Raw genomic sequence first — 72,089 nt, forward strand, 5'->3', positions numbered from 1 at the left:
GAGGAGTCTTTCGAGAGAGAGAACTCATATGCCAAGAGGAAAGTGGGAGGCAAATTGACCTTGAAGAGCTTCAAGAGTTTAGTGATGAAGGAATCTCAAACACTAGCGCTCAACCCGAGGAGGAAACTCCTGTTGAACCAATTGACCTGTCCATACCTCTGAGACGTTCCAGTAGAGTTAGTGTTCCACCTGTGTTATATGGTTTTCATATAACAGTTTAAGGTGATACATTTATCAGTGATAGTACATTGATAAATCTGGATGAACCTAACAACTACAAGGAAGCCATGGAAGGCCCCCAATCTGCTAAATGGAAAGAGGCAATGGACAATAAGATTCAGTCCATGTATGACAATCAAGTTTGGAACTTGGTTAACAATGTATTGGATCGTAACACAGTCGGGTGCAAATTGATCTTCAAGAAGAAGACCGAAATGGATGGGAAAGTACACACATATAAGGCGCGATTGTTTGCGAAGGGCTTTACTCAAACTCAGGTAGTTGACTATGATGAGACCTTCTCACCAGTGGCGAAGATTAAATCTGTAAGGGTTATGCTTGCCATAGCTGCATTTCATGACTATGAATTATGGAAAATGGATGTCAAAATTGCTTTCCCTAATAGAGTGTGTAAGCTTGAGAAATCTATTTATGGATTGAAACAAGCATCTCGCAGATGGAATCTTTGTTTCGATGAGAAAGTCAAAGAGTTTGGATTTTCGAGAAGCGAGGATGAGTCATGCGTATATGTCAAAGACAGTAGGAGTATAGTTAGCTTTCTTGTGTTGTATGTGGATGATATACTTCTCATAGGAAACGACATTCCAACCTTGCAGGAAATTATGTCCTGGATTGGGAAGTGTTTCGCTATGATGGACCTTAGAGAAGCTACCTATAATTTAGGGATAAGGATATTGAGAATTAGGAGTAAAAGACTAATAGGACTTAGTTAAAGTACCTACTTGGATAAGATGTTGAAACATTTCAGCATGGAGAACTTCAAGAAAGGTGACTTACCTATCCAAAGCAATACCAAACTGAGTAAGACTCTGAGTCCGAGTATAGAGGCTAAGATTGTGGAGATGAGTCTGGTACCATATGCTTCCACAGTTGGCTCAATCATGTATGCTATGACTTGTACTCGCCCTGATGTGGCCTTTGCTTTGAGCATGGTCAGCAGATATCAAGGGAATCCTGGTAGAGCTCACTGGATTGTAGTAAAGAACATTCTTAAGTATCTACAGAGGACTAAGGACAAGGTTCCTACCCTCGGTGGGTGTGATGACTTAAGAGTGATAGGGTATTGTGACGCCGACTTTGAGACCGACCGAGATAATTTGCGCTCTCAGTCAGATTGGGTGTTTACCCTAAATGGAGGAGCAGTAACATGGAAAAGTTCCAAGCAAGAGACTGTAGCTGATTCAACGTGTGAATCAGAGTACACTGCAGCGAGCGAAGCATCAAAAGAGGCAATATGGTTGAAGAACTTCATCGAAGACCTTGGAGTTGAGGCAGCCATAAAGGAGCATGTGGAGATTTTTTGCGATAATGAAGGGGCGGTTGCCTTAACCAAGGAACCAAGGGATCATGGTAGATCTAGGCATATCGACAGAAAGTACCACTTCATAAGACATCAAGTAGAAAAGGACACCTCATTGTGAATAAGATATCGTCAGAGGACAACCCAACAGATCCTTTCACGAAGGGACTGAGTAGGGTTAGGCACTTGCAGCACGCAAGGGGCATTGGGCTTACAGATGATATAAGTTTTAGTGATTAGTAAAATATTTTAAACTTGTAATAGCTAAATTGTAATTGACATTTGATGATTGAATAAAAGGAGTTTTATTTATAAGTAAAGTTACCGTCTTGTGTCAATTATTTACTATTGTTTCACTTTTGCATGTTTTGACTTCAAGAATAATAAGATTATTCAAACTATCCATAGTTGATCATACTTTGGAAGTAGGTTATGGGCTAGACTGTCATGAGTTGGCTTGTAGATTGTCTAAGGTGTTAGACATAGCAAACGTTTGCTACACGATTCATGTGTGCTCCTGAAATAAGATTTGAGTATTGGATTAAACCCACGCTCACCTGAATCACTTCATAGAATTTATTACGAATGATTGTGAGATGATAATATTATATAATCTTCAAACCAAGATATATGAGTTGTTAACTACAAGTTAGTTGTGCATTGATGATACGAAAACGCATTAGTAACTTGATGTTATAAAATGTATCGATGTGCATGATTTAACGAGTAGTTAGTACAAGCATATAATGTCGAATTTTATTTGTTCCTTTTATCCTAAGAGAATTAAAAATGATATCTTGGGCCCCTCGATGATTTTTTTTTGACTTATGTGTTGGGCTCGATCAGAACTAAATTGATGTGTTCAGTTATGTTTTATGTCAGACAAATCGAAAATCGGGTAACAAACTACAAGACAACAAGTATGACTATGTTCCATGTATTTTTCCACATGATATCTTAAAGAATAGAGGAATATATGATCCCTTATCTAAAGGACGCATCACTGACTAGGTCAGAGTTCGACAATGGCTTTTGAAAGCTACGATTGCTAATCGAATCTTGAAGTTGCATTGGCAGCTATAGTTATTAGACTTATCCAAGTGGGAGACTGTTGGATTAGGTGTCTAAGCCCATAACTATAACTGGGATGTACTTGACCCGATAGTAGCATGGTCCTTTTAGGTTGCCTTCACCAGTGCAATTTGATAGGATGGACTTTTGAGATAAAGGTTATTTATGATTTATTAGTATATTATAAGTGTAATATATTAATTGAGAAATCATATTATTTAATTGGTATTGATCAAGAATTAATTTGGAATTAATTTAGTGATTAATAGAGACTAATTAAATATATAGGGACTGATTAAGTAAATCGATGATTCTTATAGTATGGGCCAAAGATCCATAGTTAATTAGGATGGGCTAAACCAACATCGATAGTCCATGGAGGTTTAACCCATGAAGCCTAAGTAATATTAAGGGCCACGGCGCATTAGGGTTTACATGGATGAAACCCTAACCTTTGTAACACTATAAAAGCAATCCCTTAGAGATAAAATCAGTTGCCCAATCATTCTAAGAGAGTGATAATCGATTTTGAGCTAAATAGCCTATTCTCTCAAGCCTCCTCTTGCATTTGGTGTTTGTGACACATTAGAGGCATCAAACTTGAGGTGCTAAAGCTTTCAAAGGCAAAGAACTTCAAACTACATAAAAGGTATTCATCAAACTATGAGTTTTATATTATATATCATCTATTGTATGCTAGTTAGGATGTATGCTTTGGAAAATTGAAAATGCATGTATAATTAGAGTAAACATAGATCCAAAGAATCTAGGGTTGCATGTGCACCATAAAAGTTTTATAGTGCTTAAAACCCAACATAGGAGACTAGTGCAGTCGCATCCAGCGACGAAGCGGGCAAAGCTCGCTGATTTGAGAGCTAGAGGCCAGAAGGGCCGCACTTGTGGCAAGTGCGGAAAGAGTCATGAGGAGTCTTGCTGAATGGGGATTTCCTATAAATGTGGCATGGAGGGGCATATGGAGAGGGACTGCCCCAAGGGATTTTCGTTTTGCTTTCACTACAACCAGACGGGCCACCGGAAGGTTGAGTGTCCCCAGCTCACTCAGGGATCAGACCAGGCTACTGCTCCTGTTGCTTTACGTGTTACTGATGGTCGGCCGGGGACGGCCAGGCCTCCAAGGGCTTATAGGAGAGTATTTCAGTTGAGTGCGGAGGAGGTTCACACTGCGCTCGATGTTGTTGCTGGTACATATCTCCTTACTTATGTTATTTTGAGATTTTTTTATGCTTATACTGTGTTTTATACAGGTACTTTTCTTGTGAATTTTATGCCTGCCTTGGTGTTATTTGACTCGGGTGCGAGTCGATCTTTCATGTCTTTATCCTTTAGTCGTCACATTAGTGTCAGACGCGAGGTGTTGAGTCAACCACTGAGGGTTTCTATAGCCGATGAGGATGCGGTTTTTGCCATTGATGTATTCCGAGGATGTGTATTAGAGATTTACGGTGCCGAGTTCCCGATAGATCTGGTGTTGATAGCGATAGGTGATGTATGTGTCATAGTGGGTATGGACTGGTTGAGCCGGTTTGGAGCTGTGATTGACTGTGAGCATCAGATGGTGACCATACGAGACCCTAGGGGGAGTACTTACGATGTATGGAGAGGGGACCAGATATGGATCAACATTCTACTCTTCCACCAGGGCGAGGCAGAGTTTACAGCAGGGATGCATGGGCTTTTTAGCATATGTGATGGAGATGAGGATTGCCACTAAGAGGCCGAGTTCTAAATCCAATGTTCTGGTGGTGTGTAAGTTCCAGGATGTTTTCCCCGAGGAATTGTTGGGTGTGCCTCCCAAGAGGCAGGTGGAGTTCCGTATCAATTTGATTCCGGGTGCGGCGCCTATTGCCAAGGCACCTTATCGCCTTGTGTCGTCCCAGATGCATAAGTTATCCTCGCAGATCCAGGAGCTGATGGGGAAGGGTTTTATTAGACCGATTGGCTCACCGTGGGGAGCACCAATCCTTTTTGTCAAGAAGAAGGATGGTTCACACCGGATGTATATCGACTACCAGTAATTGAAGAAACTGGCAGTCAAGAACCGTTATCCACTATCGAGGATCGAAGATTTATTCGATTAGTTGCATGGGGCGTCTTGTTTTTCCGAGACTGATTTGACATCTGGGTATCATCAGATGGGAGTCTGCGAGGAGGATATTCAGAAGACAGCTTTCCGAACTCGTTATGGGCATTTGGAGTTTGTGGTGATGCCTTTTGTACCCACAAATGCACCTGCAGCGTTCATGGACCTCATGAACCAAGTGTGTCGGCCCATCTTGGACAGGCCGGTGATCATGTTCATTGACAACATTTTGGTGTACTTGAGGTCTTGGGAGTAGCATGAGGAGCACCCATGGGAGATTCTTGGAGTATTGAGGATGGAGAGGCTTTATGCCAAATTCTCCAAGTGTGATTTTTGGTTTCGAGAGGTCCAGTTCTTGGGACACATCGTTAATCAGAATGGGATTTTGGTCGAGCCCGCCAAGATTGTGGCATTTTGATTGTTTTTTCTAATGGAACGGAATGGACCATTCCTAAAGTATTATGATTCCTTACGTTTCTTTTGTTTTCACCTGCTATCTCTTATGATTCTCTAGTCTAACGGCCACCGCCTGGGCCTCTCGGATGTTATCTAAGGTTGGAGTCATCACCGTCATCCTCATGCACACATCTCGGATCAGAACACTCACTACTTTATGACTTAGGGCATCGGCTACCACATTAGCCTTGCCAGGGTGATACAAAATCTCACAGTCACAGTCCTTCACTACATCCAGCCACCTCCTCTGTCTCATATTTAGGTTGGGCGATCCATAAGGTACTTCAGGCTCTTATGGTCCGTGTATATGGTACGCCGGACACCATAAAGATAATGGCGCCAAATCTTGAGGGAGAACACCACCGCCCTAACTCTAAATCATGGGTGGGACACCTCGTCTTATGAGGCTTCAACTGCTTCAATGCATATGCTATCACATGTCCCCTCTGTATCAACACGAAACCTATCCCTGATATAGATACATCACAGTAGAGTACGAAGTCCTCTACTCCCTCAGGAAGGGCTAACACTAGAGCTTCACACAATCTCTAGCGAAGAGTCTCAAATGAACCCTGCTGCTCAGGCCCCCAAACAAAAGTAACACCCTTCCTAAACTAATTAAAAAATATATAAATAGGATTTTATACAAGTTTTAAAGCATGAAGTACAAGTTACCAAGCATAAAGAGTAGAGTGAGTCTATATATATATATATATATATATATATATATATATATATAGAGAGAGAGAGAGAGAGACTAACAAGAGATGAAGAACTATCATATTGCCTTTGAAGCGGTACCATCTTCGACTCAGAATCAGGATCTCGGTGGTACCACCAGTACCACTACCGGACATAGCCAACCTGCAGATGACACCCTCCGCACTTAGGGAGGACGTAATCACAAGTGGTTTGGGAATTGGGACCTAGATGTACCGACGGTAAAGAGTGGATGTGATACCTTGCACCTGCTGCTCCAGCTGGTTAGATTGTTTATTGCATGTTAGTCGTTTGGTGAACCCGCCCATCCTTTTGTGAATAACGCATGCAAAATATATCACATCGTTATTTTATTTTCATTTCAAACATGTGATGTGAATTGTGAATAATTAAAGTTGCCACCTTTTGTTTTAAGTCCCTTTCTTTATTATTATTTTTCCTTTTTTTCTATTATAAAACAATAAAGAACATGTATAATTGTGTTTGTATTACTTAATGGTACCTCAAGAAAAAAACTTGTACCAAATTTTGTTTATATTTTTTTATTAGTTTATGAATTCGTTTTGTATGTTTTTGTTAATTAATTTTTAATGATTTTAATTAGTGTGTATTTATTTTAAAATTAAAAATTGAATAGGTTGAGTGGGTTGAGAAAGATAGAGTTTCTATATGGTGTGGGTTGGGATGGTTGGAAGAGAAAAGAGAAAGAAAAGTTGATGTGGCACTGATGTGTCAGAGGGTTGAGTGGGTTGGAAATAAAGGAATCCTTCTTCCCTTAGGATTTAGTTGTCAGAAAGTATTAAGGTGGTTGGAAGGTAGTAGTTGCAAGTTACTAAAGAGGGGTGGGTAGTAGTGGGTCATGACTAGTTTCAAGGGTGGGCGGTGAAGGTTTTGCAGAACTCCTTTAGCTTGCAAAATTTCATGTAGTTAATCAAGTTACTCTTTCAAGAGGTTGATCGCTATGAGGACTTAACTGATGATGACATATAAACTACCATAAAGAATGCAAGTAGCCATATATCTTGATTACATGTGTTGTCGTGCTTTAAGTAAGGATTAGTCCCTACTTCATTCTACCTTTTATGGCTTGCAAATATTCTGCAACTTAATATTTTATTTTGCAGGTTCTATAAGAAATTCGTATTAGCCTACAAATCTCTGGTATGCTAGATCCATGCATGAAATGTGCAAGATTTATGTATTTTGAAAAGCCATTGGGGAGGATCAAACTCAGAGAGAGAATTAAGAAAATCTTGGGTATAAATGAGTGGTGAAAAACTAACTAAAGGAGACTGAGTCATGTTCCTTCCTTATGGAATTACTGCATGATCATCTATTATAGTGGTGGGATTGTGAACCCCTAAGAATGCTATAATAAGTACATTCCACAAATTACCAAAATAAATGCAGGTGATCCTATGATTTTGGTTTCCTAGATTAAGGTTAAGTTATAGGTGCTTAAGTATATAGTTACAAAAGTTCCACCAAATTTTTTTCATCTTAATCGTTGATTGAGATGTGATTAGATTCAACAGCCATTCATTGAACATAATAGATGTTACATGATGCAGTAGGGGGGAAACTCATATATGTGATGATTTACCATCAAAAGGAGATGATATGCTGATTGGTAAGCTTTTCATATTCAAGTTTGTTGCATTATAGGTGTTTGTTATTAATTAAGGTTTATATTATACATATATCTATGATATTAGTAATAAAAGCTTATAGGTAGTAGTTTGCTTTTGATAATATTTTTAATGCAATGGATGAATTGATCATTTCCTTCCTCGCTTCTGCTTCCTAAATTTAAAAATGCTCCACATCCTCTAATATAATCTTCACTCTGAATCACTTTTCTCATATCTATTGATCTTCCTTGAAAATTCATAGAAATCCCGGTTTAAATAAAACAAAAACAACACAAAACATTATTATTTCAACTATACTTAATGAAATCGAAAAAAATCACCAAATTGAATAATGTTCTTTAATTGAATAGTTAATGTGATCAATATTTCATACCTTCCCTTGCCTTTTCAGGAAAAAATACTATAGTTGGAAGAAGCTGATGCAAAAAGTGTTGGATATACTTGATTGTGTTCATTTTGACACTGAATCTTGGCACCCTGAAATCTACCGATACAAGGATGGAGATATTTAGGGTTTTTCACTAGGGAGAAGTTTAGTCAAAGTAAAAGAGATGACGATGAGGTCTTAGGAGTAAATTCTCATTTATGAAGAAGAAGCCGAGGATTTAGTGGTTTCATCAGATGCGAAGTAGAGATAACTCGTAACGTTTAGGAATATAAATGGTTGATGAAGCCATAGATTTATGAGGGGTCGGTTCGATTTCATTCACAAAATTTTCCACTGGGAGGGAAACCTAGGTCGGAGGGAGATTAGAATTTTTTGAAGGTGAGAGAAACTTAGGTTTGGGGGTAGATTAGAATTTTTCGACCGCCATAGGGGGGAAATCCGCTGAAATGGGTGTTATTTATTTAGGACTCGATTGTAACAAAGGGAACTGGGTTATTTATTCGAGCATAAAGCCCGATTTCTTATTTTAAATCGGGCCATTTAACATTTCAGTCATAGAACCCGATTTTTTTATAATATAACCCAGTGTTTTCAACAAATGGGTCCTTTATAGTGTGTCCTATGTCCTTTTTGTAGTAGTGTGATGGGCTAAGATATAATTTTTTTTAAAACAATTAACATATACAATAGGCTCTTTTGTCAAATATGCATATAAACATAGATATATTAGACATGTGAACTATTAGAATGCCTTTTGCTATTGATAATTAAATTAGCAGATCTTTGAGTTTCTGGAATAACTTGATAGAAGCTTAGACCTATGAACTATTAGAACCCCACAACACCAAGAAAATTCCAAAATGCTAAGTAATTTATGCTTTTATGTTCTCTTAACATTCCAAAAACTTACTTTAATAATGATATTATGTGATATTCATCTAGATTTTTCAAAAAGACTTTTCATTAGGCCCTATATTTGAAAAATCCTAAAGAAATTGGTAAATAGAGAGAACATACTTTTTTCTCTGTGATCTATTAAAACCAATGATACGTTTTTTTAAATACAAAAGAGGCTAGCAAAACAACCCTTAAACAAAGGAAACCGAAACAAGATAAAGGAAACAAAAAAATAAAGATAATAATAATCAAAGAGATCATTGGCTAAAAATATGATCCAATATTCCCCCTCAAGTTGGAGTGTGTAAGTCTTGCATGCCCAACTTAACAAGTAAGCTTCGAAGATGTCGAGCTCCTAACGACTTGGTAAGAAGAGTTGCTATCTGATTCATTCTACCAATGTATGTGGGTTGTACTTCATCTGACTCAACTCATTCTTGGACAAAAGTAGCAATCCATTTCAACATGCTTTGTTCTTTCCTATAAAACCGGGTTATTCGCAACGTGTTTGGCAGCCAAGTTGTCACAAAACAGAGTAGTACCTTCCGTAAGTGCTTCACAAAGTTTTGTAAGTAACGATCGTACCTATAACACTTCACTAACCATGCTGGCCATGGCCCTATACTCCGCTTAAGTCGAGGAGCGGGAAGCAACCGATTGTTTCTTAGAATTCCATGATATGGGAGCACCACCAAGTAGGAGTAAGTACCTGGTACGAGACCGCCTCGAGAAGGGACAACCAAGCAAATCAGCATCACAGTAAAGAGACTAGTTTCAGGCCTCCTTGTTGAGGTATCAAAGTGCGTTGACCCGGAGTTGTCTTTAAGTATCTTAAAACACGAGTGACACCATTCATATGATTCTATCGAGGGTCAGAGACAAACTGACTTAACACGTTTACGGAGTATGTAATATTCGGATGTGTAGCTTGCAAATACAACAATCCACCGACCAAGCGTCTACATTGCCAGCGTCAACCTTTTACTCTTCTTCACTCTTGTCAAGTTTGAGGTTTTGTTCCATGGGGAAACCACTTGGACGACATCCTTGTAAACCAATTTCTTCCAAGATGTCAAGAGTAAAGTTTCATCGACTAAGTACTAAACCCTCCTTCATGTGAGCCACTTCTATACCAAAAAAATACTTCAAAGTGCCAAGGTCTTTTATGCTAAATCTCTTATGAAGTTGAGACTTGGTGTACTGAATCATGTTCATGTTATTTCCAACAACAATCACATCATCAACGTAGATCAAGGCTGCCACAAAAACTTCATTTTGGTTGTACACGAACAATAAGTAATCTGCCTTGGACTGGGTAAAACCAAGCTCCAACAAACCACATGTGAACTTATGATACCAATTGTGTGATGCTTGCTTAAGACCATATATGGAATTTTTGAGATGGCAAACACGAGTATCGTTGTCTTTTGAAAACCGTTGCGGAAGCTTCATGTATACCTCCTCGTTGAGATCACCATGTAAGAATGCATTATTGACGTCCAGTTGGTGTATAATCTACTCCTTCTTTACGGCCAAGGTGAGGAGAATTCGCATTGTTACTAATTTTGCAACGGGGGAAAGGGTGTGTGACAACCCAAGTTGTCCCGTTACATTTTCCCCGTTACCGTTAACGGAATATTCTAGTTTATAAAAGTTCCGTTAATTAGAGGTCGTCAATTCGATAAACATTCCATTTGTTTACACCTATTATACCGTTAAGTCGTGGTAAAAGAAAATAAAAGCACTTAACACACATATCCATTTATTTGGAAAATGTTGAGTTTTATTATTACGACCACTAAATCGGGTGTGACAAAAAGCCCCGTTTAACGGCAGTATCGGGTAAAATTCCACTGAGCCCCGACTCAGAACCCTATATAAGGGTGAGTGGAGTCCATTGGAGACTTTTTACACTCTCTCTCCATACTCTCTCTCTAGACTCGTTTTCGCCCCGAATCCGCAACCAAACGCTTCCAAATTGTAAGTCCGCTTACCCTAGCTTAATCTAAACATATTGATTTGTGTTTATAGCTAAAAATCCGGACTTAGAAACTGTTAGAATGGAGTTTACGGCCTAAGCCCCTCCTTAAGCCGTAAACCCCTTAAACAAGGCCAAAATGACCCAAACTTGTCTCTAATGGCTTGGAAATAAATAGAGGAATTAGCCTAGGAGTGTTTGCACATTTAAAACATTCATTTTGGGGCATAAAAGAGAGTTTACGGCCCAAGCACTTGCTTAGGCCGTAAACACCTCTAAACCTTGTCTAAATGTCCCAAATACACTCCAAAATCACCCTAGGGCTTAACACATAAATTAGGGGCTTATCCTTTTGGGTTTAGAACACTTAAACATAAAGAATGAGGGTGTGAAATGGAGTTTACGGCCCAGGCTCTTGCCAAGGCCGTAAACACCTCACAAACATGCAAAAGTGCCCCTAACTCACTCCTAAAACACCCTTAGGCTTCATACATAATTTAGGGACTTAGTATTTGGGGTTTGGACCAATTAAACACAACAAAATGAAGGGTCAAAAGGAGTTTACGGCCCAGGGCCGTAAACACCCTTAAACATCCCCAAAACAATAATTTTGTCCCCCAAATGGCCTTAGACTATTACCAAAATGCTTAGGAAATTACCCTCTACCACTTAAGCCTTTAAAAACACCAAAAGAAGGTATGTATAGGAGCTTACGGCCGTAAGCTCCCTTGCTTATGGCCGTAAACTCCTCAAAGGGGCCATTTCATGCCTTAAACCCATTTACACAATTGATATTTAAGCCTAGCATAAATCTACCCTGGATATGAGACACTTTAGCACACTTGATACCCTCACCATGAGTTTACGGCCGTAAACTCATGGTGAGTAGTCCCTGGGCCGTAAACATGGTGTTAGGGGTTTACTCTTGGAGAGTAAACTCCATTCCTAAGCCATACGCACCCTTAAACGCTACCCAGGACACCCAAACACTTAACCAAAGTGTTTCCGCTCCTGTGAGCGCGTATATTTGTTTAATTAGTATTAAATATACTAATTTTATGTGAACATATGTTATCATATGTTAAATAGGTCATTGTGTGTGTTCAAGTCCTTGCGTGACACCGAACGCCCAAATGGCACCTTCGTCGGACCTACTTGCACCAGGTGAGTTCATACCCCTGAATGAACCTTTTAAATGTTTTAACATGTTTTATAGGGGGGATACAAGTTAAACATGCCAGTTATCATATCAATCACATGTAATTGATAACCCGCATGCACAAGATTTTACCACTGTACACTGTTTTACCGAGTAGGACACTATAATGGTTTTCAATTGTATCAAAACTCTTACTTATACTGTTTTATCTAAATTCATTCTAAACTGGTTTATGAAAGATTTTCTAAGGTTTTCAAACATATTTTACAAAAGAATACATATTGTGATTTTCTCCGGATATAAAGGTTTTTCATCAAAGTTTCCCCTTTTTTGATGTATACTTTCACTTGTTAAATACTGCTGCTTCACTTATACTTATTTTATACTCCTACTCTGTAACGCTTTCACTTATACTTGAAGTCACTTATACCTGATGGACGCTTATACTTATTCACACTCTTACTTAGTGATACGATTCTACTTCGCTTATACTTGATATCGACTCTACTTCACTTATACTCGATACGCTCTTACTTCACTTATTGTCGTCTCTACTTCATGATACGCTTATACTTGTTCGAAACTCATACTTCACTTGCGACCGCTTCTACTTCACTTGTTCGACACTCCTACTTCACTTGCAACCGCTCCTACTTCACTTATTAGACACTCCTACTTCACAAGAATCACTTCTACTTGGTACACACTCAGTCGTAGTTAGATGTATGTATGTGCTTGTATAGATGCATATAAATAATGATTGAAGGACTTAGGAAGGCTTGTCCGCCCTATTTCCTTTCTTCATTGAGATGTGGTCTGGTGGGATCGGATGTCCATCCGAAGGTCGTTTGATTCATTACTTATATATTATGTACACAAGCATAGACATACGGGTTTACTTCATTTCATTCAGTTAAGAGTCTCTACCTCTAGTTCAGCATTTACATTAAAAACCCACTAGTTGGAAGTCTCTACCCACTATTTGGGATGTATCTTCAGGACACGGCCTTCTCCGTCGTCTAATTGGTAACCAGAGTCTCCTGTAGGGAGAGCGGACATTGTGTGTATAGATCTATACGGGATTGACAACCCCGCACCCAGAATGATAGCTACAGTCCTGGCCTACCAAGCCAACGGGTGACAAATGTCACATTTTAGACGCTTGTAGGGCGTCTGGTACTCTAGTCAGTATGGTTACAAGTATCCCGGGTTACCTTATAATTCATTGGCTTTAAGGTAACGGTATTTCGCCAGCAATTTACACTGTATGCTGGTAATTCATTTTCAGAGTCACACTGTTTTGACCTTACAAGACGTATATTTCATTTGATACTGTCTGGGGTCTGTCTCCTCTGTTTTGACCTTACAAGACGTATCTTTCATTTGATACTGTCTGGGGTCTATCTCCTCTGTTTTGACCTTACAAGACGTATCTTTCATTTGATATTGTCTGGGGTCTGTCTCCTCTGTTTTGACCTTACAAGACATATCTTTCATTTGATACTGTCTGGGGTCTGTCTCCTCTGTTTTGACCTTACAAGACGTATCTCTCATTTGATGTTGTCTGGGGTCTGTATCCACTGTATTCACTGTTTTAGACCTTGCTAGACCTATCTTTCATTTGATATTGTCTGCGGTCTGTATTCACTGTTTTGGACCTTACCAGCTGTACCTCTCATTTGGTACCTTCTGGGGTTTGTGTCTCTATTTGTTAGACTGAACCAGGCGTGTCGTTCGTTCGATACTCTCCTGGAGTCTATGATTCCTTTGCCTTAGTCAGCAGTCCTCACTGCTGAGGCATATGTTATTTCCCTTTTGTCTCTCGCTTTCCTTAATAATCAAATTCAGTATTTTGATAATGATAGCAATTAAGGGAAAACCACTTTTTACCACGTAACACTGACCAGTCTTGGTAGAAGGCTGCTTTGATTAAAGAAAATATAGGATTTTCTGGAAAGAAAACACTTAAACTATTACTTTATAAATTTATTTGAATGAAATGTCACTAAATATTTATGAACTCACCAGCATTTGTAAAAATGCTGATACTCGCTTTTCAAATAACTTGTATTCTCATGTTAGCATTAGGCAGGTACATCTCGGAGCTGTTGATGAAGATAGCTTAGTATCATGTTGTATCTATTCTATTACTTGTATTACTTTGAATCGATGTATTAATGTAACCATGTAAAACTATTACTATTAATGCAATGTTTTGTTGTCCTTTGATTACTATAATGCATGTGTTGTGATACTTGACATGACGTCATCCACCCCAGAACGTTTCCGCCGTTCCGGTTTTGGGGTGTGACAGGGTGTCATGGTAATCCACACCTTCCATCTGTGTAAAACCCTTTGCCACAAGCCTAGCTTTGTAACGCTCGATTTCACCATTCGGTTTATATTTGATTTTGTACACCCATTTAGAATCTATCGCCTTCTTCTCATCAGGTAAAGGTTCTAGAGACCACATTTTATTTTCTTCAAGTGCCTTGATTTCTCGTGTCATGGCTTATCACCATTTTTCATCTTGCGATGCTTGAAATAAGGTTTTGGGCTCATCATGTGACATGATGTCCGCAAGAAAACTTTTATGTCTGTTAAAAAACTTATCATAAGAAATATAACAAGCTAGAGGATGTATCGTGGATGAGACTTGATAGGAGCTTTGTTGTCATGACCAACATGCTGCGAAGTTTGAAAGGCCACTGCATCTGGAGTGGGTGTGAATTTTTTTCCAGCGACAATATTTCGTTGTTGCTCGTCCTCGACCACCAGGTGGTATGATGTTCCAAGGTTTGGTGTTGGCTTCGTAGCATGTATTTGAGTCCTTACAACTAAAAACACATCATCACGGTGTCAGTAAGATGGAGTCTATCTCATCCCATATACTACTCAGTTTGGTGTAATAGGCTGAAATAGAGGTTCCTTCTTGGCGTGTCTGCGTGATAGATTGTTTTAGTTCATATCCTCTTGGAGCACTCTCCTTCCCAAATCTTTCATGTAAATCGTTCCAGATCTCGAGAGCCATGTTAGCGTATTTCACGATGCTTCGTATTTCCTTATCCATGGCAGTGTGAGCCATCCTTTGATCATAGCATCACATCGCATCCATGACATATACTTCTCGTCAGTTTTGTTTGGTTTAAGATGAGAGCCATCGACAAAGCCAATTTTATTCTTTGCGAACAAGAAATTGGTCATCTCTTGGCTTCAATCATTGAAGTTGTTGTCGGTAAGATTTGTGTTTACGTAGAGGTGCTTCGGATAGTCGGAAGGATGCAGGCAATATGGAGAATTGGTGTGGATCGGTTCTCCATCGGTTTTGGATTTGTTTGAGTCATCGCCAGCCATGGCGTTTTTGCTGTTTATGATTTTATTCTTGTCGAAACCTTCTTTGATACCATAAAGAAATTGGTAAACAGAGAGAACAAACTTTTTTCTCTACAATCTGTTAAAAACAATGATATGTTTTTTTAAATACAAAAGAGGCTAACAAAACAACCCTTAAACAAAGGAATCAGAAACAAGATAAAGGAAACAAAAAAAAATTCTCTCTAATAAACAAATGTTATTTTGTGGTTATTTTGAATTAATTTTTTTCCACGTGCTATTTTATGAGTTTTCCTATTTTATTAAATTAAATTCTACATAATATTTTAATATAATAATTACAATAAATATAGTAATAAATAAATATCGATTTAATTAATGAACTTACCTTTTAATTTCAAAATTATTAAAATTAAAGATTATTAGTTTCTTTTATTTATTTGAATTATTTGTTTAAATTTAAAAGATAAAAAACATTTCTATTATAATAATTTATTATTTTTTTATTTTCTTATAAATTCAAAGTTCTCAATAATTTGATATTTATATTTAACTTTTTTTTTAAATTAATCTATGTAATATATAGGTCTTACAACTAACAAAGATAATAATAATAAACAAAAAGATCATGAGCTAAAAATGTGATCCAATAAATCCACCCCTACGAGAATTGGCGGTAGAAAAGGATTGATAAATAATAACTATTATTAACTTTGAGTGGTTAATATTAATTAGCATCTTTGTAGTAATTTGTACACTTTTACTAAGTCCATGAACTCTAATATTTTTTCAAATATATATGTAACTTTTTTCCCGTATGTTGAGGATCATAGAGTAATGGGGATGTAGAAAATGACACCAGTAAAACCAAAGCTAAATGTGGACATGGTCAACAATCATTTATGAAATCCCTACATTATGTCTAAGTTTACACCAGTGTCGCACCAAATGGCTTTTTTATGATGTATTTATTACTCTATTGATGGTCTTGTGTGCGTTTGAAGTGGAAGATAATGTAGAACCATAGTTTTGTAGAAATCAATATCTAAGTATAATCCAAGACCTTAAGACTGTCATTATTGGTATTCTTTGTAGCAAAACGACCGTTTATGTTGCACATTTTATTCCCACATGCATTCGATAGGTTAGTCAACTTTTTTGAGCTTTTGATAAAATTAGTCAACTCCCTAATTATATTTTCCAAAAATGTTAACTGTGTACTAATGCAAATGTGTTAAAAATGGCTTTCTTTTTTATAATTCATTCCTTGTGGCTCTATATATATTTAGCTTTATGGCATTCATCGTTATATTTTTTTCTTTATGCTCAAAATATATTATTCAAATATCAAAATTCAATTTAGCCATTTAGACATTAGAGTTTACGTGTCAATAAATGCTTAGGTTTTTTACATGTTTATTTAAGTAAACACTAAACCAAAATTTATTTATCGGTCAACCTATCCTATAGCCGAGTATTACCCGTCTAATTGTCTATTTACTGTTATAGCACTGGTTCCCATTCCTTCCGGTCGATGGCACTATGTGTGTATGTGTTTGTATTATTTTATATGGTCTAAGAGGTTGTGTATGTGTGGCACTATGTGTGTGAGAGGGGTTGTTTATGTGATTGTTATTGTGAGCATATGACTGATTCTATGTAGATGTATTGGAAGAGAGGAATTTAAAAATTATAGAAATAAAAAGTCAACCAAGGCACCAGAAGCGGCACCATTCACATACAACCTAAAATGGTACCAAGGGCCAAAAGGTTAAATATTTGAAAGTCAGTTGTTATTTCATAGTTTACCCTAAATATAAACAACTTTATATCTGAATGATATAACAATAATTGGAACAAATGAACGACGATGGCCACTAATACTATAAGAATCAATTTGGGATGTAATTAAACAATAACATTCCCCTTTTTTTAAACTTGATTTCACTCAATTACATGTTAATTGATTGCTACTCTTTTTATTTTATTGTCTTCTAATGGTTTTTTTATTCATATGTTGTTTAATTAGATAGATTTGTCATTGTACAATGATAATATGAGAACAAATTACATGATGATGATATAGAAGAAAGTAAAATCAATCCCTTTTTATTACATTGACAACTGTCCACTGGTATAACACTAGTTAATTATTGGTGAACATTTCCTTAAGAAACGGTTCATTCTATTCCATTAAAAAATTTATTCTTAATTTTAGTGGAATTAACCATTCCATTCTTTCTTCTTACAAGATATATAAAATTACACAAAATCGGAACTTTTGGGTGATGGTGGAAAACTGCTATGGTGAATTCACAAAAACCATCGAACCTCCTATGTTGGCATGTCATTTTTTTTTCCTTTCAAAACCAATAAATTATTGGTGATAACATGTAAACATGGCGTGGATTATATAGCCACATATTTCAATTTATTAACGTAATTCCTGAATAAAACCGGCAAAAAGCCAATAAAAAGTGAAAACATTTTTACCTAAATCAGCAATGCGATAAATCGCGGACCTAACATATAGAAAAAACTATTAGTTTCTATTTTTTTTATATATTTTTCTTACATATGCATAATAATTTATTTTAATGAATCATACACCAATCATGAAAAGTTGTACATTATTCTGAATTTGTGAAGTCTACTTGTAGTTATAACTATTGCATCGCTAAAATAACTTAATGGTTAATTCTATAACTATTTCATATAAAGATGTAAGCAAATATATAGTATAATTCCAAATATAGGTCTTAAACTAAGCATTGATTGTTAGGAAAATCCATATAAACAATAAAACTGTCTCTAAATACAAAAAGAAAGCTCTGTGATGCTCGCTTATGAAGCTCAATCTTAGGACTAAGAAGCTTCTATATTCATACAGGTTGTGTGATCATTAGTTATATATCATTTGTTTATACCTTATAATTAATTTGCCTCTAACATTGTTGAGTGAAAAAGTTGCATTAAAGGACTCAAAAGGCTATGTTTCTTAATTCAGTTGGGCCTCTTTTTTTTGTAACTTTATTAATTTTGCATCTTAAATACAGTGTCCTAGGCCCAAGAGGAGAAGAGTTGACAATAAATCCACGTAGTCATTGAAATAACAACCATATTTCCTCATAATAAGCCACGAAAGAGGTTAAAAAATTATATTTATTACAGTAAAACTACAATATGTCATATACGCCAAATAAAAAGATTTAAAAAAAATTTAAAAAAAAATAATAATAATAATTATCGGCCCCTTGAAATGGCGTCCTTCAACTCATCAGGTGAAGACATGAAAAGTTCTATGTAACGGCTGCCAAGTGTCATTCGATCTTTGGCTAATGCAGCTTTTGAGTCATCGACATTTGAAAATTCCACAAGTGCTTCTCCTGTTGGCCTTCCTTCAGAATTATATGTCATATGAATTAAGTCTTCGGATAATCTGAATTCTTTAAAAAAGTCAATTATATCGTCTTTTCCAGCTGAAAATGGCAACCCCCTCATTCGCAATACCCGTGTGTCTTCTTCACAGGGTTTTGGCACGTTTGCTCTGAATGAATGATATCCGGAAATACATGAGGGTAAAATCGTCATTTTTCACATTCAGATAAATAAAAAAAAAACATCATTGTTATCCATTCAGCACTTGATGGAAGAAAAAAAAACCAAAGCTTTTTAAGGCTATTTTCGATAATGAGGTTGAGGAGGGTATTCATGTCTTTTACCATACCCACTTGTGGGTGTGACAAAAAATTGTAACTTTTTTTACAGGCCTACCAAGGAATGGAATAAGAATCGTGATGGAATGAGTCATTACATTCCATGATCAAGTTTAGTTGGCCTATAGGAATGGAATGAATATTTGATATTTTTATGTAAATACATCATATAGTTTTTTTTTTTAAACTTTATTCCATGTATAATATAATCTGATTGCAATTATGGAATTAACTATTTACAAAACTAAAATATTAAACATAACAAAAGATTGATCAACCCCAAATAAGACTATTTTTGGTGCCTAAGTACAGCTGATTTTAGCAATTTAGTACCAAAAATAGTCATTTTACTTGGAACACAAACTAAAAATGTTACAAAAAGCTAAAAAAGGACCAAATTTGTAAGATATATCCTTTTGGGACCAAAATTGTAAGAAAAAACCTTTTGGAATCAAAATTGAAAAAACAACCCTACTCAGAGTACAAAAATACTTACGTCCTAAAAAATTATAGACAAAATCTCACAAATGGTCCCTGTGCTTTCATAAGTATACCACAAATTGTCCTTACGGGGAATTTCTTTGCATAGACGGTCCTTAAGTTTGAAAATCCTTATGGCTCACAGGGACCATTTGTGACATATTTTTCAAAGCACATGGACCATTTATGAAATTCCTTATTTTTTAAAGCCCAAGGACCTAAATAAAAAAATGTTTATTTTACAATTTTTTGAAAAAAAAAATATTAACAAAGTGGAAGGGATCTGAATTTTGACAGAAACGGTGGATTCCATTCCGTTCCATTCCATTCCATCAGGCATAACAAACAACTTTTTCCATTCCATTCCATTCCTTCTCTGATTCCATCATACCAATCACTACCTAACAAAATAAATAAATACATAAATAAAATACCTTCCTCTTTCGGCGGCATCTTCCCAGTCTTCAACCGTGGAAGGAAACAACTCAATATACCGACTCCCAAGACACTCCCCATCCATAACCATCGCCCCTTTCGCCTCCTCACAACTTCCAAATTTCACAAACGCTTCCCCCGTTGCCCTTCCCTCCAAATTCACCGTGAAATAAACCGAATCCTCAACCAATTCAAAATCCTTAAAAAACTCCAAAACATCTTCCCTATTCGCCGAAAACGGCAACCCCCTCAACCTAACAACCCCCGTATGTTCCACATTACTATCCCTATCCCTATCCCTATTATCCCCCCGTCCCACACGGGCCCCACCTCCATTGCCACCTCGCCGTGGGGACCGCGACCTACCACCACCACCGCCACGTGTACCATGACTACCATCCACCTCGTTGCTAATGGCCTTGTAGTAATCTTCCTTTTTGGATCTAAACACTTCAACGTATCTTCTTCCGATATTTTGGTGGTTTCTTTGAAGCGCGTATTCGACTTGAAAAGGGTAGCCTAAGAGACAATATGCTTCGCCGGCGAATTTGTTGTGTTTGTGGATGAATAAGATGTCGACGATGTCGAGGCCGTGGAGGAAGTCGGAAATGTCGGATTCGGAGCAGTCGAAGGGTAGGCCGCGTAATTTTACAAGGGGGAAGGTGTGGGGGTGGGGGGTGGGGGCGTAGGGGTAGGTGGGGGGTGGGGGGTAGAGGTAGGTTGATGGGGGTGGGGTTGTGTAGTATGATGAGGGTTGCTCGATTACACGTTGGCGTTTTAGGCCCGGTTCTCTCCCGTCTCCGACATCCACGTATTTACTTCATTTTTTTAAAATAAAAATAGAGATAAAAAATTGTGTTAGAATGCAAATTAATATAAAGATGATTATTGATGTTTTATTTATATAGAGTTGAACAAAATTGGACAAGGGGAGAATAGAACACATGATTATGAGAAGTAATTGAGATTCAAAAGGTGAAATTACTAGGTCTTAAACATTTGAGATATAACTTTTGGGTGTGAATTGTGTTACTAATTTTGTGAAAAAGATGTGAGATTTAGCTTCTAACTTCAAAGAAATCAGTAAAAAGTGTTGGATATAAGGAGATGTTATTGTAATGTATCAAACTAAGGTTTCCCAAGTCTATGTATTACACATTTAGTCCATGAAATTCGAGGAGAAAACTCCAATTGGGCTGATTTTAGATTATATTTTTGGCTCCGATATTTTTATGGTATTTAGGGTTCCAAAACAGAAGGCAATCATGAACAATTCTTACATGTATTCATCCTCTGAAATAATACCTATCAATTCTTTCAAAGCCTCACTCAGGTATAAGTATAACCATACATTGATCATAGCTCTCTTACATCTACTATTTTCTCTCAACTAATTTCAATGAGGATTCACCCTCTTTCTACTTATATCTTAATATCATTGCCCTAAACGCCAATCACACCATTAAAGAAGTAACAGCACATCTCTTTTCATCTAATTTAACGTGAAAAGATTAAAAAAAATACTCTTTTTTTCGGAAAGGAATCGTAATCAATTGATAGATTTCCATGAAATAACAAGTTCTTGGAAACATCACTATGTAAGATAATCAGTAAAACACAAAACCCACAAACAAATTGAAGAGCGAAACCTAGATTATCCAGTCAATTCAGAAACCATCATAACTTTTACGTACATAAATGCATACGCTGATATGGAAAAATAAACAAAAATTAAAAAGATGCGAGAGCTAATAAACTGGAAAGGGGTCTTACCCTCGATAGAACATTTTGTTTCTGGCAGAAGAAATCTCCTTTTGAATTTAGGGTTTATAGGCTTCGAGTTTGAGAAAAGGCTACAGAGGATCGCAATATTTGATAGTTTGTTATCGATGAAGGTTGAAAAGAAAGTGATTTTCCAAATGGACCGAGTAACAATGATGTCGTTCAAATTAACCGGAAATGGTCCCTCAACATTTACACTTGACACATTTTGATAAGGAAATTTTGATTTTGTAAGTTCGGTCCTTCAATAAAAAATGTTGATCATTAAGGATCCACAAATTAACAAAAAAAAAAAAAAAAGTTGGGTGACTAACACCCTTTCTTGAGTTACTTAAAGGAACCAAAAGGAGGATTAAGATGGAAAAGCTAGATCTCCTTTTTTTTAAGGGAGAGAAACAAAATGAAATGACACACAAAACCATCAGTTCAATTTTGGACAAAATGGTAGGGAAAACAATAAAATGACCGATTTTACTCTTGTTATTTTCTGATTTCTCCGTCTACAACTTCACACCATGGAATTGTTCTTCATCTTCATTCTCGCAACATCCTCATCTTCACAGTATCTTTATCTTCATTCTCACATAATATTTTCATATATTCTTCATCTCGCTCTTTTTTCATAACATCTTTCATTTCCCCATTCAGTTGAACCATCCTTCTACATGACCTTACCGTAATCGTCTTCTCCCATTCCTCTTCTTCTCCCTCCCTCTGGTAAAGCTGATAAACCCTAACAGGGGGTAAAAACATCATTTACACATTGCGATTTCTTTCCCTCCCCCTTAAACTCGAGAACACATCTATCCCCTCATATTTTTTTTCTTGTATATGCTTCCGTTTTCCCCTCCCTCCCATTCCCCCTTCGTTAATTTTTACACTCGAAAAACAAGATGCAAATGAGATCAAATGATGAATTTGACCATATATAAAAAGATGGATGTTTAGATGGCCATTTTTTAATAATTAGCTGAATGTTCAAGTAAGATAATTATAAACATTTTATTATAATTATATTTATCTGACTAACGTTACTTCAATTCTTTTTTTTTTTTTTTTTTAAAGTAGGTTTATTCAAGTCGTTTATTATCTGGTTTTTTAAGACCTGCTTGCTACTTTCGACTATATAAAATTAGAATTAAACTCATGCTTGTTTCACATTCAAATACATTCGATTATAAAACCATATCACAAGTTAGCCTTGTAGACTTTATGCAACCAAAAAACTCTACTTTTTGATCCTAGATCTCCATAACTGTTTATTAAAAAAATTTCTAATCTCATTAAGCATTGTCATGAAATAGCAAAAATTGGCCCAATCACACAAAAATAGTCAGTCATCAATTTCACATATAGCATTTCCACTCGCGAAATGATGACACCATTTGCAAAATGAGCATTTCGTAAATGTCATTTACGAATGATAGGGGCCATCTGCAAAAATGGTCAATAAAGTTGGATTTTTAGTAAAATTACAATTAACTACCATCTTATTTGAATACTTTGTAAAGGGTTTAATCCTAACATTATCTTGTTGGTCATAAAATGATTTCATTTGAAGTTGGTGTTTACTATTTTGAAGAATTAGATTGTTATATTGCTATGATATAAACCTATTTTCTGTTTGTCAGAATGAACCTCTACAAATATTTGTATTTATAAAACTACTTCTCATTCTAGACCCATGTTGGATGACTAAAAATACATTAATTCCTTTGTTCATTTCCTCCAAACACCTCAGTGTAACATATAGTTTCTTATACATCTTAAATCTGTTTTGAGGACGTGATATATTTACCAAAACAAAAATATCAAGGAGGAGAACACTTACATATAACCGTTTGTCAATTTTAATAATATTTAGGGTTCATAAATTATGCTAAAAAACAGAGGTAAAAAACTTTGAAATCGATTAAAACCAATTTTCTACTGTTATCTCAAAGAGAAAAATGCTAATAATAAAAAACAGACATTTGTTTATTGTTTATCAAATTATACAATATTTTTTGTTCCATTTAATTTATTTAACTTATATCATTACCATTCCATCATTCTATGTAATAATATATACATAAAATGATAAATAATAAAAACCCTCTCATAAAATAATAAGTTGCGTGACATTAGATGCTTAAAAATACAAATTAGTTAGAAATTAGTTTATTAGTTAAAAATACAAGTTAGTTAGAAATTAGTTTATTAGTTAAAAATACAAGTTAGTTAGAAATTAGTTTATTAGTTAATCAGATAATCGAACAGGAAGCCACTAAAAAAAACGAACAGGAAAAAATCGGTCTTCAAGACTTCATCCGCCAAATGCCAACTATCTTTCAAAGATGGAAGTCCCTTTATCTCTAAGCCTCCAAAAACATCCTTTTGTCCAATCACAAACCCATGAATTAAAACACTGGAACTCAATAATCAAGCACCACACTAAGCTCAAAGATGACGTTGCCATACTCACAACATATAACCAGATGGAATCTTTGGGTATTTTGCCGGATAATGCCACTTTGCCTCTGGTACTCAAGGCCTGTGGCCGACTACAAGCCATAGAAAAAGGTAAGAAATTACACAATTCCATTTTGAGTACAAATTTGGCTTCTGATATCCGTGTTCAGACAGCTCTTGTAAACTTCTATTCAAAATGTGGGATGTTACAGAATGCACTCAACGTGTTCGATGAAATGACTGAGAGAGATGTCGTTTCATGGAATGCTATGATTTCTGGGTGTGTTTGTTGTTATGAGTACCAAAAAGCTCTGCGTTTGTTTTCTCTAATGCAAAAGGAAAATCTAAAGGCGAATTCAGTGACCATTGTTGAGCTGCTTCAGGTGTGTGGGGAGCTTTTGGAATTGAGATCTGGGAAGGAGATACATGGGTATTCCTTAAGACATGGTTTGTTTAACACAAATCCTCATGTGGATTCTTCTTTAATGGGGTTTTATTTAAAATTTGATCCATGGATTGCAAGTCTTGTTTTTGAGACATTAGCTTCAAGAAACACGGTAAGTTGGAACACTATGATAAGTGGCTATATTAACCATGGGGATTTCTTGAAAGCTCTGAAACTTTTCATTCTCATGCTGAATGAAGGATTCAAATGTGATTCTATCACAATGTTAGTTGTCATCCAAGCATGTGCTGAATTTGGAGATCATGGATTAGGAATGCAAGTTCATCAACTGGTTATCAAATTTGGTTACAACAATATGCATATAGTCAACTCATTGGTCAACATGTACAACAAATATGCAGATTTAAAATCATCCTATGAGCTATTTACCTCGATTCCAACAAAAGATGTTGCATTATGGAATTCTATGTTATCTTGTTATGTTGAAAACGGATTAATCAATGAATCAATACATTTGTTAAATAAAATGCAGTTGGAGGGCATTAAGGTAAATGAACGAACTATAGTCATTATACTTCCTCTATGTGCAAATCTTTCTAATGGTTTAATAAATGGTAAAAGCTTACATGCTTATGCTTTTAAGATTGGAAATGAAAGAAACAAACATATTGGAAACAGCTTAGTGAATATGTACACATTGTTAAACTGTGTTGAAGATGCCACAAAGGTTTTTAATAAGATGAAGGACATAGATGTAATTTCATGCAATGTTTTCATCTCTGCATTGGCAAATAACAAACTCAAGGTTCAATCTTGTGAAATTTTCACCAAGATGCTAGAATTGGAAATCAAACCGAATTCTCAAACAATAACCTCAATACTTTCTGTTTTTGATGGAATAGATTTATTGAAATTTGGGAAATCGATCCATGGTTATGTGATGAAATGTGGGATTGAGATAGATGCATCTTTAAACACTGCACTTACAGAAATGTATATAAATTGTGAAGATGAATCAACGGGTATGAGGGTATTTGAGGAATTTCCTGATAAAGATTTGATTTCTTGGAACTCGTTGCTTTCAACTTACATCAAGAACAATCAACCCTACAAAACTTTACTCCTTTTTCATCATATGATCACAAGGATAAAAGTAAAACCGAATTTTGTCACAATCATAAACATTCTCTCATTATACACTCATCTTTCTAATCTCCCACAAGGGAAATTCCTACATGCTTACACATTAAGAAGATTTTCATCGTTAAATTACGATTTACCCCTTGTGAATGCCTTCATAACTATGTATTCAAGATGTGGTAGTTTGGAATATGCTGAAAATCTCTTTAATGTATTACCAAAACCAAATATTATTTCATGGAATGCAATGATTGCTGGATATGGAATGCATGGACATGGGGATGAAGCTATGTTGACTTTTTCAAAAATGGTCAAACAAGGATTTACACCTAATCGAGTGACATTTATTTCTGCTTTATCTGCTTGTAGTCATTCTGGAATGATACAAAAAGGTTTACAACTTTTTTATTCCATGGTTCAAGATTTTGGAATAACTCCTGAAGTTGTACATTACAGTTGTTTAGTTAATCTTTTAGCTCGTGGGGGGTTCTTGAATGAAGCTAAAAATGTGATTGACACTATGCCCATGGCACCAGATGCTGCCACCTGGCGAGCTCTGATTGGTGGGTGTCGAGTCTACTCAGATACCCACTTGGCTAAAACTGCTTTTGAGAATCTTATCGAATTAGAACCAAAGAATCCTGGGAATTACGTGTTGTTATCCAATATTTATGCAGCTTCTGGACTTTGGGATGAAGTAAAGAGTTTAAGATTGATTCTTGAAAACAAGGGTCTGAAGAAGCCAGCTGGCAGAAGTTGGATTGTTATCAAAAGTCAACTTCATTTCTTTGCAGCAGGAGATAAATCACATCCACAATCCGAAACAATCTACAGAAAGTTGACTTCTTTGTTGACTTTTGTTAAGGAAATGGGGTATGTTCCTGATCTTAGATGGGTTCTTCATGATGAAGATGATGAAAGAAAAATGGTGAGGATTTCGAGTCATAGTGAGAAACTAGCAATTGCATTTGGATTGATTAATGTGAGTGGTGGTTCACGGATCTTGATTACTAAGAACCTAAGGATTTGTGGTGATTGTCATGAATTTAGTAAGTATGTTTCAAAGCTTTTGAGGAGGACGATAATTATAAGGGATGCTACTCGTTTCCACCATTTTGTAGATGGATTATGCTCTTGTAAGGACTATTGGTAAGACTTAATGTTGTTAAAAAAATGTTTAGTAATTTAATACACATATAAGTTTATAATTAAGAATACATATTTTGATATGTATATATATGTAGTCAGGGCCGGTCCATTGTTTTACCATGCCCTGGGCAAAGATGTTTGCTTATGCCCCTTTTTTTACCAATTCTATATAAATTTAAAGTTTGTAAGAAACATTATTTGAGAATGTTTTGAGTCATAGTAATCTATAGATATGACTAATGGAAATTACATTTGGTATATTTTAAGATTGCGTTTATAGTTCTAAGCCTAAAACCATTCCCAACACTTCCCTGGATCTCCATATGATGATTCTAATTCTTAATTTTCATAACAAATTACATGTATGAAGGATGAAAATCCTAACACGCCTATGTAATCAAAGTTTCACTCACAAAGGTAAGGAAATATAAAAGAATCATGATCTATCACTGTAACATACTTTTGGAGGGGCCGCTCCAGTCAAAATTTTATTGACTTTAAACCAAATGGCCAAACCAATTGTCTTGCAATTCTGTCATATTCACATACTCAAGTTTAGTAACTAAAGTACACAGGAAAAAAGATTGAATATGTTATATTTGTTGAATATGCCATTGAAATAAAATCAATGAAAAAAAAAAGTTGATTTTTAATTTTGACATTGAACACTAAGACGACAATGGTAAGACATTTTGTAAAATCTATGATTTGGCAAAGGTAGATAAGACCATTTTGTGTTTCCATCAACATAATTGTTACTTAACAGTAAATCTCTATTCATTCGCTCAGTGGCATGAAACAAACATTTATAAGAAATATGAATTACTTGAAACTAAGGAGTGAAATGTTGGATACATAGTATCAAGCGAGGATATTTAAAATTTAATTTATACCGAAAGGCTAAAAGCAAAACCCAACGAAAATAATTTTGGTTGCTTTGCATCCAATGAAATCTTCAATCGAGGCCAATCGGCATGAAGAATCATAGAAAGATCTAGAACCAAAACATGAAGAATAAGAGAAAGAGTAAGCTAAAAGAATATATTTTTTGCTAACAGGTCGTCGTCTATGAGAGATCGACCGGGTGTGATGGTGGTCGGATCTGGAAAAGAATTAGAGAAATATCGAGGACAAAGGTGTGAGTTTTTATGCACTTCTTCCTATACAACTAGATCTTATACCCCATTTCCATGTCTCACCGTCTCCTCGACTTCTGCCCCGTCTCTTCATTTTTTGTTGTTAAGAGTATAGGCGTTGTTAAGAGTATAGGCGTGAGATTTTTATTTGGTTAAAATGTTCAATTGCCGCCTGCACTTCACATTAGTTCTGCTGCTTTAGGTCGACGCTTCCCTTAATCCCTTAATCCCCTATATTGGACTTTTATATTTTATTTAAAGTTTGACCCAAATGAAATGAGATACACCCATAATAGTTTTATAAATTTTGCTGCCCTCATTTAGTTGATGCCCTGGGTTGTGGCCCATCTCGCCCAGCCCTTGGGCCGGCCCTATATGTAGTTCTAACTTATTTGGAAATGTTGCAAATGTGTTATTATTAGTGTATATGTATTTATTATATTCTCTACATTTAGTCTATAGCCGATTTGTATGTATATTGTGTTGGAATTCCTAAGTCGTGTAGGACTCTAGGATCCAATTACTTGGAGGCTAAGCAAGTAGGCTTTAAAACTCCTAATCTAATTCTATAAGTCGGTATATGCATAGAAACCGAGTTAGGGTAATGCTGTAACACAATCAAAATTGAGTTTTGAGCTATTTTCTCAATAATATTGGAGAGTTATTCCATATCTTGTTTGTATTTTTATCTTGAATTGGTATTAGAGCTTGTTGAACAAGTTTTTTCAAGGTTTCAATCAGAAAATCTTGAGTAAATTCTGCACATGTGGCCTCGAGGACTTGCTGAGTTTCACTAATACGGGTGAAGCTTCAAATCCTCCACCGGTGAAGGAAATCGGAGCGACCTATGTTCATAATCCTATGTTGACCACAACAAACTACACCGCCTAGGTGATGAGGATGAAGGTGGTGCTGAGAATCCATAAAGCATGGGACGTGATCGATCCGGGAACCACCGAAAATGCAGAAAAGAATGATTTGGCCATGGTTTTATTGTATCCGTCAATTCCATAGAGCTTATCATTTGAATGGGTGACCAATATACGACCAAGAAGCTTTGGGATGTGATCAAGGCAAGTCATGTTGGAGCTGCACGAGTACAAGAAGTCTGCTTGCGAACTCTAATGTCAGATTTCAACACGCTGAAGATGATGGAGTTTGAGTTGATCAATGAGTATTCTGGAAAGCTGTCCGAAATAGCATCAAAGGCAGCGACGTTAGAAGAAACAATAGAAGAACCCAAACTTGTAAATAATTTCCTTATAACTCTACCACGATCCAGGTTTATACATATTGTTGCATCACTTGAACAAGTTCTAAACCTTAATGCCACGGGATTTGAAGATGTGGTAGGAAGAGTGAAGGCTTACGAAGAACGAGTGAAAGATGATGACACTAGAGAAATCAGTCAATTGAAACTACTGTTTACTAAAAACGATCAGCAAAATCGAAAAACTCAAGACAACAATAAGGGACGGTGGAAGGGAACGACTGGCAAGTGAAATGGTAATCAAAACAGGAAATCTTTTAACGTCAAAGAACCATCTCATTCAGCTAATGATATAGTGCGAAAGGATAAACAGAAGAAAGACCATTCAAATCATATGTTACCAATGTGATAAGCCAGGACACTTTGCATCTCAATGTCCAACGACTACAAGAGGCAAATTTCACCGAGAATGAAGACAATGACGCCACTGTATTCCTTCATGAAAATGTTTTCTTAAAGGAAGAAAAATTAATACTATCTCGATATGACTCACAAGAAAAAGATGTGTGGTACCTTCATATGACGGAAATCGGTCATTCTTTTCTGAACTTGACGAAGGAATAACTCGGCAAGTTAAATTTGGAGATAATTCTTGTGTGAAGATGCCAACTATTTAACTATTCATGATGCCAACAATTGTCTACTTGTAAGGGTACAACGAACTCCAAATCATCTTTATAAAGTAAAATTAACAATTGGAATTCCCGTTTTCCTTCACTCAAAACTTAGCGAGAATACATGACGATGGCATGCAAGACTTGGGAAAATCAATTTCGAGTAAATGAAAATGATGTCAAGGAAAGGTCTAGTCAAAGGATTACTACACTTCAATCACGAGAATCATTTATATGAATCTTGCTTGGTGGGTAAGCAAACAAGGAAATCATTCCGCGTCATGACAATGTACAAAGCGATTCAGCCATTAGAACTAGAGATGAACACAAAACCGGATTCGGGTATAGGATTCGATCCGATCTGGAAATCGGATTTGGTCAAAACCGGATCTGACCGAACCGGATCAGATTAATCTGGTGACCGGATCCAAACCGGTTTCAAGCTTCGGACAACATTTCGGATTAGCCCCCGGATCGCAAACCGGATTCGGTTCAAACCGGATCCAAATCCGAATCCAAATCCAGATCCGAACCAGTTTTTTTTACCATTAAAAAACGAGAGTTTTTCAAATAATTTTTTTTTATTACCATTGGAAACCAAAAAATGAGCTCGAGAAATTCTATTGCGAGTCAAGATTCGGATGCAACGGTGGTTAAAATCTTACTAACCACTCAAAGTAAAGATGTGTGGCAACATCATGATTTGTGTTTGTTGTTGAACGCGAAGGAAAAAGCAAGGTGCAAGCAATGCTGGATGTTTTTGGGAAAAGATGGCAATAATACGTTGAGGAGTCATACAACAAAAACGTGTCTGGTTGTAAAAGGTCAAGGCGATCCGGATCAACCAAAAATTACTCCCGACGGTCCGATCTTTATTTACAACAATGATGACATGGCCTGCAATTTACTAACTTTCGAAGCTTCCACGGTAGCTTCGGAATCCGCTTTTTCTTTTAGTGGTAGAGTTTTATCAAAGTTGAGGACGAATCTTACCCCGGTTGCGGTAGAGGTTTGCGTTTGCTTGAAGGATTACTTGGATTCGATGGAACGTATACAACACTTGGCATCACTAGAAGGCCCACTAGTATAAAATGTTGAACCGGAGATCATGGATGAAGAATATGCACAAGGCTTATCAACACCTCCAGAAGACGAAGACGATGACGATGAAGACAAAGACGAAGATGAAGAATATTGTATTGATGAGACCCCTAGTTATTTGCGTGGCGGTTGAAGAATATTTTAGTGAAGGCGAAACGAAGTGGAAGAGCACAAAAACTATTTCTATTTGGCTAAATGTTATAACGCCACTTTATTATTATTATTATTAGTTAACTAGTTTGAAAACTCTTTCTAATTCGACGTTTGATGTATGTTTTAACTATTTTAATGAACCTATGTTGCATTTTGTGTTATATATGAGGTCCAAAAAATGTTTGTTTTAAAAAAATGGCAAAAATCGGATCGGATCCTAACTAGATCGGATTAAACCGATTCAGATTCGGGGGAGGAAAAACCAGTCAAAACTGGTTTCAAATCGGATCAGATTTTGGCTTAATTCGGATTGGGTGTGACGTCACGGAACCAGATCGGATCGGATCCGAGGTTTGTGCATCTCTAATTGGAACTTGTACACAACGACTTATATCGACCGATTACTCCCGCTACCATGGGACAAAATAGGTATGTTTTTCACATTAATTGAGGATTTCTCATGATATATGTGAACTTATCTAATGAAAGAAAAGAGTGAAGTGTTTGCAAACTTCAAAAAGTTCAAAGATTTAGTGGAGAATGAAACAGAAAATTCTTTGAACGTTTTTAGAAGTGATCAAGGAGGACAGTTCACCTCACTCGATTTTAACAACTTCTATGATCAAAACGGTATCAAATGCCATCTTACTACCCCATACTCACCTGAACAAAACGAGGTGGTGGAACAAAGAAACTGGACACTTATGGAGATGACAAGAAGCATAATTAAGGTTATGAATGTTCCAAACTACTTGTGGGAGAAGCAGTAAATCACTCAACAAATTTGATCAATCACGTGTACACATGAGTCCTAGTTGATGAAACTCCATACTAAAGACTCAAGAAGAAGAAGCCAAATTTAGAGAATGTTCAAATATTTGGGTGTCTCGCATATACAAAATTTGGACTTGTAAATCTTAAGAAGTTGGATGCATGATCAAAACCACTTGTTCACCTTGGTTCTGAACGAGGTATGAAGGCCTATCGGTTACTTAACCCAACGACACAAAAAATAATTATAAGTCAAGACGTTATTTTTGATGAAACCAAAGGGTCATATTGGTATTAGCCAAAGTACATATTTTGGATAAAATACTAAAGTGTTTAAGTATGGAGAATTCAAAGAAAGGGGAATTGCCCATTCATAGTACTATCAAGTTGAGTAAGAGTCAAAGTCCAAGTACTAATGAAGAGATAGCTGACATGAGTCGAGTCCCATATGCTTCAGATGTAGGATCGATCATGTATGCAATGACCTGTACTTTCCCTAATGTGTCTTATGCTTTGAGCGTGGTTAGTCGATTTCAGGGAAATCCTGGCAGAGCCCATTGGATTGTGGTGAAGAATATTCTCAAGTATCTACAAACTGCGAAAGACATGTTCTTAGTTCTTGACGATGGTGATACGTTAAGAATGAGTGTTTATAGTGACGACAACTTCCAAACAGACGAGATAACTTTTGTTCGTAGTCTGGCTGGGTATTCTTACTGAATGGAGGAGTGGTTACTTGGAAAAGTTCCAAGCATGACAAAGTGATTGATTCCACGTGTGAGTCTGAGTACATTGCAGCGAGTAAAGCATCAAAGGAAGTGCCTTGGCTGAAGAACTTTATCAGAGATCTCGGAGTTGTTCCAACCATTCAAGAGCTGATGGAACTATTATGTGATAATGAAGGTGTTGTTGCTTTAACAAAAGAACCAAAGGATCATGGAAGATCCAAACATATCGATAGAAAGTACCATTATATTTGACATCGGTTAGAACAATGACACCTTCTGGTGAAGAGAGGATTATCAGATGGTAATGTTGCAGATCCTTTCACGAAGGCTGTAAGCAGAGTCAAACACTACTAGCATGCTAGGAGCATAGGCCTAAGAGATGATATTAGGTTTAGTAGTTAAGTGATATGTTTGAAACTTGTAACACAATAAATGTAATTGATTTGATGAATGAATAATATAGAATTATTTATGAGTATTGTATTGCCTTATTCAATTATTTATTTTTGTGTTTCTTTTTGCATGTTTACACTTCCTGAGTAATTTGAATTATTCAAACTTCCACAGTCGTTCATACTTTTGGAAGTAAGTAGTGAATTAAGACTACCATGAATTGATTGTAGATTGTCGATTGAGGTTAAGACATTGCAATTTGAATTGCTACTATATTCATGAGTACTATGAAAATAGGGATTTTAAATATTAGATAAACCCACTCTTAGAGATTACTTGATGGATCTTGTCATGAGTAATTCTAAGATGATAATATCTACTATTCTTAAAGCATAGATATGTAGTTAATAGTATACAGATCAGTTATGCATTGGTTTACTCAAACGCATCTCGTAACTGGCTATTGTAAAGGGTACTTCCATGTGTGATTTGATACGTAAATTGTGTGACTACAAAGTGAATGTAATTCATTCCTTTTTCCCTAATAGGAAAAGCGATATCATTAGGCCCCTCGATGATTTGACGTTGACTATATAGTATTGGGCCTAGCCAGGACTAATTGATGTGTTCAATTTGAAGTCCAATAAAGTCTTTACAGATCGGGAAATCGGGAAACATAACTTTGGACATGAGATTGACTCTGAGCCATGTCTCGTGTTCATATGATATTTTGAAGAACGAAGGAATAGTTGATCACTTATCTTAGGGCCCATAGCTGGCTTGAATCAGAGTTTACCAGTGGCTTTGGAAACACTATTTGCTATTTATTTCAAGGTCTATACTCGCAATTATAGTTATAGACTTATCCAAGTGGGATACTATTGGATTAAGGTGTCTAAGTCAACAAATAAATTTGTATATTTTTGAATTAGAAGCAAAGTCCTTTTTGGGTTGCTGTCAAAACTAGTATTTGGATATAATGACTTTTGGAGAGAGAAGTTGGATTGCTAGTTTATTATATGTTTAATAAATTAGAATAAATAGTTTATTAATATATTATATAATTAATATATTAATAAGAAATAATGATAATTCATTTGGAATTAATCAGAAATTAATGGGAATTAATTTTAGAAATAATTGAATTAATTAAAAGTATAGGGTTGTTTGGTTATTTATTGAAAGTTGAAGCAGGAAAGCTCTAAAACCCCATGGGATGGGGGTGGAAGAAATATGGCTAGGATAATACAGAAATTTCGTTCATGAGGCCTAGGAGAAGGAGATAATGTAGCTTGATTATTATATTAATTAATATGGGCGATATCCTGAAAACCCTAGCTTTGACCTCATGTTTCCTTTAGCTATATAAAGACCTCCCTGGCTCTCATTATTTTCGTCCGCATTCATTTTAGCCCTCTTAGAGCCGAAATTTTCTCAAGCCCCCTCTATCCTGAAGTCTTTTTGCTACTAGGGTTTTGGGTACAAGCCATTAGAGGCATCCATTCCTTTGGTGCTAGCTTTCCAAGATTTTGAAGAAGCATTCTGTGTTGATTATTTGCAATAATAATCAAAAGGTATGTAACCCTATTTTTATGTGAATTTCGATTTCATATTCTCTCTTCTAGGATTTCTTGATATTCATTGTTAGTTGCTTTCAATAGAGAAAACATAGATCATTTCTCGGGTGCATATGAACTTAAGGGTTTAAGTGTTTTTCCACCACATGTAAAATTTTTATAACCAAGAAAACCCATCAAATTTGTATAACAATTAAATGAACACCCCTATAAGGTCGATCCAGGAGATGCTTAGTGACTTTGAACCACTACATCGACCTTGTAGGGGTCTTCATTTATTTCTTGTACAAATCGATATTCTAAACCACAATAACATCTACTGAATTGGTGGCTATGCCCTTTTCGCTGACTTATAAGTGAGTTTGAACCATTGGACCGACCTTCAGACGCCATTTGATGGTAACCGGTCAACTAGTTAACATTGCAACAAAATTTTAAATGTAACGAGATACATGAGAAAAACAAAACACAATGTCAAAATCAAAATTTTGGTAAACTTAGTGACTTTATTGTTATTCAAAAAAAGTAGTTACTAAGAGAATAGGGAGAACCACTCATTTTGTTGATATTGCAACAAAATTGTAAAATATAGTGACATAATTGAGAAAAAAAACCTTGTGTCAAAATCAAAAATTTATGGTAATATAGTGACTCTCTTGTAATTTTCCCGTTTAAATAATTTCCTTAATAAATCCAAATTTAATGATAACATAATATGTGGATTTATTTAGTGGTCTGAAACTTATCCAATAAAATAGACCAGTTACACTTCAATTACGAATTATAGATCACACTATATATGGATATACTTACCTATAGACTTCATTAAATTGATGATCATGAAAAATATCAATTCCAATTTCTATACCGATATCGTTTAGAAGTTTTTCCAAGATTAAATATTGTCATAGGAAATGAGTTAAAACATTGTTATACATGCCATAAACATTACAAGTAGAGTACACCACAAAAATGGTCCATGTGGTGGTTTCAGCCCAAAACAAGCTGGATTTGCACAAGTGGTCTAAAATTGGATTTTTTGTGGTTTTGGTCCCTCTCTATCTATCTCTCACTCGCCCCATCTTGTATCCCCACCAAGCCACACCACCCAATTGTCTTCTCCGACCATGACTTTGCCATATATACACATACTGAAAACCTACAAGTTAAAATCACATACACATGATGAAAAAATTAATCATATCAAAAACAAAAATCTAAAAATGAATCAAAATTTGAAAGATATGGAAAATCAAATTAAAATTACCATATTCATGACCATCGACATAACCCTACAACACCACCACCACTATTATCATTTAAACGACGACATCAACATCTTGAAACAAACCATCAACATCAACACCATAAACTGAAGATTTCTATCGATCTAATACACTTCAAGTATTAAGAACAAAAGCAAACTACTCTAAGAAAACAAAGAACAAAAAGTAAACAACACAGAGAGTTCTCCAAATTGTATTTCACCAAGAAGACGGTTTGTCACAAAGACGGTAACCAAGGCGAACTCTCAACATTAGAGTTTACGCTAATGTAGATTATAAACTAATCTATACAAGTATATCCCTGATGGGTTTTAGCCATATGAACATTCCTATGTGCACATGCAAACCCTAATGCTTGGATCTAGGTTTCTCTAATTAAACATGCATTGAACCCAAGAATTCTAATGACTAATAGAGCATAATAACATATGAAATTAGAATTAGAAGTTTACCTTGAATCACTTGCTTGATCTTCTTGTCCTTGGAGCTTTAGAGTCACAATTGTCACTCCTCTAATGGCTTACAAACACCAACTAGCAAGAGGATGATTTGAGAGAGAGGAGAGGGAAGAGAAATCGGCCAGGGTTTCTTTCTAAAGCATAAGTGCCGATTTCCTTAACCCTTGGGATCTATTTATACTTGTAAGGCTCCTAGGGTTTCACCCTTAAACCCTAATTGGATAACTTAGGCCCTAAGCAATCCAATACCCTAATTGATAAGCCTTGGACGAATTCTAAGCCTATCCTAAGCCCTAGAAATCATCCACCATTATCCATAAGGGATTTATAGCCCAAAATCCAACTATCATACAATTGAAAGTTTATGCCCCTTTAATAAATTAATCTCTTTAAGTCACCAAATTAATTCCTAATTAATTTATGACTTATATTAATCAAATAATAATATTATTATTCTCATAATATATTAATAATATTTCTTCTCTCATAATAAATCATCTTGTCAAGTTGCTATGGTGAAGGCAACCCAAAAGGACCATGCACAACCGGGTCAAATACTTGCCTAATATAGTTGCAGCCTTAGACACTATTCCAACAGTCTCCCACTTGGATAAGTCTAGTAACTATATACAAGTATAATACGATTAGCAATCGTAACTCTCAAAGACGTTGTCAAACTCTGATCTAATCAATCTTGTCCTTTAGATAAGGGATCCTACAGTCCTCTGTTTAGATGTCATGCTGACAATTCTATGGAACAATTTGTCTAGCATTTGGTTTCTCGATCTCCGATTTATTTGACATAGAACTTAATCGAACACATCAATTTAGTTCTGACCGGGCCCGACACATAAGTCAAATCAAATCATCGAGCGGCCGAGATATCGCTTTTACCCTCTTAGGATAAAAGTAACAGACAAACTTCGACTTATATGCATTTACTTATTCATTAATCAACTATACACAACAATGCGCTTTATTACATCAAGTTACTGATGCGGTTTCGCATTATCGATGTACAACCAATTAACAAATAACAAACCATATATCTTGGTTTTAAGACTATATGATATTATCGTCTTGCAATCATGCTTTTTATCACATTCCATAAGGTGATTCCAGCAAGCGCGGGTTTGTTCCAATGCTCAAAACTAGTTCATAAGCACTCATGAATGTTGCAACAACCTTTTGCTAAGTCTAATACCATTTAGACAATCTACACACCAATTCATGACAATCTTCATTCATATCTACTTCCAACATATGAACGATTGTGGACAATTTGAATAATTCGATTATTCTTAATAAACTCAATTATTCTGGAAGTCAAAACATGCAAAGAGAAACAATAGTTAAACAATTAACATAAGACAGTAACATTACTCATAAATAATACTCTTTTATTTAATCATCAAATGTTAATTACATTTATCTATTACACGTTTCCAATACTATCTAATCTATACTAATATCATCCTTCAGCCCAATAGCATGCTGCAAGTGCTTAACCCTACTCAGTCCCTTCGTAAGCGGATCTGCTGGGTTATCTTCTGATGATATCCTCTTCACCACGAGTTGTCCTTCTTCTACACGATGTCTAATAAAGTGATATTTTCTGACGATATGTCGAGATCTACCATGATCCCTCGGTTCCTTGGTCAAGGCAACCGCTCCTTCATTATCACAGAAAATCTCCATGGGCTCCTTTATGGCAGGTACAACTCCAAGATCACCGATGAAGTTCTTTAAGCATATTGCCTCCTTTGACGCTTCGCTCGCTGCAATGTACTCTGATTCGCACGTTGAATCAACTACGGTTTCCTGCTTGGAACTTTTCCAAGTTACTGCTCCTCCATTCAGGGTAAAGACCCAGCCTAACTGCAAACGGTAGTTGTCCCTGTCGGTCTGAAAGCTGGCATCACTATACCCTCGCACCTTCAAGTCATCACTCCCTCCGAGGACTAAGCACCATTCCTTCGTCCTACGAAGGTACTTAAGGATATTCTTAACTGTAATCCAATGGGCTCTACCAGGGTTCCCTTGATATCTACTAACCATGCTCAAAGCAAAGGCTACACCAGGGCGAATACAAGTAATAGCATACATAATTAAGCCAACTGCGGAAGCGTATGGTACTCGGCTCATTTCTGCTATTTCAGCTTCGGTACTCGGACTTTGAGTCTTACTCAACTTGGCATTACTTTGTATCGGTAATTCTCCCTTCTTCGAGTTTTCCATACTAAAATGTTTTAGTATTTTATCTAAGTAAGTGTTCTGACTAAATCCTATTAGTCTCTTACTTCGTTCTCTCACTATCCTTATTCCCAAAATATAGGAAGCCTCTCCGAGATCCTTCATAGCGAAGCACTTCCCGAGCCACGACTTAACCTCTTGCAGAGTCGGGACGTCGTTTCCTATGAGTAGTATGTCATCAACATACAAAACGAGGAAGCTTACTATACTCCCACTGGCTTTGACATATACACATGATTCATCTTCGCTTCGTACAAATCCAAACTCTTTGACTTTCTCATTGAAGCAAAGATTCCATCCGCGAGATGCTTGCTTAAGTCCATAAATGGACATCTCAAGCTTACACACTCTATTTGGATGCTTCAGATCCACAAACCCCTCTAGCTGAGTCATGTAAACATCCTCAACCAACTTCCCATTAAGGAAAGCGGTCTTGACATCCATTTGCCAAATCTCATTATCATGAAATGCGGCAATTGCTAGCATCACCCTAATAGATTTTATCTTCGCAACTGGTGAGAAGGTCTCATCATAGTCAACTTCGGGAGTTTGAGTAAAACCCTTCGCAACCAATCGCGCCTTATATGTGTGTACGTTTCCATCCACGTCGGTCTTCTTCTTGAAGATCCATTTGCACCCAACGGTCTTACGTCCGGGCACATTATCAACCAAATTCCAAACTTGGTTGTCATACATGGATTGGATCTTGCTGTCCATTGCCTGTTTCCATTTCGCAGACTCCGGGCCCGTCATGGCTTCCTTATAGCTATTAGGTTCATCTAGATTTATTAGTGTACCATCACTAATATACGTATCCTTTCGGTAGTAATATGAAAACCATAAAACTGGGGTTGAACTCTAACTCTTTCGGAACGTCTAAGAGGTAAGGACTCGTCAATCGGTTCAACCAGAGTTTTCTCCTCGGGTTGAGTGCCAACGGTAGAGGTTCCTTCATCTATCGACTCTTGAATCTCTTCAAGCTCGATTTGCCTCCCACTGTCTCCTTGGCTTATGAGTTCTCGCTCTCGGAAAACTCCTCTCCTCGCAACAAAGACAACATTGTCCTTCGGTCTATAGAAGAGATATCCAAAGGATTTATGCGGGTAGCCGATGAAAATACATCGCTCACTACGAGGTTCGAGCTTGTCGTGAGTATCTCGTCTTATGAAAGCCTCGCAACCCCAAACCTTGATATGTGCTAACGAGGGAGCTTTCCCTGTCCACATCTCGTGAGGTGTTTTGGCAACCTTTTTAGTAGGGACTCAGTTAAGGATGTGGGCGGCAGTCTCTAAGGCATACCCCCAAAAAGAGATAGGTAGTGAAGCACGACTCATCGTAGAGCGAACCATGTCCAACAAGGTTCGATTATGCCTTTCTGCCACACCATTCAACTGCAGTGTCCTAGGTGGCGTCAGTTGTGAAACTATTCCACACTCCTTGAGATAGTCGTGGAATTCAAGACTTAGGTACTCTCCTCCTCGATCGGATCGAAGCATCTTGACTTTCCTGCACAATTGATTCTCCACTTCATTCTTGAACTCTTTGAACTTTTCAAACGTTTCTGACTTTTGCTTGATTAAGTAGATATACCCATATCTACTATAGTCATCGGTAAAAGTCACATAGAAGCGGTTCCCATCCTTTGTGGTTGATCTAAACGGTCCACATACATCGGTATGTATGAGGTCCAATAGACCCTCACCCCTTTCACACGTACTAGTGAAGGGTGACTTAGTCATCTTTCTAAGCAAACAAGATTCACATGTGTCATCTTCCCTAAGGTCGAATGACTCCAACACTCCATCCTTTTGGAGTTGTGCTATGCGCTTCTTGTTGACATGTCCAAGACGACAATGCCACAAGGATGCTCTATCCATACCATTGGAAGAATCCATGCATAAAACATCATTTCCTAAGTTATCTACAATCATAACAGTTTCATAAATTCCATTACACGGTATTGCTTCAAAATATAAGACACCATTTAGATAAGCAAGAATAGAACCATTCTCATTATTAAAAGAAAATCTAAAACCTTGTCTAAACAAACCATGAAATGAAATGATGTTTCTTGCCATTTTTGGCTAATAGCAACAATTGTTCAAATCTAAACATAAACCATCCCTAAGCACTAAAGAATACACTCCAATCTTGGTCACAGGCGACGATCTTCTGTTCCCCATGATTAGATTTATTCTTCGATGCTCCACATCCCTATTTCTTCTTAGTCCCTGCAATTCAGAACAAATGTGGTAACCACAACAGGTATCAAGGACCCAAGAAATAGCATGAGATGAATCATTAGATTTAATTGTGTATATACCTGCGAAAGACGGCTTGATCTTTCCTTCCCTGATGGCTTGCAGGTAGTCTGGGCAGCTTCTCTTCCAATGCCCTATTTTATGGCAATGATGGCACTCTGCCTCTTTTGGGTTAGGGTTAGGCTTAGAGGGATCAACTTTGGTCCCACTAAAAGAGGAAGCATCTCGGTACTTTCCCTTGCGGTGGCTCTTAGACGGAGCCTTCCTCTTCTTGCCTCTTCCTTGCCCAATGGCCAAAACAGGAGCAGCGAGTGGATTGGGAGTGGGTGCAACAGACTTATCCTTGAGGTTGCTTTCAGCAACCCTAAGGAGACCTTGGAGCTTACTTAGGGTGACCTCTTCTTTGTTCATGTGGTAGATCATCCTAAATTGATTGTAACACGGAGGCAAAGAGTGAAGCACCATGTTGATCGCCAAGTCTTCCCCAAAGTCAACATTCAACTTGCGAAGACGATCGACATACCTTTGCATCTGTTGCAGGTGCACGGTTAGAGATTCTCCATGACCCATTTTGGAGGAAATCATGTTAGTGAAAATCTCGTCACGCTCCTGCCTCGCATTTTGGTGGTATCTCTCCAACAAGTCTTGGTGCGTTTCGTACGGATACATGTCCTCATAGGAATTTTGGAATTCGGCGTTCATTGTGGCTATCATGATGCAATGAACCTTCGTTGCATCACGTTCATGAGTCTCAAAAGCAGTCATTTCAGTCGGAGTAGCGATTTCTGGGTTAATCTTCTCGAGCTTCTCATCGAGGACATACTCCTTGTCCTCGTAGCGAGCAATTTTGCGAATGTATCTTATCCATTTGCTAAAGTTTGTCCCATCGAAAGTCACCTTCTGACAAAGGCTCATCAATGTGAACGAGCTAGCAGCAACGTTGTTCACGTTCGACATCTAGAAAGGACAAAGATAGATTAGAATTTGAATCCCTAATTATCATCCAATAAGAAAAATTAGGGCTAGGATCCAACAACAATATTTACATATTAGAAAAGGGATACCGTAATCTAACATGCAAACAATTTGAAGGTAAGTGAATGACGATTCACTAATTCTCCATCACGAAAACATAACTTTAAGTTCTAAATGTATTGAGAATTCCAAGGTTTGGATGAGATTCATTGAAACTTTTCAATGGCATGTTTAAATCTCGATATGCCCCTCTCGTTTGTGACTGGGATACCGAGGATCACAAAGTGGGTGTGAATTACCATGCAAATTCACATGGTGCCTTCATTGTAACAATCACCTATTCGATGTACCGGTAAACCACACACGCTCCATCGAACTATGATAAACAATGAATCACCCTTTGCTACCTTTTCTTAGAAACAATTAGTGTCCCGATAAACCACACACGCTCCACTAACTTCTTAGCAAGGGTGCAAAGTGTAATTTCATGGGATTGCATCAATTCAATTTTCCTAAAGTAACTAGGATTGGGAATTTTTTTTTGAAAAACATGTAGTTAATTTGTATTTCATATTATACTTTTAATGAAGAGATGAGGTTGTCCTATCCTACCCGTTCGGCTAACGACCCTCCACCGATCAAGCAAGCGGTGGGTGTGAGTGTACACCCATTAAGCGCCATTTTATAGGCAACAACCTTATACCCACCTTATAGACCGGCTTCGTGAATGAGGCCTACTAACGGTAAGAATAGAATTTTAATTTTATATATATATATATATATATATATATATATATTAATCTTGTAATATTATATTAGTATAGGGTTGAATTTTAAACTTGTAAAATTCTAGGGTTTGAAATTTAAATTGTCTAAATTAAACTTTAATCACAAAACATAAATTTCAAAACTTGAGGGCAAGTTTTAAACTTTTCAAAACATAGGGGGTCAAATAACAAATAATCTGAATTAACATTTAATCACATAATTATCCATATTTGATTTATTTAATAATTTCTTGCAAAACAATTTACCAATTTAATCAAAATAATTAATCAATTATCACATAAGGAAATAAATATTTTATTAATTGATAAATATCTTCAATTAGATCAAGAATATACTCATATATATATCATAAAATCGGATTTATATTGATCTAATATGATAAAGGCAAGTATCTCAAAGATAAACAGCAAGAAATCCCGACATTTGCTCTTTCTGACACTTGGACTCGCCGAGTACCCCAATGGACTCGCTGAGTCTAGCCTACTCGCCGAGTCCACTATGGGACTCGCCGAGTCCATCAGACAGAACCACAAAATTCGAATTTTGAAGGCATCAAACAAGCAACCAATGCATCAATTCAATAGAAACCAATCTAGGCTCTGATACCACTGATGGGTTTTAGCCATATGAACATTCCTATGTGCACATGCAAACCCTAATGCTTGGATCTAGGTTTATCTAATTAAACATGCATTGAACCCAAGACTTCTAATGACTAATAGAGCATAATAACATATGAAATCAGAATTAGAAGTTTACCTTAAATCACTTGCTTGATCTTCTTGTCCTTGGAGCTTTAGAGTCACAATTGTCACTCCTCTAATGGCTTATAAACACCAACTAGCAAGAGGATGATTTGAGAGAGAGGAGAGGGAAGAGAAATCGGCCAGGGTTTCTTTCTAAAGCACAAGTGCCGATTTCCTTAACCCTTGGGATCTATTTATACTTGTAAGGCTCCTAGGGTTTCACCCTTAAACCCTAATTGGATAACTTAGGCCCTAAGCAATCCAATACCCTAATTGATAAGCCTTGGACGAATTCTAAGCCTATCCTAAGCCCTAGAAATCGTCCACCATTATCCATAAGGGATTTATAGCCCAAAATCCAACTATCATACAATTGACAGTTTATGCCCCTTTAATCAATTAATCTCTTTAAGTCACCAAATAAATTCCTAATTAATTTATGACTTATATTAATCAAATAATAATATTATTATTCCTTATATTATTCTCATAATATATTAATAATATTTCTTCTCTCGTAATAAATCATCCTGTCAAGTTGCTATGGTGAAGGCAACCCAAAAGGACCATGCACAACCGGGTCAGATACTTGCCTAATATAGTTGCAGCCTTAGACACTATTCCAACAATCCCTTGATTAACGGGATTGTATCTCATCTATACAAAGAATCGATCCTTATCACAAGGATATCAGATCTGATATTTATGATATATATATATATATATATATATATATATATATATATATATATATATATTACGTAATATACAAAAGATTACATAGAATAACTATACTACTCGGTGATGTTGATAGACGTGATACGCTAGTGTTGTCGATATGTAGACGATGACGCTGATAGGAAGTGTGTAGAGTGTTTGACTCATTAGATCATAAGGCGTGACCTTACAATCTCCCCATATCTGATGATGTCAAAACTAATATTCAATTAATCCTTTAGCTCCCATTCCTCCTGAGAGTAAGATTGAAATTTTAAGTTCTTTAGCTTTAACAAATGCTCCCCCTGAGAAGATGAATGACTCCCATTTTTGATTGTCAAGTGGTTGAGACGGTATTTATGAATCGCAGCAGACGGACGGAGAGATGATAAGATGAGAATGTTGATGTCAGCTTGACCCCCTAGGTTTAGCAAGATTTCTTTAGCTTTAGCATGATTCTCCCCATTTTTGACATCAGCAGCAAATACGGGATTGTGAAGTTTCCTGATAGTATAGTTTTAAACTACAATTCATGGATATAGTATTGTGAGATTCACCAGTGTGTGGTTTGATATGCTGACTCATTAATCAGTTTTATTAGAAGAAAATGAAAAGAGTGGTATGATGTGTGTAATGCATTTCAGTATAATATGTACCCATCGACAAAGAGTGTCGAAGTTTTATCAGTGTATGGCTAATACACTGAATCATTAACTTCTTGATAGAAGAATTATTGAGAAAAAATGGGTAGGTGCGTGTAATATATCACGAACAATGATATACCCATCGACAAATATTTTTCAAATTTTCATCAATGTCTTGTATCATATGTTGAATAATAAAAATGGGTTGGTGTGTGTGATAGCCTACGGTACATAAACTAACCATCAAGACAGAGTTTCAAACTTTCATCAGTGTGTGGTATATCACATTGAATCATCAAGTTTTATTAAGAAGATGTTAAGGAAAGAATGGATTGTTTCAGTCATGTTGAGGTGAAATCAGAGTGAATCATCAACGATGTTAAGTCATCAACAAGAAGCGGTTTAACTTCCATATCATAGAGTTAAGTTGCTGTCTAGAAGTATAAAGTTCACCATCTATTCATTTAATATGGTATGGGACAGAATAATAAGAATACAACCAAAAAGTTAGTCAAACAAGAAAATAGTTTAAAAAGGAATATACAACCATTTTAATAGGCCCTATGCATAGCCTTTTTCAAAAGAATCATAAAGGCGGAAATTTTTTTGCGTAGTATCATAAAAAAGAAATCTTTTGAAATAACTACTTATTAATTTACTTCCTTTCTTCGGAATATCTACCCTTAAGGTTTTTCTATAAAAGAAGACGCAAGTAAAGATAAAACTCATCAGTACACAATACATCTTACTACAAATCAAGTGTGATGAAGCCATTTATCATTGAAACATTGCAGATGTAGTCCAAGCTTTATATTTACCAAGAGCAGGAGAGAAGCATAGACCAGTCTTTGTAACTAACAAGTTAATTGGCTTAAATCCATGAAACGATCGTGTCCTCAAGATCAACATGAGGGAATTCAAGGTTTTATCGGATTATGATTCAGTAGATGAAAACAAGACTTACTACATTGATGGTTGCTCTTTGCATCTATAACAGTGAGTGGAGGAGAAAGTGGGCATTCACAAGAATAATAGGACATGATGCCACTCTTTTTCTCAACACCAACAACATTAAGATCTTTCTGGATGACTCCAGTTCTCACAAGCTCTAAAGAAAGAAGATGCATATAAATCTTAGATATGCCTGAAAAATAGATAAAAAAGAGAGGTGAATGTAAATATTAGAAATAAAGCTTAAACACACTATGTAAAAGTCTATAAACATAATAAATTAATTATTTGTTTTTGTGTTTTTCAGAAACAAGCAGAAGAAATATTAAATCAAAAGAGTTAAGAAATAATTAATTCATTAAAAGCATGCCAAGATCTGCAAACAATTTGTTTAAAGTCTTCTCGTCCTATGCCTTAGTGAAAATGTCAGCCAACTGATCGGTGGATGGAATATAGAACAACTCCACTTTTCCCTTTTGAACAATGTCCCTGATGAAGTGATGATGGATATCAATGTGCTTGGTCTTGGAATGTTGCACTAGATTATGTATCATCTGAATGGCACTGGTGTTGTCATAGAAGATGGGAGTCTTTGAGAAGTTAGACCAAAATCCAAGAGCTGATTATGAATCCATAGTATCTGAGCACAACACCTTCCAGTGGCTACATATTCAGCTTTAGCGGCAGATCAAGCTATTGATGTATGATTTTTGTTGGACCATCTTACCAATATATTTCCAAGCATTTAAGCTCCTCATGAAGTGCTTTTTCAATCAATGCCACATCCATCATGATCAGAGTCAGTTTATCCCACCAACTTGAACTCAGAATCACAAGGATACCATAACCTAAGATTGGGTTTATGTTTTAAGTAACGAAAGATATTTTTCATAGAAAGAAGATGAGATTCATTAGGATTGGCTTGATAACGAGCACACAATATAGTAGAAAACATAATGTCAAGGCGACTGGCAGTAAGATAGAGTAGAGATCCTATCATTCCTCGTAACAAAGTTGCATTCACATCAGTGTCATTTGGATCATCGCCAATAAATGTTGATGAGGACATCAGAGTCTTTGTCAGATTGAAATTAGAGAAACTATACTTTTTCAGTATATCCGCAACATATTTTTCTTGGAAAACAAAAATACCATAAGTTAGTTGTTTGACATGCAAACCCAAAAAGAAGGTTAGTTCTCCTATTATGCTCGTCTCGAAGTTTTTAGCCATGATCTCTGTGAATTTCGAGCTTAGTTTTTCACCAATGGATCCAAAAATGATATCATCAACATACACTTGAGCAAGAATGATGTGAGATCCTGAATTCTTGATGAACAAAGTGTTGTCAATATTTTCTTTGTTCTATCCACTTGTAAGAAGATAGCTCGCCAATGTGTCATACCATGCTTTAGGTGTCTGCTTTAAACAATAGACAACGTTATCATGATGATACACGTGATTTGGAAACTCTTCACTTTCAAACCCTGGTGGTTGTTTTAGAAATACTTCTTCTTGAAGATCTCCATGTAAGAAGGCAGTCTTGACGTCCATTTGATAGACTTTGAAGTTCTTAAAAGAAGCAAAGGCAGGAAACAAGAGAACTGCTTCAAGTCTAGCAAGAGGAGAAACTATTTCATCATAGTCTAACCATTCTAGCTGACAGAAATCTTGAGCCACAAGTCTAGCTTTATTTCTTATAACGATCCCATCTTCATCTATTTTGTTCCTGAAAACCCAATGAGTGCCAATGATAATCTTTCCTTGAGGCTTGGGAACAAGAGTCCACACACGATGATGTTCAAATCCATTTAGTTCATCCTACATAGCCTTGATCCATTCAGCTTCTTATATGGCATCAACAACATTATTTGGTTCAATCATTGAGATGAAGTTTACAAACATGCATAAGTTGCTGCTGACTCTGCTATGAGTGAGAATTCCAGAGTTTACATCTCCAATGATTTGGGATTCAGGATGATCTCAAAAAATTCTTAGATTATAACTTTCATTTGAATTACTTGGAGCAGAGTCTTCATGATTGGATGGTTCAGCCTCTTCATGCTGATCTTCAAACATAAGCTGTGAGCTGATGAATTAATCAAAAACAGGGTCTTAAGGACTGTATGAAAGCTCATTTAGAATCGATGAGGGGTGGTCAACTCGATCATGAATGAATGATTCTTCATCGAAGGTGATATGAGTTGTTTCCTTATCAGTTTACCTTGAAAGATTGAATATCCTGAAATCCTTGGATACGCTGAAATAACCCAGAAACACTCCTTCACCAGCTTTAGCTTCAAACTTCAAGCGCTGATCTCTTTGATTCAATATCTAACAAAAACATCCAAATAAATGAAAATAAGAAATGTTCGATTTCTTTACCTTAAGTAGCTCATAAGCAGTTTTCCAATGACGCTTAAAAACGATAGACCAATTTTGGGTATAACGTGTTGTATTGATAGCTTCAACCCAAAATGACAAAGGAAGACCAGCTTCAATGACCGTAGTTCTTCCAGCTTCATTGAGATTTATGTTTCTTCTCTCCGCAATACTATTTTGCTGGGGAGTTCTAACAACATAGAAGTTCTGAGAAATTCCTTAGATTGAGCAAAAGTCTTCCAGAGAGGAGTTCTTGAATTCAGTTCCATGATCACTATGTAATTGCCCTACTTTGTGATCACAAAGAACTTCCCATTGTTTGATGAGAATAATGATTTCATCAGCAACATGACTTTTCTTTATTAAAAAGACTACCCACGCAAACCTTGACAACTCATCCATAATGATGAGAGTGAATTTCTTTCCAACTCTTGACTTAGCTGGAACTGGTCCAAAAAGATCCATGTGAAGAAGATAAAGAGGTTTGATAATGGAAGAACATGACTTTGGTGTGAAGGAAGATTTGGTTTTATTTCCATTTTCACATGTTGAGCACAACTTATCCTTGACAAATTGCATCTTAGGAATTCCTCTTACAAGCTGATCCCCTGAGATCTTTGATATGTTCTTGAAATTCAGATGAAATAGACTCTTGTGCCACAACCAATTTATATGAGACTGGTCATGAGAGAAAAAGCAACGATGAAGAGAGTTGTCAGTAGAAAACATATCCAAAACATATATATATATATATATATATATATATCATTATGTCAGTTTGCAGTCAGAACAATGATATTTTTTTGATCAACAACCTTTCCTTCTCTGTTGTTAAAGAGGACTTCATAGCCAACTTCATATAGTGGGCTGATTGAAATGAGATTACGCTGAAGACCTTTCACATAAGATACATTATTGAAAACAACATAATTGTACTTGATGGATCCAAATCCTTTTGTAGATCCCTTGCCGTTATCTCTATATGTAATAGTCAGACCATCCTTCTTTATGAAATCTTCTAGAAGAGACTTGAATCCGGTTATATGTATTGAGCAACCGCTATCTAAATATCAAATATGCTCTTTAATGTAAAACTATATTATACAATAAGCCCTAAAACAAAACCAAAAATTCACACAATAAACGCTGACCCTTTTGGCAATGTGTCACTCAAGAAAAGATATTATAAAAATCATCGGGGAGATAGTTCAACGAGTTTTCCTTTTTGGTCCACTTATAATTACGAGTCATGATGTTGTCAGCACGAATAATGTTCTTTTCAAAAGTGCACTCGCTGACTTTGTGAGAGGCATCACCACATCGATAACAAGCTTTGATTCCAAGATTCTTTCCTATATCAATATATTTTTTATTTCTTTTCAACTGTTGAATCCAAAGAACTTTGACAATTTGATTTAAGAGTTCTTGTTTTAGTTCTGGAAGAAAGAATGTTATCGATGGTATGCTTAGATGATACCTTGTCATGAGTCCCATGAGTCATTGAGAGTCATCAGAAGTAGACGACTTTGGTTGATCTTCAGGTTTAGAATTGCTAACAGAGCATTGAGGAAAAATGATATGAATTTCGTTTAGTGAATAAACTTCACCATTGCATATAGGAAATTTTATAATAATCTTAGTGTAGGGAAGAACATACTCACAGTGAGAAGGTTGATGAGAATGATCAAGAGCAGATAATCGAGAAACACATTTGGTGATACCCTTAGAATTTGTAGAGCAGTGAGTATCAATTAAAGTTTGATTTATAAAATAAGAGCTCACAAATCTATCCTTAAAATCTTCTTTTAAACAACCAGCTTTGTAGAAGGTTCGTTTAGTCTCAACAACTTTGGTTAAGGAAACAACACCTTCTATATCACCTCCAAGAATTTTCTCACACCGATCTGGAACCTAAACATTAATAATTCTTTTTACATTTATGTGAGAAGAGGCCCAATATTTCAAAATAAGTTGAATGCATCTAGCATGATCAACACCTTTTTCTTTTCCGGTGTGAAGAAAATTTATTGGTCAGTGAGATGCATGTGTTTTCCATTTTTAACGTAGAAAAAGAATTTTCGAAAAAGGAGAGTTTTTCTTTTATTTTCTTTAACTCAAAACCAAGAGAAGGTCTTTCTTTATTTGATATCAATGGTTTGAAACGTAAGTGACCAATCATGTCATATTTTTTGATGTTTTCAATAGAAGAGTAGTTAACGAAATTTTTTACCTGATACACTGATGTAGCATCCCATTCTGTCTTAAGGTCTGCAATAGCTTGAGAAGGATCAACGTCAAGAGTCCCAACGATGTCAATTGAAGTGTCAGCATGAGATTTGACGATGTGGGTCATGAGACACTTACCTTCATCATCTGAGGAGTTTTCTTTTTCAAAAGCAGATGATAGTGTAATCTTTAGCTCTTGAGCGGTTGAACAGTTTTGAACCAAACAATAGACATAATAAGGGAGTGAGTTTCTAATAGCAGTTCTCGCCTTTACATCGAGATTCAACATCTTTTTCTCTTCCTTGTTATATCCAAGTATAGATTTCTCTTTCAGCTTACTACTAGATGCACCATCATAGGATGATTGATGCATAACAACGATCAGACCAATGTTGACGCTATTGAGCATATCAAAGTCCATGAACTCAGACCTTCCATGGCCTTTTATTTCCAAGAAGAGAAGACGTGTTTATCAAACGGATGCATCTTGTTGCTAACAGTTGATTTTGGAATAAAAGAGGTCGACATGATTTACTTAAGTGTATCAAAAACCTACTCTGATACCAATTGAAGGTTTGTATCGACCGGATACACTTCAAGTATAAAGAGCAAAAGTAAACTAATCTAAGAAAACAAAGAGTAGAAAGTAAATAACACATAGAGTTCTCCAAATTGTCTTTCCCTAAGAAAGGGTTTGTCTTCACCAAGAAGAAGTTTTGTCACAAGGACGGTTACCAAGACGAACTCTCTACATTAAAGTTTACCCTAATGTAGATTATATACTAATCTATACAAATATATCCCTTGATTAATGGGATTGTATCTTATCTATACTAAGAATTGACCCTCATCACAAGGATATTGGATCCGTTATCTATTATATATATATATATATATATATATATATATATATATATATATATATATATATATATATCTCAATACCTAATATATAAAAGATTACATATAACTATACTACTCGCTGATGCTGATAGACGTGATACGATGGTGCTGTCGGTATGTAGACGTTGACGCCGATATACAACATGTAGGGTGTTTGCTTCATGAGATTATAAGGTGTGAACTTACATAACCTTATACACATATACCATCAAGACTATAAATGACCCATTCCTTTACATAGATGTAGACCACCTAATAGAGTTCAGTTGATCCCCGAAGATCTGCCAGATGTTTTGCACTCTAAAACCAAATTTACTCAAATAAGCATCAACAACTTAATGTGGGTGATTAGAATCTATTCATTTAATTTGTTTACAGTGAGAATCTAGTTCTACATTGTTTATTCTCATATTTTATTTGTATGTATGGTTGTATCCATCCCTTTCTTTGCTACTTCAAGAACATTGTTTCATGGAACAAGCAACCATTTGCGCCCACTACTTCAACTTTGCCTTGACTCACTTCAGATTTTCTCTTGCAGAATTCCATGAATTTATTTATAGACTTGGGTAGTGGAGAATGGATATGGTTAATTTCAAATTTCAAAAAACTGGGCTACAAATCTTCCATTGATCTTCATTTTCGAATAATAATGTTCTTAAATTTGACGACAATGAGCATATCTCGTCAAGTTTAGGTATCAGTTAGACGTTACCACTGTTACGAGGAGCGTACGGTCGACCGCCTGGATCAACCATAAGAAGAAGCGGTGGAGGAAGAAAGTGAGTTATTTATGTGGTAATGTGTTGAGTGATGCAAGTCTTGTAATAGAAGAAAGAGATAAGGGTGGTTGGTGGGTTTTTGTTTTCTTTTTAATTAAAAAATAATTGTAAATAAAAAGGAAAATAATAATTTTAATATAGTCCTTTTAAGCCCTTTCAAATTTTTAAGAACCAAAATCACTAAAAAAAATCTCAATTTGGACCAATATGGTGCAAGTCCAAACTCTTTTGGAGTGCAACCACAAAAAAAAAATGACAACCATATGAACAATTTTTTTAAAAAATTTATTTTACATATATTATGAGACAAATCAAGATTATGTTAAATATTTAATATTAATCTCGAATGATAATACTCCATAGATTATTTATTGAAACATCAAATTAACAGCTTAAAGTCCATCGATATCAAGTGTTTATGAAAATGTGCTCCCAGCCAAAGGTTGAGTGTTCAAGTCTTGTTGGAGATGAAAGAAGTATTTTAAGAGTAGTGTAAGGAGTGTCTTGTGTTTTTGTTGGATATGTTGTTCAGGGTCTTTAACTGTTTTGTGAATATTTTTAATAACAATAAGATCTCTTTGGGTTGGCCTCATGACCCAAATAGCATAAGGAAATGGAGATAAAAATAAGTTGTTAATTTATTAAAGAATTAATAAATTAATTACAAATCATTTTGGTAATTATTTAAAATTTTTATTTGATTAAAGAGCTTGAATATTAATCAATCGAAAATATTAATTGGAATATTCTGGAAGCTCCTAGAGAGCTTAATATGGACGGTTTTGGCTGTTCTCTTTATAGGCATAAGAATTAAATAAAGATTAACCTTACCGTTTGAATCCTTATATGATTCTATATGTTGCCTATAAATAGACTACTGCCTATAAATAAACTACTAGTGGTCAAACCCTAGAGCTGGTGATTCACACAGAAATTGTCCACATCTCTCCCTTTCTCCTTCGATAAGAAATTCATAAACCCTAAACTAGGGTTTCTTCTTTTTTGCTTTTGGTTTTGTGGGTTTGACTTCATTAGAAAGGTGCTATTTTGGATCCTTTATCCATTGCAACGAACTGGCAGTCACAAGCTCACAATCAAGCAATCAAGAGGTTATTATTTTTTTCTGTTGATTTTTAAATTACGTTGCTAAAACTAGCAAAACATAGATTCTAGGGTGTATGTATACTTAAGTAAATCTTTAATTGTTTCCGCTACCTTAGATAGTGATGCTAAAGAAACCCAACATGTTTGCCGTTCAAAAAAATATTATTTATTTAAAATATTTCATAGTAACTTCATAAAAACAGAACTTTTTTGTAAAAACTTACACAACTACTTGGTAGCAAAATAACCGATAAACTATGATATGAAAGTGAGTTTTCACTAAGATGGTGTATTTTAGAGATTGGTTGGAATGCTAAAAAGCAAAACACACACTAAAATGTTTTATTTAATGGACTATTGGAGTTTGTCTTAAACTAAAAATCGTGTAGAAAAATACCATAAAATGGTTATAGAGAACAAATAAATATAGCTATTTTTCTAAAAGAGCAAAATAGAACTGGAAAGTAGTTAAACAAACGAAAAAGAAGTTTGGTAGCCTTCCCCACAAGTAACATGCTCTATGTGCAAATTCACAAGTTAAACACTATACAACACAAGACCTTACATTTGTCGAGATTACAAGGTGACCATCCACGTGTCTCAAACGACTCAAAATTATCATCCTTTAATTTGATGATTTAAATTTTAAGCATTCCAGAAAAAAACCTTGAGTGGTTGGAAAATTTGGGACCTCATATTTTTTTTTTCTGGTCATCGCTCCCACTTCCCACAAATTCTCTTCAAATCCTACTTCTTTTCCTCAACACTTATTCAAACATTTCACTTTGTACCCACCCATTTATTCATCCAAGTTCATAAAACTTCATTTTTAGTCTTTAATCTCCATTTTTCATTGATACCCACAAAATCTTTCTTTCTATTTTCGTCTGGGAATCTCTTGTTTCTCATTCAAGATTCTTGTTTCATTCTGATTTGGGTAAAAAAGCTGCATTTTTTTTTCACATAAAGAAGCTTATTTTTGAAGGATGGTAGGGGGTATATCTGTGGTGGGTAGGTCGGTTGTGGATTCACATACGTCGCCATGTTTGTGTTTGGATTCTTTGACATCAAAAACTCATATGAATCAAACAAAAAGTGAGCATAAATTTCGTCCTGGTTCATTGGAATTAAGAAGTTCTTTTATTCACTCTAAGTATTTAGCCAAAACACCTTCGTGCAAGAAGCAAAGAAAAGCTAAAGGTCTTGTGATTGTTAATGAACTTGGTGGACAATATGAAGATAGTTTTCGTGATGTTCAAGCAGTAAGAACATGCTAAATCTTTCCCTCTTTTTTATTACTATTGAATTAGTTTTAATAATTTGTGGTAGTATCTTTATGTTATAATCACTTAAACCCATTAAGTTCAACTTGAACTAAAGTTATGCTAGACTTCCTGTTGATCGAATTCATTGATTCCAACACGGAATTCGAATCCAAGATTCTATTATGTGGCTTGTGTGGTTGCAAAATTTACCGAACTAATTAAGTTCTGTATATTCTTTCAATTTCAATTTTATTATTAAAAGACCAAATTACCCTTATATATAGACAATAGAAAATTTAAAAACTGAAAATTAAAAAATATTCAAGTTTTAGTATTAAATTTCAAGTTTGTCATTATAATTCTTTCAAAATCCAATTCTTCCATATCCGGATTCTTTCCACAGATTCCGTTCTCTACCAAAAACATTCTATCAACAAGACGCTTCCTAAGAAATTAAACAAAAAAAAAGACTCAAATCTGGCTTTGATCTTAATCGATAATCTAAAAATATTACAGAGACCACCAATCGATTTAACTAATTGCATTCATGTGACATTGGTGTTTTGCTACGAGTTATATGACAAAAGGCTTTTGTTTTGTGGTTTCAGCAATTATTTAATCTATTCACTTACAAAGCAGTGAGGACTGTTATGAACCAACTTTATGAGATGAACCCAACAGAATATCGTTGGTTTTACGAGTAAGATGTCTACTTCCATGTTTCTTATGTTTCTCAACTTTTTCAATGTTATGGTCCCATATCTGCAGACACGATCTCATCTAATATATAATTTTAGTCTCAATACTATATAAAGGTCTCTTTTATAGATTCCACATATCTAACATGGTATCAGAGCATCGAGTCTAGCACTAGAAACTGATTTTCTACTTTCACTTATCATTTTAACAGTTTTGTTGTGTTGAACAAACCGAGTGATGGAAAGCGGTTTCTTCGCGTCCTCCAAAAGGTAAATGCTAGAAATGAAACCTATTTTGAAATGTGGCAAGTTACATTGAAGTTAATGGTTTATGGAACAAAAAATCAAGATTGAAGGCATTTAGTTTCGGATAAATTGGTAAAAACATGTTTTTATTGGTGTAATTTATTTTGATAGGAGAAACATGAACTAGCCGAAAGAGTAATGGTGACTCGGCTTCACCTCTACGGAAAATGGATAAAGGTATGGCATGAGTAATGTTTTTGTGTGATGTTTTTAAATTGTAAATTTGACTTGTTGTTTGTGTTATTGTGTATTGTTAGAAAGTGGATCATGGGGAAATGTACAAAAATTTATCAGATCAGAACTTGGAGTTGATGCGTGAACGACTCATGGAGACAGTGATATGGCCGTCCGATGATGCAAATTGGGACCAATATTGATGAAGAGATTGATCTATTATCATTGTTGTTGACTAGGTAGAAGAATTATAAGAAAATCTCATGATATGTATATGACATTGTACATATAGTATGCTTTCAAGATTGATTATTAATTATATAAATGATATTTGAGAGCTTGAGAGCTTGACCGCGTCTAAGGGTTTCAGGCTTAAAATAAAGCCACTGGAGTAATATAGACGACCCTAGTGTAATTCCTTCATTTACCTTTTGTGCTATCCACATCCCCTCATCTTCCTTATATTGTTAATTTTGGGCTCATGTTTCATATGGCACAGGTTATATATGGAAGCGGTCTCGTTACATTTGCGTCGAGAGGTACAATTGTCTACATCTTACCACATATTACTCCATTCGTATGTGTTCAAAATGTTGCCAAACACTTTTAATGCATGTTTATTTTCATATTTAGGTTTGGAAAAAACACATTAAAAAAGTTATTATTTAATTACAACACCTCAAATTTATTTAAAAATGTTTCCTATTTATACGGATTTTAGAGTATCATTAGGTCATCTCCAATGCAATGCATTGAACTCTTAAGAGTTCAATGGATTGCCACATCAGCATTCCACTAACTATACCATTTAACCTATTAAACTCTACACTCCATTAAACTCTTAAGAGTTCAATGGATTTCCACATCATCATTTTAATTTTGTTTATAAATAATATTAATAAATAAAACTAGAATATTACATTAATTAGAAATTCAAAGTTACAATTACTAAATATTAATTAAAGATTACAATTTAGAAATTAAAAGTTACAAATAATATACTAAATAAAAAATACAATATCTAAAATACAAATTTTACTTCATATTGTATTTTATCTTAATCTCGTCACAACGATTTCTCCAAATTTCACGTCCATCTTCCGACATGGTACTGGGATCCATGAAAATGATTGAAATTTCATCATTCTTTACCTTTTCTTCTTTAATCTTCATCTTTCTTTCTTTCTATGCATTCTTCATATCCAAAGAGTTTTGATAGCGTTCAAAAGTCTTTTTATTTTTTTCTATATGTTTTTCAAGTATTTCATCAAGCCTATTACCAGATGACGAAGTGGAATTGGTAGCTTTCCCTTTTGCTGCTTTTTTTGCTGCATTCCTACCAATTGGACGAGTTGTAACTTCATCATTATCCAGGTTAATGAAAGATTTTGTATTTGATGAAGACATAGATGCCCCAGATGCAGTGCTTGAACCTTTCCATTTCTGTTCATTTTTAACGATATTCCAAATATGTTCGTGCCTAAAATCGGCACCATATCTCGCATGATAATGCTCAAAAGTTGCACGTTTGAGATCATCCTCAGACCATCCACTGAGGTGTTGACTTTTCAACACTATATACATTTGATTAAATGCAACTGCAAATGGGTTCATGTAATGCCAATGCGTTTTGAGGTTGGCTTGAGTTCTTGCAACGTTCGACGTGTTGCTTTTTTCATAGTATGCAGTAATTCGTCTCCAGAACTCTTTATCACGTTGTTGACTTCCAGTAATGCTATCTTCTGAAATTTGTAGCCAAGCTTTTGCCAACAACATTTCTTCTTCTTTGCTTTAAAGAAATGCAAGAGGCTGCAAGAAAGGATGTGGAGAGAGCATTTGGTATTCTTCAATCTCGTTGGGCAATTGTACGAGGTCGAGCAAGATCGTGGCAACTTAAAAACATAAAGGATATAATGTATACATGCATTATATTACATAATATGATCGTAGAAAATGAAGGAAATGCAATTAGTAATTGGTCAGATGATGTTGATCCTCCTATACGTGTGAATCGAGGACCTGTCGAAGAAGTTCAATATCAAATTCAAAGAAACTCTGAACTACGCGATAATGCCGTACATCATGCTCTTCGACATGATTTAATGGAGCATATTTGGGAACGTTTTATTAATATGTAATATCACTATGTTGTATTATAATAAATAAGATGTTATCTTTTTAAAATGTTTTTAAGATTTATATATATATTTTATTGTTTAGAATAAAAAATATGAAGTAACTTAATAAATTAAATTATTGAATATAAAATAAAATAAAGTATAATATATATATATATATATATATATATATATTGTTTATTGCAAAAAAAAAATATATTAAATATTCCTTTCTATTGAGAAAGAAAAACAAAAAAAAAAGTTTTTACAATAAAATGAGAAAAAGAAAAGAAAGAAAAAATAAGTTTATATAATAAATTGAGAAAAAAGAAAAAGAAAAAAGATAAGAAAAGCCATACCACCGTTGAATGGGGATTAAACCCCTCATTCAATCAACCCACTCCACAATGCTTTGTATATCCATTCAACTGCCAGATAAGCTTTCTTTTCCCATTAAACTCTCTATTAAATGACCATTGTAGATGGCCTTAGGAGAACTTGTAAGGCTGTTATATAAAGTCGTTTCGATGTCAAGTTTTATTCACACACACACTCTCTGTGTGTGTGTGTGTGTGACTTTTATGACTCATGTAACTTTTTGATAAGAGTGTCATTTCATAGTGGTTTTTGTTTCCACTTTATATTTATTGTCGGTATTCTTTGTGGTTATTTGCGTTTGTTTATTTTATAAAAAAATTGTATCAGAGTTCAACATCAAAACAAAATATCCATTTTTCCTTGTTGGTTCGACATTTATAAAACTCTTCAAGAGTTTTTCCCTAGTTGATTTAATCCACTTTTACAACACCATTTTAATCTTTGGATGTTTTCTAGATCAATAGCTATTATTATTGAATCAACATCGATTTTTGTTGAACCATTAAACTGTAACACCCGTTTTCCAAAATGGCTGAAGATTTAGTGGGATCAAAGATGAGGTTTTTGGAGAAAACCCCTATGCCACGACGTGGTGCATGGATGACCACACATGGCATGGATTTTATGAATCTCATATTTGTGACAACCCGAAATTTCATTCATGAAAACTTAACCAAATCAATCAAAAGTCAGACTTGTTTATGCCACCTTTTAGCCCTGTTAAGGGCCTGTTTGAGAGTTTCTGAGCCTAGTGTAATGTATGATTGGATGCTAGGATGAGTTAGCTTGTGATCGGGAGGATGAATCCGACTCAGAAAACCACTCACAATGTGTTCACGGCCGTGAACCACCTCCTATATATATATATATATATATATATATATATATATATGAGTGACCACTTTTTCTCCTCACTTCTCCTCCTCCCAACCGTGAACACCCCCATTTTCTGTCAAAAAGCTTCGACCGTGAACCCTCTAAAGCTCCAAACACGTAAGTGTTTCAACCTTAAACTTGTTATACTTGAAAGATTACTAGATCCTAACCTTGATTCTTCATGATTCGTCATCACCTTCATGAACTTGAAGGGATCACGGCCGTGGACCCTTCATAAGGGTCGTGAACCCTTCATAGGTTCATTGGACCGTGAACACCTCATGAGGCCGTGAACTCTATAGGGCCGCAAACCCATCCTTGGGTGGTCGTGAAACCCCTTCCAAGCTTCCATTTGTGAGCCTAACTCTTCATTTAGGGTGTTTCCTACAACCTTAGGTAGTTCCCTATACTAGTTAGTAGTTATAAACACGAATTGAATACCCATATATGTGAATATATGCCTTATAGGATCCAATAGTGCTTCGAGACTTCGCTTGTGAACTCAAGCATCATATATCTATCTTACCTTGCAGATCACTCACAATCAGGTGAGTTCATACCCTTAACTTATCTTTAAATGATTTTAAATGCTTTTATGGGGGAGGGGGATACAAGTAGAAAACGTTATAGTTATTGTACCAATCACATGTGATTAATAACTATCAAACAAGTGGATTTCTTATACTTCAAACTGTGTTATCAAACAAACTATTTCAAAACGTTTTATAAACTGATATCAAGTCATCTATAACCATTCAAACGGTTAAAACTCTTTTACATGCTAAACTCATTATCAAACTCTTTTAAACTTATATATTGTAAAAATCATGTCTATATAGATATAGTTATATAAATAAGGTTGAAAGGGCTTAGGACTGATAACTCACTTTATTTCCTATTCGTTGTTTGGTTGTGGACTTAGGGTATCGGTTGTTTGTTCGAGTGTCGTTTGGATCTTAGTTATATATTATGTATATGTGTATAGATATAAAAGTTCTTACATCATTTCAACACCTTTGGGTAGCAAAGGTGTACAAACATACTCAGTCATTCAAACAACATTACTAGTAAAGTATAATAGGTATAGTTTAGAGAATTACTACTCACTATTTCTAGAACAATGAAACATACAAGAGTCAGTTCATACATGAGTAAGTTCAAACATACTATAATGAGAAACAGAAAGAACTTACTATAATGAGAAACAGGGAGGGACAAACTATACACTAGAACAGAGAGAACATACTATATACTAGAACAGAGAGAAAATACTACAAAAATACAAAAATACTATAACATTAATGTGAGCCACTACTTCATGGCATGGCAATATACTGTTGTGTCACGTTTTAGAACCAGAGTCTCCTGGAGGGAGAGCGTGAGTTTGTGTATAGATCTATACGGGATTGACCATCCTACAACTTGTTGCTAGCTATAGTGGGACCTGCAAGTCTAAGGGGTGACGAATGTCATACCATTTCGACTTCTTGGAACATCGTGTCTTACTAGTCAATCAAGTATGGTTATAATCTCATCACATTTTACCTTAATTTAACAATTGGTTTAAGGCAGTTAGTACAATGGTAGTTACTATACACAATACTACAGTACATCTTTATTTTCCCATTACATTCACATTGTGATCTTCTCACATAAACGGTAATGTAAACTATATTTTGGTAATGATAGTCATACTTAGGAAAAACACTCACTTTTACAAAAAAAAAACAAACATTCAGAACAGTCAGGTCTTGGTAGAAGACTACATTTCATAATAAAGTAGAAAATATAGAATTTTCTAGGAGATACAACATTTACATCAAACACTTACAAACATTTACAGTCTACATTTACAAACACTTTCATTCAAACTTATACAAACAATGACACTAAAATACTTATGAACTCATCAGATTAAATGTTTATCTACTCTTTCAAAATAACTTGTATTCTCAGGTCACCAGTAGACAGGTACACTGGACCAGATTTTGAGAAGACGGAGCACATTCGAGACTCATCTTTTATTCTGATTCATATTTTTGTGTCTTTCAAACTATGCACAGAACACACTTGTATTGAATATACTATTAATGCAATAGATGATGTTGTTGCTTTTTTACTATTGAACATACGTTTCGGGTATAGGATCGATTACATATGCTATAATATTCGACTGTTCTAAAATGTTCCAAATGCCTAAGGTCACTAAGAGGGAAAAGAGACTAGAACCGGATTGACTAAAATAATTGAACAACTGTCAACGACAATCTAAGGTTCGCTAAGGATTGGTCGCTTGTGAGCAGTTGGAAGTATAGTAATGAATGGACCATAATGAAATTATTATGATTAGATACAATTCTTTTAATAATGAGTTGTCATATTGAAAATATGGAAATGTTTCCATATTGGGAGTTGGACGTTAAGAATTTATGTCTAGATTAGAAACTTTGGAAGTAAGTATGAAAGAAGACTGTCACGAATTGGTTTGTAAATTGTCTAAAGTGTATTAGACATAACAAAGGTTTGTTGCAACGTTCATGAGTGCTTACGAATATGATTTGAGCATTGGATTAAACCCACGATCACTTTGATCGCTTCATGGATTTTATCATGAGTGATTGGTGAGACGATAATATCTTATATTCTTGAAACTGAGACGTGTGAGTTGTATTCTGCAAGTTGGTTGTACATTGATAATATGTAAACGCACTAGTAACTTGACGTTATAAAACATATTGTTGTGTGTGATTTGATGAGTAGGTACAAGCGAGCATCAAGTCAAATTTTATCCGTTCCTTTTATCCAAAGTGGGATAAAAGCGATATTTGTGGGCCCCTCGATGATTTAGTGATGACACCCTAAGCGCTTGGCCAAGCCGGGACTAAGTTGATGTGTTTAATTGTAGTCTGTTGTCGGTCATCATAAATTGGAAATTGGGAAACTACACATAGACTGAGTGAATAATTATAATCCATGTCTCATGTCTATACGATATCTAGAATGAAGGCATATATGATCCCTTATCTAAAGGACATGAATCTGATATGATCAGAGTTCGACAACAACTTTTGAAAGCTACGATTATTGATCAGGTTTTGAAGTCACATTCAAATAGTTATTAGACTTATCCAAGTGGGAGACTATTGGATTAGGTGTCTAAGCCCATAACTATCTTCGTATGTACTTGACCCGATTGTGAGCATGGTCCTTTTGGGTTACCTTCACCATAGCAACTGATAGAATGAATTAAGCAGAAAACAAGATTAATTATGATTTATTAATATATTATATGAATAATATATTAAAAGAGAAATCATATTATTTAATTAATATTAGTCAAGAATTAATAAGAATTAATTTTGCGACTAAAAGAGATTAATTAAATAAAGGGGACTGTTATGCAAATCATTGATAGTTGCATAAATGGGCTAATGGAATCCATAGAGTTGGAGTGGACAAAATTTATGGGGAGGCCCATAAGATTTCATCGAAGGCCTCTAAGGAAGGAGTCTATGGGCTGCTTAGGGTCTAAGCAGTCAGATTAGGGTGTCCTATTTGAAAACCCTAATAGGCCAAGTATAAAAGGAACCCTTGGCAAGACAAAAACGTCCCTAACCTTCTAAGAGAAACCCTAGGACATTTTTACTGCCTCCTCCCTCTCTCCTTGTTCATCTTGTTGCATATGGTGTTTGTGACTCCATTAGAGGTGCAACATTTGAGACACTAGGCTTTCAGAAGTCAATTGCAAGAAGGATTCAGATTGTTACTGCAACATAACAATCAAGGCAAGATCTAAAATCTATTCTTTTTCAATTTCAATTATTGTATGTTAGAATTAGGGTTTATGAGCTTTGGATGATTGTTGCATTTATATTAGACAAACTAGATCCAAAGCTTTAGGGTTTGCATGTACACCATAGGATTGATGTAGTGCTCAAAACCCATCAATTTTACCACTCATATATCATTGCTCATCTTTCATCGCTCATCATTTATCTCATCTTTAACCTACCCATCTGTTACCCATCATAATTATAGGTATAAAATACATATACAGTTTAAGACACATAAAACGTGTATATTTTTATTCATCCAACATAGATATCAAGAACACAGATAATACGTACACATAGCATGTAATTTATATTAAATACTTCATATATATGTTTAAGATGAAAGTAACTATGCATTTACCTTAGTAGCATGATTGGATAGAATCTAACTAGAAACGGTAAGCGGTTCGTCGTTGTTAGGCTCGGGAAGGGAAACGGCCTTCGAAAAACGAGAGAGAATGAAAGTAGAAGGTGTGGAAATGGCTGAGGTTGAACTTGCTATTTATAGAATGATTTTTGGTCTCTCACGTCATGAGAATTCATTGCTCACGTCGTAAGCCATTGGTGTATCACCTTGTAGCTTCACCATCTGTGTTCTAGGCTTGAATAGTACCTGTTTGACTCCTCATGTCGTGAGAAATCATGCTCACGTCGTGAGCCTTAAACGTAGACTTGCCATTTGCATTCTAGCCTTGAAAAGTGGCGTTTTGACTTCTCACGTCGTGAGTCCAGTCAAATTAGGGTTTCTGACACGTGTCATGATCTCAGACAACTGCATTTTAGGAAGGTCATAACTTTTGCATACAAGCTCCATTTTTGACGTTCTTTATATCCACACGTAGGTGGAGACATACTATACAACTTTCATTTAGAACCCTAAGGAAAAAAGTACTTTATTGTAAACTCAATTTTTACGATTCCCGGTGTCGTACCGGTTTTGTCGCGAAACTTCAACATGTCATAACTTCTTCGTTATAACTCGGATTTGGGCGTTTTTTATATGTACGGAAACCTTGTGACATATACTAAAAATTATTTAAGATTATTTATTCTAAATAATCATCTATAAAAAAAATTCATTTTTGACGCTTATCGTCTCTAAATTGACTAGTCCGAATTTGCGGGCGTTACATTAAGGCCCATCAGCAGAAGTCAAAGGCCCACCTACTTTAAACAGGTCAAGGACCAAAACCAACTAAGGCCCAATGACCCAAAAGCCCAAAAAAGTGTAAAAGCCCACTCGAAGCATACGCACAACGTAATCTTAATACGCTTGGCGTACTTGATTGTCGTGAAGTACGTGTTGCGTACAAATTTGTACGCTCAATGTATTAAGCTACTCAGCACCTTTACGCATTTGGTTCTTAATCGATGCAACCACTTAATCTAAATTCCAAATCTCGATCATTAAGGGGGTCCTAGGGCATAAAGTTGGCAACTTTATTCCTTAACATGTCTTATGGGGGTCCAACATCTATTTTGTTCATCAAAGCTCACATACATGACCTAGATTCATGCATGTTATCATATCAACCACCAAGATAACATTTTATGCTTCTAACATGCCAAAGGGACTAAGATCTAACATTTCTAACTTCTGGAGTTGCCCAAACTCCCAAAAGAGAACCCATGGACCCAAAATGAGCTTATAAATAAACCCTAACTCTAACTATTAAATTTATAATCTTTACACTAGTAAAGTGTCCCTAGCTAGAAGCATGCTGCTGCATGTAGTCTGAATCCTTTGAGACTCTATGTTTGAAGCCTTAAGAAATTAATAATACTGATCATTTCTTCCTAATCAAGCCAATATTCACATAACTCATTCAGCTACCTTACTCTTCTCACATTAAGTTAAGAGTTGACTGCTTAGTCAGTTTTGTATAACAGAGGTACACTTCTCTTCAGAACCATCTCCCAATATTTTTCCATCACATTCATTTTCACACCAGTAACCCTTGAGACCCTCCGAAATTACCACTAAGTTTTACAGTTACACAACTTCTGTGTTTATGATCTTAAATTCGTTACCACCATGAATTGAGTGAAACCCAAAATCCAACACATATTTACAAATTTACGGTGAATAATTTAAATGTTCTAGATTAATCACCATGGAATTAACGAAACTCCACTTTTGTGGTTCGTACCTTGAAATCTATTTTTATTCTTGCGAGATCTTAATGAAATGTTCTAGACCTAAGAATTTTCTTCCCATAAGATCCAATTTTTATTTTCTTGAGATTTCTAAATTATCCAACCACTTAGAAGTTTTCCAAAGCATACTTGTTCTGATGGCTACACTGGTCTGACAAGTACTTCATACGAACGTTCAGACTTATATTGAGTTTCGGACTTAGTTGATGATGAATCCATCCCTTTTGCCTTATTAAAAAAAAGCCTTTCACTGTTTCTCCACAAACAGATGGTCGTAATTCAACGAGACACCACACAGGCACTTCAAAGTCTCTATTGACTGCGAAGGAAGAGATCATTGCCCGAGATCCATCTGCTTTATGTCTTTAGTGACATCACTAGAATCCCTCAAAGAACTTGTTTTATTTTTTTTTATCTTTGGCACACTCTTGCATGAATATCTTTGTGATTTTCAAAAATCTGGTTCGTTGTCCTAATGGTTACTTTCAGATTCGGAGTACAGGAAATGGTAATCAATTGCGAAAGTGAGCAACAAAAACGGCGATATTTAATGTTTAAGATTGCGATCATGGCACGTGGAAATTTCAAACTAACATTGACATCATGCTGCCTGACACATGCCTATCACACGCCAGCCTGTCACACTTTTTATGGCTACTTTATCGGGATTTTGGAGCGCCAAATGTTGAGTTTCTCTCACCAATCGTACCATATATATGGAAATTGGACGCTTCACTTTTACTCACTACTTTCAAAGTTATTATCCTTTCAGCGCAAGAAAACCCTTTTCTCTCTCAATCACTGTTCATCGTCTTCTCCACTGCATCCATGGCTGCTTCTTCTTCTGTTGATGAACGAATGGCTCGATCAACATTGCTCGGTATTAAGGCTAACCAGAATCTCATCCTAGACCTTGACTGATCCAAGTATGATGCCTTTCTTCAACCGTTGATTGAGTGCCTCAGATCCTCTCCCTTGGCAACTGCCATTTCTAAAATAGAGAACGTGCCTTTGGCTCTTCTTTCTAGGGCTTACTCTTTTGCTTATTATGGAGAAAGTGATTCGACCATCTATTTTGAGCTTGGTAATCAGCAGACCTCCATTACCAATTCAAAATTTTGTCATCTGCTAGGGTTTTTAACAATTCTCTATGGTGTTTATTCGGGAGTTAACTTGGACTACAGATCAGTGCTTTGGGCTCAACTAGTCCAGAGTACTCTTTCTGTTACAAGGAGCAACGAGATTTCATGCGCTCGTTTTTGGTCGATTGTTGTTCAAAGAGCCATTGATCGCCTTAACATTTTAGTTATTGAGGGATCCATTATTGCTGCAATTCCAGTTTTTCACACTTTAAACATTATTATGTCTGATAGTTTAAGATTCGTATTTATTGGCTCAATTCCTGAATCGATGCTTCATAATGTACCGGCTGACAGTACAGTAGACCAAGCCTATCGCAGCCATACGGCTTCAGGTCCTCGTCCAATGACAGCTGCAGTGCGTGAAGTTTTTGTGGAGGCTGATAAGCCAAAGAAATGAGGAAAAAGAAAGGCAAAGGTTGGACCTTCTGAACCTAGACAATCTCTTAAGAAAAAGAAGTGAGCCAGTCGCAGGCAAAGAACTCCAACTCGAAGTACTGAGGATGATTCAGAGTCCAACACCATCTCGTATGTTCACAGTCCAGAGCGAGTCCAACATGAACATGGCAATAGAACTGTAACTTCATATCCTATGGTTTCAGAGCCTATAACTACAAATCCTAACGTAACCTTGTCTATGCCAACTTATGTTCCTATTTCAGATGATTTCTTTCAAGATTTCACTCCACCATCACCCACTACTACAACAAACATTGATCTCAATTGCCCCTGTCCAAACGTTTATATGGGTGTTTCGCAACCTCAAACTGTTGGATTAGTGTCTAAGGTTGTAACTATATTTGGTAAGTACTTGACCCGATTATGCATGGTCCTTTTGGGTTGCCTTCACCATAGCAACTTGACAGGGTGATTTAGAGAGAAGAGATATTATTATTAATGTATTATAAGAATAATATGTTAGAGAAATAACAATATTATTTGATTAACACAAGTCATAAATTAATTAGGAATTAATTTGGTGACTTAAAGAGATTAATTGAATAAAGGGGCATAAACTGTCAAATGTGTGAAAGTTGTATTTTGAGCTGATAACCCTTATGGATATGGGTTGGACGATTTTAGGGATGTGGATCACCTAGAACTCGTCCAAGGCCTTATCAAGAAGGGATATTGGATTGCTTTGAGGCTAAGTTATCCAATTAGGGTTTTAAGGTGAAACCCTAGAAGCTCACAAGTATAAATAGACCCTTGGGGTTGTGGAAATCAACACCCTTGTTCTTGGAGTAACCCTAGACCCGATTTCCCTCTTCCTCATCTCTCTAAAATCATCTTCTTGCTAGTTGGTGTTTGTAAGCCATTAGAGGAGTGACATTTGTGACTCTAAACACCAAGAAGAAGAAGGTTTTTAAGCAAGTAACTCAAGGTATTATTCTAGATATATTTTCATATGTTTTGATTGTTAGTTTACACTAGATCTAGCTATGAAAGTCTTGGATATATTGCATGTTCAATTAGAGAAACCTAGATCCAAGATTTAGGGTTTGTATGTGCACATAGGAAAGTTCTTATGTCTAAAACCCATCAGTGGTATCAGAGCCATGATTGGTTTCAATTGAATGTGATGCTTAACTGTTTTGCTTGCTGGAAATCATTTTTCTTCACCTCTGTTCGACCCAACTCAGCGAGTCAGTGTTTGGACTCGGCGAGTTGGCCCTACTCGGCGAGTCCAAAGCTTGACTCGGCGAGTCCGAGCGTCAGACAGAGGATAATTCGGGATTTATTGCTGTTTTGTCTTGGATTGATACCTAAATCGTTTTATTATGTAAATATCCGAATTTTAACTTAATTTAATGATTATCCTTGACATAAATATAGATATTTTCAAATCTTTTAAATATTGATTGTTTATGTGATAAATATGGACTATTTAAGATTATTTGGTAATTATCTAATGACTAAAATTGGATTAAGTCAAATATAGATAATTATGAAATTAATTGTTTAATTTGAATTATTTTTTATTTGATCCCTATTGTTTTGAAAAGTTCAATTTCTATCCCGAAGTTTTGAAATTTGAATTTTGTGATTAATAGTTTAATTTAGAAGAATTTAAATTTCAACCCCTAGAGTTTTACAAGTTTAAAATTCAACCCTATACTATTATATTATTAAAAGCTTAATATATATATATATATATATATATATATATGTATATAAGTAAAATTAAAATGTTAGTCTTACCGTTAGTAGACCTCATTCACGAAGACGGTCTATAAGGTGGGTATAAGGTTGCTGCACATAAAATGGCGCTTAATGGGTGTACACTCACACCCACCGCTTGCTTGACCAGTGGAGGGTCGTTAGCCGAACGGGTAGGATAGGGCAACTCTCTCTCCTCATTAATAAGTATAATGAATCTATAAAGTAACTAAACTTTTTTCAAATTCCCAATCCTAGTTACTTTAGGCAAAAGTGAATTGATGCAATCCCATGAAATTGCACTTTGCACCCTTGCTAAGTAGTTAGTGGAGCGTGTGTGGTTTACCGGCACACTAATTGGTTCTAAGCAAAGGTGGAAAAGGGTGATTCATTGTTTATCATAGTTCGATGGAGCGTGTGTGGTTTACCGGCACATCGAATAGATGATTGTAACAATGAAGGCACCATGTAGATTTGCATGGTAATTCACAACCACTTTGTGATCCTCGACATCCCAATCACAAACGAGAGGGGCATATCGAGATTTAAACATGCCATTGAAAGGTTCAATGAATCTCAAAGAAAATCTAGGAATTCTCAATGCGTTTAAAACCTAAAGTTATGTTTTCAAGGTTATGAATTAATGAATCGTCATTCACTTACCTCCAAATTATTTGCATGTTGGATTACAGCATCCATTTTCTAATATGTAGATAATGTTGTTGGGTCCTAGCCCTAATTTTTCATTTTGGGTGTTTAATTAGGGATTCAATTCTAATCAAACTTTGTCCTTTCTATTTGTAGATGTCGAACGCAAACAACGGTGACTCATTCACGTTAATGAGTCTTTGCCAAAAGGTGACCTTCGATGGTACAAACTTTAGCGAATGGATAAGATACATTCGCACCATTTCACGCTACGAGGACAAAGAGTATATCCTCAACGAAAAGCTCGAGAAGGTCAACCCAGAAATCGCTACTCCCGAAGAGATGGCTGTCTTTGAGACACACGAACGTGATGCAACGAATGTGCATTGCATCATGATAGCCACTATGAACCAAGAATTCCAAAAGTCCTATGAGGACATGTATCCCTATGAAATTCATCAAGACTTGATGGAGAGGTACCACCAAAGCGCAAGGCAAGAGCGCTACAAGATCATCACCAACATGATCACCGCCAAGATAGGAAGTGGAGAATCGTTAATCGTGCACTTGCAAAAGATGCAACGATATGTTGATCATCTTTGCAGGTTAAATGTTAACTTTGGGGAAGATTTGACTATTGACATTGTTCTTCACTCCTTGTCTTCATGCAACAATCAATTTAGGATGACCTACCACATGAACAACGAAGAGGTCACCCTAAGCAAACTCCAAGGACTCCTAAGGACTACTGAGAGAAACCTAAAGGACAAGTCTGTTGCACCAACTCCCGCATCAACCGCTGCTCCTGTTTTGGCTATAGGGCAGGGAAGGGGCAAGAAGAGGAAGCGTCAAAGAGCCACCACAAGGGAAAGTCCCAAGATGGTTCCTCTTCTAGTGGGACCAAGGTTGATCCTGCTAAGCCCAACCCTAACCCGAAGGAGGCAGAGTGCCATCATTGCCACAAAATAGGGCATTGGAAGAGAAACTGCCCGGAATATCTGCAAGCCATCAAGGATGGAAAGATCAAGCCATCTTTTGCAGGTATATACACAATTAAATCTAATAATTCACCTCATACTATTTCTTGGGTTCTTGATACAGGATGTGGTTACCACATTTGTTCTTGTAACATCCCAAGGTTCAGGTGCAGCTATTCAACCCCCCTTCTTTTCTCTTGTGGTCAAGTTTAGCCCTTTATTGGAAAATGTGGCAAATGAGTACGCTGGGCATACTCAGGAGTACGCTGGGCGTACTCATGCGCTTAATTTGGACGTGGAGTCGCCAAGGTACGCTGGGCGTACCCAGAGTTACGCCGGGCGTACCCGGCCCAGGTGCAAACCCTAATCTGGCTTGTACACTATTTAAAGGGTGCTAAGGCTCATTTCTCAGCCTCCATATCAGTGAGTGAAACCCTAAGAGAGAGCCTCCCATCATTCTTAGTGTGTGTGAGTGTTGTTGGAGCTAATTGTGCATTGGTGGCTTAGTGAAGAAGAAGGAAAGTAGCTTTTGGAAGCTAAAGCTTGAAGTGCAAGTTTGGATCTAAGATCTACAGAGAAAGGGGCTACACTTAGAGGTATAAAGTTCAAAACTTTCCTCTCCTTTTTGGTTTGTTGTTGCATGTGTCATTATAGGGCTAAAAACCCCAAAGGTGGAGACTTTATGAGTGTAAGGTGCTCCATGGTCCGAGATCTGTCCCTTTTCAGTGGTATTAGTGGTTTAGATCCATAAAGTTTCCATCTTGGTTGTTAATATGAGGTTATGCTTGAGTAATAAGCCTTCTAGAGTTAGAGAATGGGATATTATGGGAGTTGGTGACTTGTTCAGCCATGCAAAGGCTTAAAGTCATCAACTTTATGGATTAAGAGGCTTAGAAGTGGTCAGATCTAGAAGTTGGACGTGGGTCTTAACTGTTTAAGACCTCAAGAGCTAAAGGGCTGAAGCAGGAGAGTACGCCGGGCGTAATCCTAGTACGCACCGCGTACTTGGTGGTTTTCCCCGATTCTGAGAGGCAGCCGGGTACGCACAGCGTACACATTTGGTACGCGCAGCGTAACCCGGAAAGTTGACTTTTGGTTGACTTTTAGGGTATGGTCTATAATGGGGCCTTTTGAGTTATGAGAGGGGTAAAATGGTCTTTTACCCTTCTAAGAGTGTCATAAGAGGACATAGTCTAGCCTTTGAAAGTTATATTAAATAAGGTACTTATTTCATGTGATTAGGCGGAGGCTAGACCAGAGTTTACCGAGTCAGAGATTTACCGAGTTACCAGAGGTGAGTCTTCTCACTATACTTTACCTAGAGTGGTAACGGAGTTATGTGTTAGAGATATTATATGCTATCTATGTGAAGTGTGGCACTGCATTATTTCTATGTGATTTATGTTGTGTGTATATCAGAGTTAGGACCGGAAGGTCCACAGAGCTAGGACTAGAGGGTCCGCAGAGTTAGGGCCCAAGGGCCCACAGAGTTATAGCCTCGAGTGGCTAATATGTGCTATATGTGGTATTTTTAGGATTACGTGCCAGTGAATTTGTATGTTATTTATGTGTTGAGATTTACTGTGATATGTGATATGCATGATTCAGAGTTATCAGAGTTAAGGCCTTTGGGTCCATAGAGTCAGGGCCAGAGGGCCCACAGAGAGTTAGGACTAGAGGGTCCCACTGAGACACACTGACCAGAGGGTCAACAGAGATTATAGCCCCGAGTGGCTAATATGTATTAGAGTGGTATTTTGGGGAACTCACTAGGCTCCGTGCTTACAGTGTTTGTGTTATGTGTTTTAGGTTTTCTTAGGATCACGGGACGGCACCGGCTCGTTTGTACACACCATAGGAAGCGTTTGTTTTGAGGATCCTGGTTTATTAATTGAAAGAAAAAAATATTCATGTATTGTAATTTAAACAAAAATGGGATTTTTATGAAAAGTGTTAAAGAGATAAGCGATTTTAATTTTCAAAAAATTGTTTTGAAAATTTCGGTGTTACAGTTCTGATTTGCAGGGACTAAGAAGAGATAGAGATGTGGAGCAAGGAAGAATAAATCTAATCATGGAAACAGAAGATCGTCGCCTGTCACCAAGATTGGGGTGTATTCTTTAGTGCTTAGTAATGGATTAGGTTTAGATTTAAATAATTGTTGCTACTCGCCAGATATGGAAAGAAACATCATTTCATTTCATGTTTTGTTTAGACAAGGATTTACATATTCGTTTAATAATATGAATGGTTCTATTTATGCTTATCTAAATGGTGTTTTATACTTTG

General features: G+C 36.0%; 3 protein-coding genes and 1 pseudogene across 3 annotated transcripts; 2 read left to right on the plus strand and 2 right to left on the minus strand.

The window, feature by feature from the left end:
• Positions 1-18,399: 18,399 nt before the first annotated feature.
• On the minus strand, positions 18,400-21,834 carry LOC145058881 (RNA-binding (RRM/RBD/RNP motifs) family protein). The gene is made up of 3 exons (XM_079006758.1): positions 21,700-21,834; positions 19,926-20,744; positions 18,400-18,842 (listed from the first exon to the last, which is right to left on the minus strand). Exons 1-3 carry the CDS (start codon positions 21,711-21,713, stop codon positions 18,539-18,541), a joined length of 1,137 nt encoding a protein of 378 aa, XP_078862884.1. The 5' UTR covers positions 21,714-21,834; the 3' UTR covers positions 18,400-18,538.
• Positions 21,835-23,998: 2,164 nt separating this feature from the next.
• On the plus strand, positions 23,999-27,048 carry LOC145059416 (putative pentatricopeptide repeat-containing protein At3g11460, mitochondrial pseudogene; annotated as a pseudogene).
• Positions 27,049-53,741: 26,693 nt separating this feature from the next.
• Positions 53,742-55,858, plus strand: LOC145058882 (chaperonin-like RbcX protein 2, chloroplastic). The gene is made up of 5 exons (XM_079006759.1): positions 53,742-54,334; positions 54,946-55,037; positions 55,248-55,305; positions 55,453-55,518; positions 55,599-55,858. Exons 1-5 carry the CDS (start codon positions 54,059-54,061, stop codon positions 55,716-55,718), a joined length of 612 nt encoding a protein of 203 aa, XP_078862885.1. The 5' UTR covers positions 53,742-54,058; the 3' UTR covers positions 55,719-55,858.
• An 842-nt stretch (positions 55,859-56,700) lies between these two features.
• On the minus strand, positions 56,701-57,291 carry LOC145059862 (glutathione S-transferase T3-like). The gene has a single exon (XM_079007632.1). The coding sequence runs from the start codon at positions 57,289-57,291 to the stop codon at positions 56,701-56,703; it is 591 nt and encodes a 196-aa protein (XP_078863758.1).
• Positions 57,292-72,089: the final 14,798 nt, after the last annotated feature.

Source organism: Lactuca serriola, chromosome 6, assembly GCF_051521515.1.
Source record: "Lactuca serriola cultivar US96UC23 chromosome 6, Lser_US96UC23_V15, whole genome shotgun sequence".
Classification (NCBI taxonomy): Eukaryota; Viridiplantae; Streptophyta; class Magnoliopsida; order Asterales; family Asteraceae; genus Lactuca; species Lactuca serriola.

Excerpts from the sequence above, each read along its gene's own strand:
- LOC145058882 (XM_079006759.1), top strand. The coding sequence starts at position 54,059 with ATGGTAGGGGGTATATCTGTGGTGGGTAGGTCGGTTGTGGATTCACAT. Across the intron at positions 55,038-55,247 it reads GAATATCGTTGGTTTTACGA|TTTTGTTGTGTTGAACAAAC; the intron begins GTAAGATGTCTA and ends TCATTTTAACAG. Across the intron at positions 55,306-55,452 it reads TTCTTCGCGTCCTCCAAAAG|GAGAAACATGAACTAGCCGA; the intron begins GTAAATGCTAGA and ends TTATTTTGATAG.
- LOC145058881 (XM_079006758.1), bottom strand. Across the intron at positions 18,843-19,925 it reads GATGCCGCCGAAAGAGGAAG|AGCAAACGTGCCAAAACCCT; the intron begins GTATTTTATTTA and ends TCATTCATTCAG.
- LOC145059862 (XM_079007632.1), bottom strand. The coding sequence starts at position 57,291 with ATGTTGTTGGCAAAAGCTTGGCTACAAATTTCAGAAGATAGCATTACT.